The sequence below is a fragment of the Pseudorca crassidens genome, chromosome 14 (genome assembly GCF_039906515.1).
Source record: "Pseudorca crassidens isolate mPseCra1 chromosome 14, mPseCra1.hap1, whole genome shotgun sequence".
NCBI classification, from domain to species: Eukaryota; Metazoa; Chordata; class Mammalia; order Artiodactyla; family Delphinidae; genus Pseudorca; species Pseudorca crassidens.
This window is the reverse complement of record NC_090309.1, coordinates 84,179,770-84,251,858: the sequence shown is the minus strand read 5'-3', so window position 1 is coordinate 84,251,858 and position 72,089 is coordinate 84,179,770.

The following is a 72,089-nucleotide window of genomic DNA, read 5'->3' as shown; positions in this document are numbered from 1 at the left end:
TTCTCCACATCCTTACCAACACTTATTTTCCATTGTTTTGATTATAGCATACATCCTAGTGCTTTGATTTACATTTCCCCGCTGACTAATGACGTTGAGCACTTTTTCATGTGCTTATTGGCCATTTGTAGATCTTCTTTGGAGAAGCATCTATCAGACTCTTTGCCCATCTGTTAACTGACGTTTGTCTTTTTTTTGTTGAGCTGTACCCCTGACTTTGGATGTCTGCAAGATTTCATCCCCCTTATTCCCTCATCCAGAACCTCCCCACAGGCTGCCTCTCAGCCAGCATGAGCAAGTCTTCTTGTCTTTCACCCCCCAAAGAACACAGATATTAAGCCTTTTACCATTTCCATCTCCTTTCTAACCCTCTCCAAAGGTGCTAGTTTCTGCTTTGGGCTTTTATTTTGGGTAACATCACCCCATCCACATCCTTCCCTTTGGGCAGCACTGTTCTGGCTCATTTGATATTTGAGACTATTTTTTGATTTATCCATTAAACCTTAGACAGCGTAATTCTGAGACTTCCTCCGCATTCAGGAGGAAAGCGAACCATTTGCCTCACTCAGCCATGGATTCATTAAGAACCTCAACGGCCTCATCAGAGGCAAAGTCTGTTTGAGGCAAAGTCACAGAAGAAAACAGGACACTAGACCCGAAGAAGTAAGTCCCTTTCTTCCTAAGCCTAACACAGTGCATTTTTGCCCTTTGGCGACTTTCAGCATCTCAAAAAAACAAAACAAAACAAAAAACACAACATTCAGATTGTGGTCCAGACAACATTGTGTTTCTGGCACACAAGGAGAACATGTGATTTCTTCTAACAAAATATTACAAGGAAGGCTTTTCAGCACGACCACCCAAGATCCTGCAGGTGCTGAAAGACCACCAACCCTCTCCCTCTGCTGGGGCCGGCAGCATCTTCCAGTGAAATGAAATGCACCAAATTGCTTATTAACTCATTCGTTCTGTCTTTTTGCTGGTGTAAAAATAAGTAAAAACATGAGTGTATCTCCCAGCTATGCTAGATTTTGGAGAAGAAGAAATAAAATCTAGAAGCTTCCATTGCAGTTCAGATCAGGACTAAGCCCCAAAGTCCTGAGATGGTGGGAATGAGCCACATGACTGTTTGGTCCTGGATTTCCGTCAGGCTCAGCTTCTGCTTCCTCTGCCTGGAGGGCCCGACACGGAGCCCAGAGGAAGGGGAAACTTCCAGGTGCTGTGGCTTGACTATCAGAGATGAGCACATGGGAGTTGAGGCTCTACAGGTGGACATGCTGTGTGACTTTGGGCTGGTCACTCACCCTCTTGTGCCTGAGTGCCCTCAACTGTGAAAATAGGGCAATTTTTGTACCTGCCTCAAATATCAGCTATATGTGCTGATAAATGCTATATTCATACTCTTATTCTTGTTAGAAGAGGATACCCAGCAGCAGGAACGGTGTCTAAAAGTGAAAGAAGGGATAAAAAGAGGGCAGAGAAGGAAGATCACATCCGGGGAGTGGATGTTGGGGAGTAGAGGTGGGGCTTACCTTACTCTTCAGAATCAGAATGTTGAATCAAAATGTACCTGTCTTGAGAATCAGGACGGGAGAGACCTGGATGTCTCCACGAAGCAACAGACTACCTGCTGTAGCGGGAACAGTTCTAGCCCCTGGGAGCTCACTCCCTCACAGCGACCCTAAGGGCTTTGACAGTCCTATTCACATGGGACCTGGAGCAGGTGCTAGCGGTCTCCGGTCCTGTCCCCGGCCCTCAGGTCTTACCAGGGCACTGCACTCTGCTGACTCCCATGGCTAGCTTCCAGGAATGCAGTCTCCCTGGGCCCCAACCAATGACTGATAGGAGTGGCATAAATACCCCCACTCCCTCTCCGGATGGGAGAGCTCAGACGTGTGTTCTGCAAGGCTCCAGGGTCCAGGATGCCCGTCGTCGCCCACAGTGGTACTACACCGGGTAAATGCCTCCCTTCTTCAGTCCACGCTGGCTTTCCGTTTCCTGGGATCGCTTCCCTAATGAGTCACTCAAATTGAGCCTTGTCCCAGGGTCACTTCTGAAGATTCCAGACAAGGACAAAGCCCAAACCTGCCCGAGACTTCTTCCCACTGGGCCTGGCCACACCTCCAACATCCAGGAATAGAGAGCCTTCAAGTATTGGGGGAAAGGCCTCCCGGATCCCCTGCAGTCTGGGCCTTGGAAGCCCCTTCAGTTGCCCCCTTTGGGGATTGGCTTCCTTAGATGAACTCCAGCCCCCATCACTCTCTTGAGACATTGCCCGGGAGCCAACTCAGAGTCCTGAGATACATTGTGCTTGACACTGAATTTGGTTAAAAAAAAAAAAAAGTAAGGAGGGAAAAGCTGCAAATCTCATGGCTGTTTTATGGGAGAGAAGAAGAGAAGAAGGATATACCCATCATGCCTTACTGAGCATCAGGCGCTGTGCTTAGTGGTCCTGTATAGCGAGTTCGCTAGACCCTAGAGTCACTGACACCTTCTTTATGTGTCAGGTACTCAGACCCCTAACTCCTTGGAGCCCAGATGTCTGCAGCTGCAATCTGCCCTGTCCGGTTCAGCCCGGCTTGTTTCTACCCTCTGGGCTGCCTGCTGGGGCTGCCCGCTCTGTGCCAGGCGCTGGGGGATAAGCTTTGGTCCAGCCTTCAGGAAGCTCTCTCTGAGGGTGTCAGATTCACCAAAATAACCGAGGACCGGCCAGATGGTGATGAGGCGAAACTAGAGGCTCACAGACCATGGGATCCGAGAGAGGGAGACAAACCACGGTCGGGAGCCTGGCCAGGGCATCTGTAAAGGTGTTTTGGAGGAGGTGGGATTCGGGCTGGTCCTTGAAGAAGAAGAACCATGGTAACAGTTGTCGAGACTAATAACGACAGCAATACCTCACGTTTGTGCCCAGAACTGTTCCAAGCACGTAACGCTTTTTAAGTCATTTAACCCCCATCACCCTATCAGGTGGATACTATTAGCTATCATTTGACAGATGAGGAAACTGGGGCACAGAATGTGACACCATTTGACAAGGGTCACATGGCTTGGAAGTGAAAGAACAGGGTTCTGATTCTGGCACCCTCGTTCCAGAATGAGGCTGGTGGAAGGGCCTCCTAAATCAGATGGACGGTCAGAGCCGGGGCGAGGGGACTGCAGACCACGCAGAAGACCCTAGGATGCAGGAGGATGTGCTGGGAGCCGACACCAACCAGGCAGAGAAGGGCCTGGAACACTCAGGTGAGAGATTCGGACAATATCACGTGGTGGGATGGGGCACCCCAGAGACGTCCTGCACAGATTTGAGGTTTCTGAAGATCACCGCAGGGTGGGGGGACTGCAAGATAGACGTGACCTGAGAGAGGGAAAGAGGTCAGCTCACCAAGTCACAGGGTCCAGGAGTGTTGTCTGAGGTGTGGCGTGTCTAGACATGGAAAATCAACAGATGCTTAAGCGTTACACAGCCGCCCTCAGGGCACATTTCACCGGACACCCAGAGTTAACCACTGCATGACCACAGCCCAGCCGTCCGCCCACACTCAGATGCCCTCAAGCTCAGGGGCTGCCTGGGGCAGTTCTTCCCGAAAGACAGCTCTCATGCTTATTATTTTAGTTTTACTCTGATCGCTCTCAGAGTTTTCAGGAGGAAGGTCCTGTGGTCACAGCAGGTGTGACACTACCCACAGGTCTCCCAGGGTCGTGCCCCTGATTGGTCAGCAGGGATGTGGCAGTTGGGGGCAGGGAGAGAGCTAAGTTCAATTCAGGTAAAGCGTAGGAGAAAAGCCAGATTCTGACCATAGGCAGACAAGGTTCTGACCTCAGCCTGGGCCAAAATCTCCTTCTGTCCTTCAGTGGTCCGTTAATATCCACGAACATGGGGATAGAAAGCAGAGGTGTGAAGGGCTTCTTCTTAGGATAGCTGCATGATAAAAGGAAGAGAGGACCCTAGACAGGTGAGTTTGCCCTGATTTCCCATCCCACTGTCAGCACTGTGATGTAGTGGGGGCCCTCCTCCGGGCCACCCCAACCCAGGCTTGAGAATGTCACCTTTTTACATTTCTGCTCGGTCCGCAAGAGCCTGACGCACACACTGGCCTCCATTTGATCTGATGTCGTCAGTTTACAGGGAGGCCCCGAGGCCAGGAGAGCTGTGGCCTGCCACGGTCAGGGAGGACCCTCTCCACTCTGGTGGACCTTTGGCTGCTGAGATGACCCGCCCACTGTCACCCGACACGCTGCTTACCGGGAGGGGCCTTAGACGGTGGGGGGAAGAGAGCCATTGGGAGAAGGAGGCCGTGACCTCCGCATGGAAGCCGTGGCCCTGACGCCATGTGCACCCATAATACCATCATCCTCGGGAGCAGAAGGTGTGAGTGTAGGAGACGGTGTGGGCGGAAGCATTAGGATGCCTGTGTTACACGACCCACGCGTGTCGCTGCACCTTTTCCCACAGCATCTTATTTAATCCTCACGAGAGCACAGGTAGATACTGTTATACTCAATTCTACATAGAAACTGAGGCTCAGAGAGACTGAACACCTGCTCTAAGTGGCGCTGGTCATGAGTGAAAGGGCCAGGGTCGAACCAGGATGAGCGCAAAGCCGGAGCCCCGCCCACCGCTGTGCAGGGCGCAGGCTCCCTGCTGTTCTCCATTGGTCCACGTGTATTCATCCCTCAGTCACACGTGTGGCTAGTAGGTATCTGTTACTTTGGTGGAAAGAGAGAGAAAGAGATAGAGAGAGGAAGAGAGAGGGAGGGAGAGAAGAGAGAAGGAAGGATGGAGGAAAGAAAAGATAGAGACAGGTGTGTTGGGCGCTTGCTCTGTACCTGCCCTTTCTCAGCACGTGGCCTGTGTGAGCCTGGGGTCTGTCTGCCTAGAGCTCATGGCCTGGAGGGGGGCAGCCAGGTGAGGACATGCTTGGGTCTTCGTAGTGGGTCATGGAAGCAGAGTTCAGCAGCCCTCGAGCCCAGGGAAGGCACCGGAAGCTGGTCCTCGGAGCTGCGTCCCGCGGACGCGCCAGGGAAGGGCATCCCGACAGGAGAAAGTAGTTCCGGGACACACAGGAAATGGCTGCTTTCCTGTGGAGACCGCGTTTCAGAGACGTCACCTCTCAGGCGTAAGAGCAAGTAAATGCCGTTCCTTGAGTCTGGGGGGCGGGGTGCTTATAAATTGTTTTCAGGTCGAATCTCCCTTTGAGCTGATGCTCATTCCACTGCTCAGCCTGCTTTCTGAGTCATTCAAACCCACACAGCTCAGCTCCTGGGAGGGGCGGCTGGGCTCGGTGAACGAGGCGCCCCAGCGGCAGCTGGAACTTAGGGGCGTTCTGGGGAGGAAGATGGCTTGGGCGCACCAGGGGGAAGCGGGTACCTCCTCACAGGGCTTGTGCCATGGCTGCCCCCCACCCCAAGGCTCACGGGCAGGTGACGAACACCAGGCTGGGCCCCCCGACGAGGGACACCTAAGCCAGAGGGCCCACGGAATGCCAGGTTGCATGGCCCTGGCAGGGCCAGACCTCCCCAGAATGCCAGGCGCCGTGTTCTAGGCCTTTCTCCCTATGCACGGTGTTCTTGTCCTCTGCCCCTGTCACTCTGGTTGGGTCAGGTAAACAGCACCTAAATAATAATAATAATAGAAATGACGACAGGGCAGGCGTTTCCGTGCAGTATCTCACTGAACCCTCACGGCCACTCTTTCTTCCTTCTGTGGCTGAGACCTGCCCTCGGCTCGGGGCTGCTGGGTGAAGCTCGCACCCTCTCCCTGGAACGTCTGGCTCTAAAGCTCCTGCTGTTTCTGAAATGAATCGATTCTGAGCCGTAATCGATCGCTACAGCTTCAGGTGAGTCCTCGTCTCTGACTGGGGTGGGGACGGAGCGAGCTTAGAACAGAGGGAGGAAGCAGGAAGGTGGAATTTCTGGAAGCAGGAGTGGGGCAGGGGCAGCCTTCCCAAGGCGCCTCTGAAATCACCTCGCATGGGCTGTTTCCTGTTCACAGCTGCGTGGGACCAGCCCTTGGAATAGATTTCCAGCTGGTCCTGTTCTAGACTGAAGTCAATTTACACTGAGTTAAAATATCAAAAAGGATATGTCTGAAGAATTGCATCCTCCTTCCTGCCCCCCAGGATTTGAAGTTTGAAGTGAGAGGGGACTATCAGGAAAAGACTGAGTATTTAGCACCCCCGTTTCCTTGCAGAGACCCCAGTATTCTTCCTCTACTTTACATGGAGACCCTCATCCCCACGGGCCCTGGCGTGCTTCATCATAACTGCATGGCATCCCATCTTCTGGATGAAGAAACTGAGGCTCGGGGAGATTACAGGACTCAGCTAAGGTCACTTGGCTGATTAATGGCAGAATCAGGGTTCAAATCCAGCTTTCTTGGACTTGGGGTCCACTGGCTTGTCGTTACACTGCGGGTTTCCATTATGGCAGCTTTAGGGGCACCATGTTGAAGCACAATAAAAAGTGTTTTAAAAAGTAACTTGGGGGCTTCCCTGGTGACGCAGTGGTTGGGAGTCCGCCTGCCGATGCAGGGGACACGGGTTCGTGCCCCAGTCCGGGAAGATCCCACATGCCGCGGAGCAGCTGGGCCCGTGAGCCATGGCCGCTGAGCCTGCGTGTCCGGAGCCTGTGCTCCGCAACGGGAGAGGCCACGGCAGTGAGAGGCCCGCGTACCGCAAAAAAAAAAAAAAAAAAGTAACTTGGACAGGACTTCCCTGGCTGTCCAGTGGTTAAGACTCCACACTTCCACTGCAGGGGGCACGGGTTCCATCCCTGGTTGGGGAACTAAGATCCCCGCATGCCATGTGGCCAAAAAAAGAAAAAATAGTAACTCGGAAACATGAACCACTTGGTGTCTTTATAAGGGGAAAAGATGAACCTTCTTAAAGATTCATAATTGCTCTAAGAATAACAGGATGGTAAGAGCCTGGCAGTGTTCCTCTTGTTTTCCTCAAGAGGAACACTTTCCTTTCATTCTTTAATTTTATATTTAAACGCTGGGTAGGGGGCTTCCCTGGTGGCACAGTGGTTGGGGGTCCGCCTGCCGATGCAGGGGACACGGGTTCGTGCCCCGGTCCGGGAAGATCCCACATGCCGCGGAGTAGCTGGGCCCATGAGCCATGGCCGCTGAGTCTGCGCGTCCGGAGCCTGTGCCCCACAACGGGAGAGGCCACGGCAGTGAGAGGCCCGCATACCGCCAAAAAAAAAAAAACACTGGGTATAAATGATTAGTTGTCAATAAAGCCCCCGTGGTTACGTCCAGGGCAGGGCAGTCATGCTGGCTGTGGTCTGTCCTGGCTGGGAATTCCTCTCACCCAGGAATTCCAGTCCCCAGGAAAGGGGTCTGTCCTTCAGGCACAGCTAGAGGATGGACTTCATCGTGCTTCTGCAGAGCTGCTGGGGGTGCACTTCTAAGGCCTTTGCCCTCAGGACATCAGTGACCATCTTGCCCTTGGCCTCCTCAAACTTGCCAGCCACCAGGTTGTGAATTCCCAGACTCTGAGTGATTTTTGCCCCTTCAGTGCCAGCGGAAGCACCCCTTCTCCTCGCCCTTTCCTTATGCGGCGGGACCTGGCTTTGCTTCCTTTGCCTATTACTTTCAAGCAGCTCAGGGTGGATTTTTAAAACACCACCTGGCTTCTTAAATCAGTCTGTCAGTGTGAGCGCTACATCGACAAGCCCCCTTTTGGTTGCAGTTGATGGAAACCCAACTTGAAGTCGGTTAGATGAGAATCGAGTTGATGGTGAGACTCAGGCAGTCAGCGAAGTGGGGCTACAGCCAGACCTCACAGATGCCAAGAGCCTCCCAAATTTTCTCTCTCTCATCTCTGACGCTCCTGAAATGTCGGTTTTATTTCCTTCTAACTGCAGATTGACTTCTGCCTCAGAGCAATATGGCAACCAACATTCCCAAATTCCAGTTGGTCCTGCTTGGGTTTGTCAAAGGATTAGTATTTTTTGTTGTTGTTGTTTTGTTTTGCGGTACGCGGGCCTCTCACTGTTGTGGCCTCTCTTGTTGCGGAGCACAGGCTCCGGACGCGCAGGCTCAGCTACCATGGCTCACAGGCCCAGCCGCTCCGCAGCATGTGGGATCTTCCCGGACCGGGGCACGAACCCGTGTCCCCTGCATCGGCAGGCGGACTCTCAACCACTGCGCCACCAGGGAAGCCCGGATTAGTATTTTTTAAGAGTAAAATTGTGACTCTCCTAGAAATATGAAATCAATACAGGTCAAAGATTTTATTTAACTAATTAATTAATGAAAGATCAGTAAGATAAAAAAAAACTAATTTAAAAAAGAATCCAAGGCTTCCCTGGTGGCACAGTGGTTAAGAATCCACCTGCCAATGCCGGGGACATGGGTTCGAGCCCTGGTCCAGGAAGATCCCACATGCCGCAGAGCAACTAAGCCCGTGCGCTACAACTACTGAGCCTGCGCTCTAGAGCCCATGTGCCACAACTACTGAGCCCATGTGCCACAACTACTGAAGTCCATGCGCTTAGAGCCCGTGCTCCACAACAAGAGAAGCTGCCGCAGTGAGAAGCCCGCGCACCGCAACGAAGAGTAGCCCCCGCTCAACCCAACTAAAGAAAGCCTGCGCGCAGCAACGAAGACCCAACGCAGCCAAACGTAAATAAATAAATTAATTAATTAAAAAAAAAATCCAAAGAAGACATATCTCTCTATATGTGTGTGTATGCAATCAGGAAGGCAGAAATGAATTTGCTAATAGATGTAAAACTGTCTTCTTCCACAGGGGGTGGTGATCAATTGCAACTTGGCAGGACAAAATTACTTGCATTTCTACGAACAGAAATAACTGGCATGAACATCATCTCTCCACAATGAGCTTTAATCTTTAAAAAGCTGAATAATAATCAAAGACAATGAAAGGCACAGACCCGTGCAGAATCAGATAACCCCCAAAATGTTCCCTAGGCCACATCTAGCAGCCCACTGAAAGGATATCCAATCAGCTTTTGCCCATTTCAGAGTTTTGCAATTTTTCTTGGTGGGTCACATGCCCTGGGACCAATTAATTACCTGTGGCCTAGGGGCAGGTGCTGTGAGCGGCCCAGCTTGGGACAGGTGTACATCCCTGGGCCCGTCATTCTGTCTGGAAAGCAGGGGCATACACCTTCACCATATAGCTAGAGGGAGCCCAGCTGAGGATGTTGGGGTCTTTCTCAGAGAAGGTGAAATAGTGGTCATTGGGATGTCACCCCCTTCTTGTCCCCAGGTTGTCCACCATGCAATGAACGAATGAATGAAATGAATGAGAAGTGCAATGAAATGTTCTTTTTCCCCACACTTATTTTGAGTGCGAGAACAAAGCCTGTTTTAAGCAGTTTACATTTGCCTGTACGTTTCTCATGTTTTTCATCTGGACTAGTTTTCTGTTTGCCTAGCAATTTCTAAGGTCTTCGTACCACTGATTGTACGTCATTCATTCATTCATTTGTTCAACACATGTTTATAAGTACTAGCCAGGCCCCGCATTTGCTGCTGGGTATTCAGCTACAAGTCCCTGTTCCTTGATCTTTCCTTCTAGTGGAGAAGGCAGACAACAAACAGGCAAACAAATACATATATGATTATTATTTCTAATAGTTCTAAGAAGAAAAGAAGTGAGGTCACTGGACCAAAGATGACGGGGTGAGGTAGGGTGGAGTGATCAGGGTGACGCTTCAAGATGAGGGGGACCTAGCCCAGAAAAGACCATGAGACAGAATCTCAGGCAGAGGGCCGTGCATGTATGGGGGGCCCCAGGGAGAATGGGTTCACCCCATCGAAAGCCAGACACACAGAATATTGAATTCCGACATCTTCATGTTGTATCAAATTCCAGGTGTGTAAGCTGTGCACCTGTTTTTTCATTTTGAGATTATAAAGGTATTGGTCAAGGTAATGGAATGGGATGTATTCTATGTAAGAATTTGTTAGCTCGGTAATATTTAGACACATGGTAGGAGGGCCCCCCCAATCTAAAGGGTGGACCTGCACCACAGCACGTTTGGCAGGACTGCGTAGGCCCCTGGGCTGCCCCCATCCCGGCTCCTCTGTGACTTTGGATGGAGAGTGAGAAGCCGAGGAAGGCGAGGGCCAGATGACAGGGCCAGGCTCCCAGGCAGCCAGAGCGGCTCTGCCTCTTCTTTCCGGACCCCAGCGGCACAGGAGTCCGGCCCAGCAGCCCTTGCGCACCCAGCTCTGCTCCTGTCCACGCGAGCTCCTCTGGCCCACGGAGGCTTTGCCACAGCTGTAATCCTCAGGCCCAGACAAGCCAGCCTTATTCCTTATTCCTCTTGTTGCTAAAGGCTGTGCCGACGCTTTTCTTCGTGGGAAGTGGAAGGGGAGGCCGCATCTCAAGTGGTGGGTCTAGAAGGCCAAGACCACCTGTCAGTGGCTTCAAATCCACTGGGGGAGCTCGGCGATGGGAAGAAAGCACGCTCTCCCCACCTCCCTCTCCTTCAGACTCCAGGGCGGGCTTCCTGGGACGCCGGGTGGGACTGAGTACTCGAGGCTGCAGGGGCAACCTTGGTGACTGAGCCAAGCAGCTTGTACAGAGACTCTGAAAGTCACTTAAAAGACACAGCGAGAGTCCCTCACCTCCTGCAGGGGGACCTCAGTAATGAGCCACTATCAGTTCCTTCAAATTAGCGCGTAATTTGATACAACCGCTATTCCCTGGACAATTAGCTGTCCAGCTGTTCCTCCATAATACTTAGATCATCTAAACCTGATTCAATCGGGGGGGGGGGGTGTTCTTTGCCTGCATCCCCACCTATCTAATTAGCACCTTCTCCTGGAGGCAGACAAGGTCATTAACTGTGGCGCACCGGCCCAGGCCCCACGGTTCCTGCTTCAGACTTGAGCTGACAGCCCACTGTGCTCAGAGCGCTAGGCCAGGCAGGGGAGGGCAGCTCACGCCCTCCACAAGGAGAAACACGTGCACGAAAGGGTCAGTGCTTCATAAGGCGATGACGGTGCTGGATGCCGTGGTCGGGGGCGACGCTGGAGCTCAGGATTCGAAGTCGCCTCCAACTGGGGCCTCAACGGGACCTCAGGGGAGGTGGACGGGGTGTTTTTAGGTTGAAGGATCAGTGCTCTCCTGGTTGACCCTCATCTCCGTGTGCAGTCACGTGCTCTGAGGTACTGGCCACCCGTATCTGTGAATTGGCTCCTGCCTGGGGTGGGACCCTGGCTTCCCAGCTCACAGTGTGGTCCAGGAGGCCCAGGGCTGAGCAGACGCTGAGCACCGGTCTCGCCTCCATGCTCCCAGGGTGCGGTCGTGGGACAAAGCTCCCCTGAGATCCGCAGGAGTACTTGCTGACTCTCTGCTCCGCTTAGCTCTCAGGAGGGGGCTAACGGTACAAGGGCAACAGTAAGGTTAATGGCACAGAATTCAGACTTGTCCTCAGATGACTGAGTTCCCCTTTCTAGCACAACACTGCTGCATAGCTCTGTTTTTTGAAACCTACTTATATTCTTTTAAAATTGGTTTGGAATATTCTGCTGCACTAGATCACAAATTCCCAACATGAGCGATATGACCCTCGAGAGGGCCAAAATTGGTTCTCAGGGTGAACATGTTTTACTCTTTTTATGTGTAAAGCACAGAGTGAAGCCATACAGAGCATAAACAGATATGCGGTATATCTGTGGTATTAAAGATTCATGGGGGTTGGTGCAAATAGGAAAATCTAAAAAGTCTAAAAAGCCCTTGGGGGACGATAACGAAGATGATTCTAAGAAATGCTGGGCTCAAGGGAGAGGAGCCTGATGACCACACCTTCCCCCTCCCTTTTTCTTAAAGAAAAAAGATTGGAAGTGAGGTTGAGTGCTGCGGGGATTAGTAAAGATTCATAATATATCCGGTTTTTCAGTCATTCAACAAACATTAACCAGCACCTGTGGTATGCCGGGCACTGTTCCAGGAGCCCTGAACAAAGTACAGCAAAAATGCCTGTTCTCACTGCTAAAATCCTAAGGCGGCCTCTGCAGCTCAACTTTGATCTGCCCGCCACCCATCCCTCTGCCCTGCCACCTACTGTTCTCCCCTTGCCCTTGTCACTTGTTCCGGCCTCCTTGCTGCTCCTCAAAATCCCTTATAGGGGGTTTCACAAGCTCTATCTTTTGTTTGGAATTCTCCCTCTGCTCTTCCTGTCATTCATACCCAGTCAGCTTCATCGCTTCCTCGGGCACACTTTATCTTGCCCCCTGGCCATGAAACCATCATTAACTGAGCACTTCCCATGTCAGGCATCATGTTCACTATTGTATTCCTAAGGCCTGACACTTAGAATTTATAAATATTTCTTGGGTAAATTACTGAATGGCAATAGCTATGCAGCAGGACTAAAGAGTCCAGAACTGATCATTCCAAAAAGAATTTGACGAAGAAGCCAAAACACCATAGTGAAGAAAGCATGTTTCGCCTGTTAACATCAAATGAAGAGTATTTTATAAACGCCAGCAAAAACAATACACTTCACAAAAAAGCCATGACCTAAATAGAAAGGTGTATTGTGATCTATGCTGCCTAACAAATGACACAAAATTAATGGCTTAAAACAACAATGAACATTTATTGTCACTCACAAGTTTCTGCCAGTCAGGGCAGTTTCACTGGCAGTTCTGGTTGGCAGGCTCCCGGGAGGTTGCAGGCAAAATGCTGGCCTCTGAAGGTTTGCCTTGGGCTGGGGAATCCACTTCCCGGGTGGCTCACTCACCCGGCTGAGAGATCAATGTTGGCTCTCGGTAGAAGGACTCAGTTCCTCTTCATGTGCGTCTCTCCAAAGGGTAGCTTGAGCATCTTCATGACACTGTAACTTCCTCCAGGGCAAGTGCCCCAAGAGAGGCCTTGAAAGTCACACACTGTCACTTCTGCAGTATCACACCGGTCACAGAGCCCAGCCATGATTCACCGTGGGGGGAGACTACACAAGGGCATGACATCAAGAAGTGAAGGTCACTGGGGGCCCTTGGGAGGCTGCTCTCCTGCCTCCAGTGATCCAGGTTATTCCCACACTCAAAGTATATTCACCCCTCTTAAGGCTGCCCCAAAGTCTCATCTCACTATATTTTTAGTTTTTTTGTTATGACCACACTCTTTCTCTGAGTCCTAAAGTCTCTATTAACAGAATAAGTTACCCTAAAACTTCAATGCTTAATACAATCATGAACATTTCTTTTTCTCTTATAGTGTCTGCAGGTCAGGGAATCAGTGGCTTGGCGCGTTGGTTCTGGTTCAGCATCTCCCAGGAGATTGCATTTCAGTGTCAGCCTGGGCTGCAGTCATCTGAAGGCTTTTCTGGGGCTGGAGGAGTAGCTTCCAAGGTGCCCCTCTCTTATGACGGGCAAGTTGGTGCCGGCTGCTGGTGGGAGCCCTCAGTTCCCTTCCCTGTGGGCCTTGCCACAGGGCTGCTTGAGCGTCCTCACAACATGGTAGCTGGCTTCCCCTAGAACAAGTGAACCCGGAGAAGTCGAGGAGGAAACCGCCGTGCCTTCTACGGCTTAGCCTCGGAGACAACGCGCTGTCACTTCCGTGGCATTTTCTTGGTCACAGTGGTCAACTGTGGTTGAGTGAGGGCTGGGGGACTACATGGGGCATGAGAACCGGAAAGTGAGGCTCACTGTGAGCCATCTTGCAAGGCAAAAGCAATAATGAAACAAAACGTGATTTTGAGCAACTGAGAGAATTTGAGAAAAGAGAATTCATTTATTAGAGTATTTCCTTTCCAGTATCACAGAATTAGCAACATCGTTGTTACTTCCTTTCCTATTAACCAGTTCTACCTTGAATATCATTTACACAATCATCACGTTACAGGCATTGTTTGTTTGACTTCAATGTTCAACATGTAGGAAAATCGGGGAAGATTGAAAAAATTAGAAGTACAAGATTTATCCATGGATATTCTTATCCATGTTTGAAGAATGACAATATTAAGCCGTGGTAGATGAAAAAGCTGGAGTGTGGGTGCAGAAAGCAGAGATGGGTAGAAACGCAGGGACACTAATTGTCCATCTCACACGGTGGGAGAGGAAGAGACGCTTACTCTAATTCACGGAACAATGAATAAAGATTTACCTGTAGTATTTAAACTTATGTAGGTAACCATTAGGTTCTCAGGTAACCACAGAAGGAGTATAAATATCACTTTAAAATTGCAAGGAGGAGTTGAGGTAAGGAGGCGGAGGGTAGTGAAAGTGATCCAGACTTATTAGCCTTCGTGTATGTGAGTCAATTAATATTGCTTCAAACTAGTATAGCAAAAGAGCAGCCTAAACGTATTATTAAGATAAAGCAAAACAAAAACAGGCAATTTTTTGTTTTTACTTCTAAAATGTATACTATTATGTACTGCTTGAAACTGTATTTCCTTGTACATTTATTGCTTTTTAACTGTATTTCCTTGTACATTTATTGCTTTTTAACTGTATTTCCTTGTACATTTATTACTTTTTAAAATGATAGGTATTTTATCATCTCTCTCTGGCTTTAGAAAGCCAGAATTTGAAGAATCTGAGCTAGAGTTAAAAGACACGGAGAAAAAAGTCCAGTTTTCCCAGCGCATAGAGGGACGGAGAATGTAGGCTGCGTGGTATGATCTGATGGATAATATTCATAATAGCAGATACCTCACAGGATTATTGTGCAAATTAAATACAATATTTAATGTAAAGCATTAAACAGTGTCTGACACGCAGTAAGCACCAAATAAATGTTCATTGTTGATCTTACTATTGTTAGAATTATAGTATATTAAAACAAATGATAATTTGTTATTGTTAGATATTGTTAGATATTAGATATTGTTAGATATTGTTAGATATTAGGTATTGTTAGATATTGTTAGATATTAGATATTGTTAGATATTGTTATTGTTAGATATTGTTAGAGTGGGAAAGGATATTAAGCCATAATGAAGTAACAAATTTGTATGTGTTCATTTATTAGTTCAAGAAACATACTGATTCGAAACCAATAGGTATGCCTGCACCAATGAAATGCTATGAGGCCATTAAAAACGATTTTGAAAGAGATTGTTTACTCTTATGGAAGGATGTTAAGTGAAAACATTATGTTTCCCAACACTATGTTCCATGCAGGTTTTGTTAATAGGTTAAGCGTATGACAAATGTGTCCTAATAAATACTTATCAGATGAATAGATGACCTAATGGCTCATATGTGTATATTCACAGACACACACACAAAGCATCCACCAAAATACTAATACCACTTATCCGCAGGTAGAAAGATTTGCAGCAGCTTCTACTTTCTTCCTTTTTAAATTTGCATTTGCTAAACAATCCTTAAAACATGACATTACCTTTGTAGTACAAAGCAAACAGAGAAAGAAACAATAGGAAGTTATTTAAAGATATATCAGAAACTCTAAAAATTGTTCATGTTATGACTTGTCATTTTAGTGCAGAGAGTATTTGGGTAGAAAGTACATGATTGTCAGAGAAAGTTAGCTGTGTGCTACATGACCTTTAGAAAGCTGGTTTGGGGCCAGAAGCCCCATCTTGTTTCCATCATCCCCGAGTGACAAGTACAAGAATTGTTGACGTGGCGACTGCAAGCTTCGAAGGGTTGGCCCCAAACCTAAAATTGATGGTAAAACAAAACATACCCGGAGGAGGAGAATCCAACACTGCCTTTCCTCCCCACGGAAGGAGGCCAAGAGCCACCATCCAATATCAAGTGACAGAAAACAAAAAATCTCTCCTGCTCACCGACGGGCCTGACCTTTCTATCTTTCTGGACCTAATGCATCCATTTAGGCAAATCTGATCCTCACTCAAGGTTGAGAGAAATTCCTTAAAATAGTCAATGTGGGCTAAAGTATTCTTTTCCTGTGATTCACTGAAAAGCTTGAAGTTTAACTTTATGATTATGTTCACAAATGACAACTATTCCCAAACTGATCGCTTGTATGCCGAAAACAGCCAATGCTTTCATGACGAGTGATTACCGTTTATCTTTTGAAAATTGGAGGTTTCCATTTTTGTTCTTTTCATGGTATTAAGTGCAGGTCATTTCAAAAGAGAATCTGCTATTCCAAGGGCTTTAGAACATTCCTAAGAAGGAGGCATACTATTTTAATATTATGTTTTCCCTATAAAAGAAAGAAAGGGGTTATCAATTGTCCCAAAAGGTAGATAAGAAGGGGAAGGCAAGAAGCATTTCTAGGCAATTCTCTGTCTTTCAGATCCTTCTGCCTGCCCTCCCCCACCCAAGCCTATTCCAGCCAGATAGGAAATCTATTTTGAATGTGAATCAGAGCTGTGCCCCATTACCTGCCAATTTTCTATAATTTTCAAATAACATTTCTTCTTTTTAATTTTTTTGAGATATTACATGGCTGCCAAGGTTGCATTCACTTGTGTGAAGTTTTTTGAAAGGAAGAGACACAGTAGCAAGAACAGGAAATAATTTTTTTTTCTAATTCAATTGAATTCAAAGCAAAAATAATGAAAGTGGCTTTTTCCAAGAGAAAAGCTAGGAACTAGAAGGCCCTAGGGGACTTTTCTCAGCACTCGTGGAGATGAGAAAGTTAAATGGCAGGAAGGATGATGAAGTGAATAACAGTCTCCACTGAGACTAGCACGTTCCAGAGCTTTTCATGTGTCATCTCATAGTGCTCAAAGACACGATTATTAGGTCCATTTTACAAATGAGGGATGGAGAGAACATCTTTTTCTGTCAGAAAGAAAATCCCAAATAGAAAAGTAAGATTCATCTTGCTTTGCTCGGCCTCAGATCTCCGGATTTCCGTTCTCAAAAGGCTGCCCTCGGGCTTCCCTTGTGGCGCAGTGGTTGAGAGTCCGCCTGCCGATTCAGGGGACGCGGGTTCGTGCCCCGGTCCGGGAAGATCCCACATGCCGCGGAGCGGCTGGGCCCGTGAGCCATGGCCGCTGAGCCTGCGCGTCCGTGGCCTGTGCTCCACAACAGGAGAGGCCACAACAGTGAGAGGCCCGCATACCTCAAAAAAAAAAAAAGGCTGCCCTTCTGCATCCTCACTTGATGCAGAGCCGGTGCAGAACATTTGCTAAGGTCAATTTAATGCTCTCTTCACTGCTCTCCCCTCAGACCCTGGAATGTTCTTTTCTGGGGGGAAAAGCCAGGGAAAGCCGTGTGGTCCAGACATATTCTGATTCCCTGGAAGAAGTTCTGGCCACCCCTCAGCTTGATGGGACTTCACTCGTGGAGGGTCGGAGCGAAAAGGGACCAGAGTGACTCCATAGTTTATTGGGAAAAAACAGAAGTTGAAGGAAGGGAAGTGACTTGCTGGAGTTGCCCAGAGCATTGGCAGAGCCAAGATGGGAGCCCAGGCCCCTCCTCCCAGCTCCGTGTTCTCACTCCATCCTTCGCCATGCCCTCCCCTCTAGAGCGGCCGTCTGCTCGTCTTCCTCCATCCCTCTCCCTCATACTCTTCCCTGCAACCACATGACGAGCCCTGGAGACAGGCTGGGGCTCTACCCTCTTTAGAACGGGCTGGGGTTTTATCCCCTTTGGAATCCACGAGAGCATCTTGTGTATGGCAGGTATTCAATCCACCCTTACAATCGACCACTGTGTCGAGTGGTCAGTGCTCTGTCTTTGCTCATCCCGTGTCACCATTAACACCATTAACCTGGGACTTCCCTGGTGGTGCAGTGGTTAAGAATCCGCTTGCCAATGCAGGGGACCTGGGTTCGAGCCCTGGTCCGGGAAGATCCCATATGACACGGAGCAACTAAGCCCGTACACCACAACTACTGAGCCTGCACTCTAGAGCCTGCGAGGCACAACTACTGAGCCCACGTGCCACAGCTACTGAAGTCCATGCGCTTAGAGCCCGTGCTCCGCAACAAGAGAAGCCACAGCAATGAGAAGCCCGCGCACCACAACGGAGAGTACCCCCGCTCACCGCAACTAGAGAAAGCCTTGTGTGCAGCAACGAAGACCCCATGCAGCCAAAAATAAATAAATAAATAATTTTAAAAAAACAGAAAACACCATTAACCCACCCGTGTGCCATTGTTTCGTTCCCAGATGTACTCAAGCAAACTGGGAAGACACACTGATGAATTATCCCAGACCATACAGCAAACATCGGCAGAGACAACAGAACTCTTCAATTCTGCCCTGGTGTCCACTTACTATGAAAAGGGAAATGCTTCTCCACACATATTTACCAGCATGTGCTCTATGCCAGGCACTGGACTAGGCTGAGGGAGTTCCCCGGGGTGGGCAAGACAGACCTCTGCTACCTTGCCATCCTTCACCCAGGAGAAAAAGAGAGAGAGCTGCACAGAGTGTGTCCTGTGGACACCAGCCTGTACCGCGAAGGAGTTTTCCACTAGAAGGGAGGTGGCTGGAATGACCCAGGGGACAAGGAAGTTGAGAGTCTTGGCAAGAAGTTGGTTGAGCACTGTTCCATGGGGCCACACCAGTGAGGGAAGGAAGTCAAGATGAGGGTGGAGAGTACAGAAGGGAGAGAGGGGCGAGGTCTCCGAAAGGTCCCCGTGCAGGTGTGACAGCAGTGAGAGAGAGGGATCAGGGAGTTAGGCACTGTGGTCAGAGTGGACCCTAGGCTTCAGGATTTGGGGGGAGGTATGCCTCTGGTGGTGGTAAGTTCCAGCACCGACCAGACTCCATAACTAATGACGTTTCCCTGCTGGGGCACCTAGAATCCCAAGAGGGGACACAGGAGAGAGGAAGATAGCACAGCAGTCCTACAGCTGGTCCTGAGTCAATCAGAGGTTTCATTATTCATCACTGGGTCTTTTTCTGACTCCACTGATTTCTTTAAAGAGCCTCCTTTTTCTTTAAAGGTTCTTCTCTAAGTAACCTGCTTCGGTTTTTCCCTTCACTCAGCCTTTGGAATACCTGAAGGATGTTCACTCCTTTTTTGGGCAAACAATTACTGTGCAAACAGACTCATTTTCTCTTGCCAGTTACCTTGGAGTTATCACTTCCACTTAAATAGAATCTGAACTAAAAATAGGTGTACTGAAGTGGGTTTCCACCTGTCTCATCTTGCTTCCTGACACCTGCAGTCCTATCCTTTTCAAAGCAAAATAAAGCTGTGTGCAGACACGCAGACACCCGCCAGCGAAGGCAAGCGCATTTGGGGAACGGACATTGGCTAACAGACACTTTCATCTTTCAACCTCCTGTCTCCCCTGTATTTTTCAGAAATCTAGGGAACAGAAGAAGCAGAAATGCCAAACTACTTTTTTGGCTGAGCTCTGAGAAAAGAAGGATCTGAAAAGTGGTCGGCTTATAAGATAAAGATGTGGGCTGGATGTGCTGCCTTTTTAAATGTCAAGGTTTCTGTTGAATAGGCATTGAGTTGGAATGGAAAGGTCAAAGCTGACAGACTAGACTCATAATCAGAAAAGCAGTTCGAAGTTCCTTTTATTCCTACCACCTCCCCCCGCAAATGGAAGGCTGCTAACGTCACCCTAGCACAGCAATTAATGGCTCATAAGCATAAGCAAAAAAATAAAAAATAAACCAGATTAAGGAACTACTCAGTAAAATGTAATAGCTGCTTGATGTCGTCCTTAAAACTGAAACAGTCTGTGGCGACCAGAAATCCTACTTTTTATTATAGAAAATCTTCCTTTAGGCAAATAATCAGAGAGGGTATCAGGTCCTCTAGGGCCCCAGGCTCCTCTTCTTCTCATAATGAAATCGGTTGATTCTTGATAGAGGCTCAGTTTCAGCCCAGGCAGCAGGACCAACACAGCCTCTGTCTAGGGGGATCGAGAAGCATTAGGTTAGCATCAAATAAGTCACCATGATGGCGTCTGCTCCGTTACCAGGGGTTAGCATCAAATAAGTCACCATGGTGGTGTCTGCTCCGTTACCAGGGGCTGGGCATGAGGCTTATTACTGGGGATGCTTAGATATAATAATACATAAACGGCAGCACCTCTGCCTTCTGGAATCTCCTGGCAGCCTGGGAGAGAAATAGTCAGAAAACTACAGAGTGGGGAGGCCAGGGCTCAGATGCCACACAGGGTACTTGGGGAGCCCAGAGGATGAAGAAAAATTTCCCTTTAATTTTGGACCAAATCCCGGGAAGTGGGGCGCCTGCCAGTCTTCTCTGGCGAAGGTTTCGTATTCCAGCCTAGAAGCTGGTCTTATTTGTCCTGTGCACACCTGGATGTTCTCACATCTAGATGCTGACATGCTGCCACACCCCCGCCCACATTTTTATCCCCAGGTGCCCTGCTCTCTGCATCACTGTCTCACACTGACTACCCATTAGAATCATCTAGAAAACTAAAAACTCCGCTACAAAGACCGTACCTCAGACCAATTAAATCATAAGCCCTGGGGGCAGGACCCAGGCAGCAAGTTTTGAAAGCCTTCCAGGTGGCTCCAGTGTGAGGCCAAGACTGAGAACCCCTGCTTGCGCTCATCCTCCCGACCAACCCACCAATCTACCCCCAGCTCCTGGCCTTGGGTCCACCTGCAGGCTTCTGCCCCACCTGAGAAGTCACATCCATCACCAGGGCCAGGGCTTCCCACTCTGGCGCATCTCCAGACCAGTGGCTCCCAGTACCCATCGTGACAGCTGGAAGCATTCAGAAAAGGTTCAGATGTGTAAGGGTTGTGGAAGGATGCCTCTATTACTGGTGCCTACCAGGGGTTTCAGGAGTCTATCAAGTCTATTTGCTTTGAATTTCTGCATAGATTAGACACAGGGAAGAAACCCAGAAGGACAAACGGACAGCAGCCACCACGCATGTCTAGTGGACACCAAAGAAAGTCCGGGCATCCTTCTCCCAGTGCTGGGGAAGCTGGCTCCTCGAACTCAGAGCCTGAGTGATACTTCCTTGTATAGAGGGCCTATGAGGTGCTCCTACTCTCGGCATGTTCTAAGCATTATTTCAGGTCTCCCATACTAACCCCATTTTACGAGTGAAAACACTGAGGCCCAGTGAGCATAATTGCATGTTGGAGCTCATCCATCTGGTAAACGGAGAAGCCAAGGTTTGAATCCAGACAAGACACCAAAACTTGAGTTCTTCCCACTGCATCTGTTGGAAGCCGGCAGTTACCGCTGCAGCTCACAGAGAAGGAACGGACTGGCACCCAAGTTGGAGATGCGTCCGTGCATCTCCTGTTCCAACAGTCCCCGAGGACCTCTCACTGCCAGGTTCTGTAGATCCCGGCTGGGAGGAAGGGGCAACTTTCACGTGACAACCGCACCAGGGTGTCTGATGCCAGGAGGGGTAACACCATTAGTCAATCCTAAATGCATCCGGTGGTTTGGGTTTTCCAAGCAGCCTCCTGTGAGTCTGGGTGTGTGAGTCTGGTGGCCTGCACGTGGGCCCCAGGCCCCTGGGAGACCCGGCCAGGCAGGCAGCTTGATATATGCACAGGGAATAGGATCCTTCCACCAGGAATGTCTGCAGAGCCTTGGATCAGGCGACCTCAGTCTCCACTTTCGGGGTTTCTTTCCCTTGCTTTGCTTTTTCCGTGTGCTGATAAACCCTGCTGCTTTCTCATTAGAATGATGTGAGTGTTTTTCTAACCCAGGACCCATTTATGGATAAAATAATATGAACAACAAATTTAGAGTCTATTTTATTTCTCAGTAGATGCAGCGTGAGGGGACAGCTCAGTGATAAAATGCACGTGGTGATTTCACAGTTATTACTGGCCTCGTGAGATTTTGCAGTCAAATAATCCTTTCACCAATAAAGAATCAAATTGCAGAATATTGCTCTTATCTATGGAGACTAATGCCTTCTGGTTGAAATAATAATCTGAAACAACGCTGGGATTTGCAGTGGGCTCTACTTAAAGGAGTTTATGGCTTAGGGGTACCAACGTCTCAGAGATCCAAGCTGATTTTAAATCCCGGGGTCTTTCTACAATGTGGGCTTCTCACACTGGCTTCCTCTTAAAAATAGACCAATGTAACCTGGCACTGAGCTCTAGCTCCTGCTGCCTGCACCTCCAGCAAGAGCTCAGCTCGGGGTGGGGGGCGGGGGGGGATCAAGATGCTGTCTTCTCACCTCCCCAGGCGCCTCCCCCTGGCTTCCCACTTGGCTCTGCACTGACATTCAGCACCAGCTGGGGGCTTAGCTGTTTTCTTGCTGGAGACAAGGAGCCAGACTGAAAGATCTCTGGGGGACCTCTCCAGCTGTGGAAGACCAGGAATCCAAGAAGCGAGAAGGGTTCTCTCCGGAGAGACGAGTCTAGCTGGAGCATCTGCTCCCCTGAGGGTCTCGGGGGGAGGACTTGGCGCTCAGGCCGAGAGATGGTCCCCATCAGCTGTCTCTCTGGACTGTGCTCTTGGGCCCAGACACTCTGAGTGCTCAGCCCCCAAAGCAGAGACATCCGCTTCAAAGGGCGGTGCGAGCCGGTCCCAGGCACAGTCGTGTGCTCAGCCTGCTGGCAGGAGGGGAAGCAGCCCCCACGTGGTCACCGAGACAGGTTGATGGCAGGCGTCCGGTGACTGTGCCCGGAGCTGTGTCCATTCATAGGGGAAGAGCATCCCCGGGTTCTGCACATCTTGGCGGGCCAGCCTCAGAAAGAAAGCCGCAGTTCCGGTGTTGCCAGTGTCCAGGGGCCAGTGCTGGGGAGCTGGGGAGCTGGAGACCCCCAAAGGCCCACAGGGGCTTGTTCCCACCCCTGCCACGTCGCAGGGAGCTAAGATGCAGGACAGCAGTCTGGGGCCCACTGCGTCCCCACGTTATCCGGCCATGGGACAGGGCCTCCCACCTGCACAAGGTTGGGCAAAGTCTTACAGTCCCTTGTCACTGCCCCAAACCCTCTGTGGCCCCTTTTGCCCCACAGCGTAAAGGCGGAAGCCTCGAGGCCCTTATCTGGGGCTCCCCGACATCTGGCCCGGGCCGTAGTTCCTATCTTCTATTCAGACTCTGCACTGGAAGCATTCATTCAACGGTTCATTGTGAGAGACAACTATGGCCCAGGCACTGTTCCTTTGTATTTGCCCAGGTCCTCTGTCCGCCAAGCCTCCCAGACACCCACCCCGTCTGCACGAGTGGCGGTCTCAAACGGCCTTCAGGGCCTAACCGAGCCGCCTCCAGATAAACGACTGGTCCCCTCTGCTGGCAGGAGCCCTTCCTCCGAGTGCAGAGCCTCTGGCGTTTGACCTCCCCTCTCTGAGACAGGGCTCTCTCTAACTCACCTTCATCCAGTAACATCTGTAGCCTGTGAGCTTGTCTTGGCAGAATCGGTGTCTAATTATCCTGTGTATTTGCTGAATGAAGGCAATAAAGAGAGATTATTCACCGCGTGGGTGGGAAGGAGTGAAACCAAGTTATCTGCAGGCTCCTTTCCAGATTCGAATTCAAACTTCTTTCAGATTTTGAGAACCTTGGAGTTTAACCTCTAATCGTGCATTTCCCATAGCATTTTCTAGAGATTTCTACATCAAGAATTCTTAGACTGAGAAGACCTACAGACAAGCATCCCATTTATTGGTTAAGTCCAGCGCTGCCCAAACTTGCTACAGCCCAGGACTTCTTTCAAGTAATAACCACTAACACCTAAAACAAAGTGATGCAGCGCATGGGATAAGATGGCTCTGGTGCAGAAGGTTGGTGAAAATCCAGCCCAGGCTGTGGAAGACCTCAGTTTTTAAAACAAGAATTTTTATTCATTGCAACCCCAGAGGAATTAGCCCTTAAGAATCGGGGGAGGAGCCATTCCTGGACAAGACCACGGCAGCTGCCCGGCACCAAGGTGCTGGGGTATTGCCGACCGCAGGGCAAGCCCGCATCCCTGCTGACTCCCCTGCGCCCTCCCCCTTCCCTTCTCCATCTCTTTGGAATTGGGGGTCATTTTAAAGAGAGACCAGGACACTAGGATCCAGAGTAAGAAATACATTTACATTGCAACCCAGTACACAAAGGCATAGGCATATAAATAACTAAATTGAAAGTTTCACAGAACAATACTTAACCTTGCTACATGCAATACAATTTGATATTTTCTATCCTATTCTCTTTCATTTTAAAAAATACGGGCTGTGATCTACTTAATAGATTTCATGAGCCTCTAATGGGTCACAACACACAATGTGAAAAACACTGGACCGGACTCTGATCTTCTAGAGAATGAAAGTTCCTGGGAAGTTATGAAATCTGCCACGATAGAGACTGGATAAGGCCAGACACTGGAGAAAATTAAGATCATTGAATGTGAAAGCCCTGGCGAGCCGGATTGCCTTACCAGCTGGTTGTATTAGAAGGCTTTAAAGCAGGGTTTGCAAACTCCGAAGGCTAGCAGAGCCCGGTGGGCTGACTTCCGTATCAGAGCAGGCCTGTGTCTGTGACCGGGAGCGGCGGGCCATTGGAAGCAGAGGACGCATGTTCCTTCTAAGGCGGCAGCTCCTTCTCGGCTCCAGCCGCTCTGCTGGGAAGAAAGGTCGGCCCATCGCTGGCAGAGCCGCTGATTTGTCAAAAGAACCTGGAAATTGGAATATTTATGTGAAAGATCTGTTTTTTTTAACGTTAGCAAATAATATTTTAAAATATTTTAAAGCACTGTGAAAGCAGCTTCATAGATCAAAGTCTGTCTCCAGAACATACTTGACCTGTGGGCCACCTGTTTGAAAGGCTGCAGAGCTGACAATGAGTGACAGAAAGCAAACTCAGAGAGAAGGGAAAGGAGTAGCAGGTACTGCAGGTGGGACAAGGCAAAGGTCTGAACTAAGGTAGGGGCAGTGGCACCACAGACCCCAGAGCCACGTGGGAGGTCCAGTCAACAGGTCTTGAGCACCTATTAGATGTGGGAATCCAGGGACGAAGGCTAAGAGGCAGCAGCACGATGGGCACGGGGAAGGAAGGAGCTTATGTTCTGGTTGGCATCCCACAGAGGCAGCTGGAGATGACACAGCTGAAGGACAAGGGGTCCTGAGCTGGTGAGATGGCCCAGTTACTCCTCGGGGAGGGGGTGGAGGGCTCATGAAAGACAGACGTCTGCCCAAGGCTGTGCTGTTCATGATTTCTGCCAAAGAGGGGAGAAAATAGCTGGGGATTTTTGCATCCACAAACATTACTGAGCCCTTATCAGGAGTCAGACGGGCGTTTCAAAGAGGGATTGTCTTGCCTACAAAGAACTTACTGTTGACATATATACACTAATATGTATAAAATAGATAACTAATGAGAACCTGCGGTATAGTACAGGGAATTCCACTTTGCTATACAGTAGAAACTAACACAACATTGTAAAACAACTGTACCCCAATAAAAAAAAAGAATAAAAAATTTTTAATTAAAAAAAGTAAAAAAAAAAAAAAAAGAACCTACTGTTTACCATGCAGTTGTCTGCCGTCATAATAAATATTCCCCCCAGAATTCTAGAAAATTCCTGAGAAAGCAGAGAGGATGAATAAGTCAGGCAGAAAGCACGATGAAGTAGGGGAAAGGAACTCACATTTACTGAGTAGCTACAATGTCCCAGTACTGGTTGAGAAAGCTAATTTTAGAACAAGAGAAAACATGACAAGAGTGGGTAACAAGCAAGGGTATCTCTTCCTCGTGTAACTCAGGGTAGGCTATCCAGGGGCAGTGGGCCTGCTCCACAAAGCCAAGAGGGATCTAGTCTCTTCTCTGTATTTCTCCTCCACAACTTTGCCCTCCTGGTTACAAAATGGCTGCTGCACTTCCAGACATCACATTTGTTTCCCACTTAGGAAGATAGCAAAATCCCTTCATTCTTTCAAGGCTTTGTCTTTTTAATTTGGAGTGAAAGCCCTCTCCAGTAGTTTTCTACTTGTATCTTATTGGCCACAACAGGGTCATATGGCCACCTCTGATGGGAAGGTAACTAGAAAAATAGTTTTTAGCTTCCCAGGCTCTAGAGAAGAAGAATGCAAAAAGAAACACAAACAAACAAAACACAACAAGGAGTTGGGAAGAGCTTTTGTGTGGCCAATCCACAGTGTCTGCCATAGTCTCTTGCTGAGCTAGGAAGCTGAACTTCATCCCATGTATTCTGGAAGGTGACAGGTCTATCCCACTAATGCCTATGGCCACTGTGGAATGGACTACAGGAGGACATGACTGGAGGCCACAGAGATAGATGCTCCAGTCATCCCGGGAAGTGATTGTCAGGCAGCCAGAGGCTTGGGGTCTGGGGGGGATGAGTTAGAGGAGCGCCAGCAATAGGATTTGCTGAGCTCGGGGGGATGGAAACATCAAGGGACCCCTAGATGTCTGACCTTCGAACCTTCATGAATGGTATCAGTGCTGACCACGCTCAGCACTGAGGAAGACAAGCTGACAAAGGACACGAGGCCCTCAGCGAGGCTGGAAGTCGGCAGCCAAGGTGTCGGCAGGGCCCCGCACTCTCTCTCTGAGGCTGTAGGAGAGGATGCTGCCTTATCTCTCCCAGCTTCTGCTGCTGCCCCCAATCCTTGGTGGTCCTTGGTTTGCAGATGCATTGCTCCAGTCTCTGTGTCTGTGGTCACGTGGCACTGTGTGTGTGTGTGTGTGTGTGTGTGTGTGTGTGTGTGTTTTCTCCTCTTGTTTTGAAGACACCAGTCCTATTGAATTAAGGTCCCACTTGACTCCAGGGGCTACTTCTTAACTAATTACATCTGCAAAGACCCTATTTCCAAATAAGGTTCACATTCTGAGGTTCTGGGAAGGAGGTGAATTTTGAGGGGACATGACCCAAGCCAGTACACTTAAATTTGATTTTTATCTCATTCATTTTTAATTTATATTTTTGTACATAATATATTACTAAAGTAAGACTGAATATATAAATATTTCCATGTAGAACTATACTGCAGGTGCATACCCAAAAGATTTTCACTGACTTTTGGAGCTCATTGGTCCCTATCCCAGCCGTCCACGTGAAGACACTAGGGTGTCTCTAGGATGAGACCAAGATGGTTCAGTGGCAGGTGGTCTGGAGCAGGGGGTGAACCAGATGCTCCTGGGGGGCCCTTGGTGGAGAGGAGGACAAAGCTCCCATTCTTCCCACGGTTCAAGGAGCGGCATCCCTGCAGACCGCCTGCAAAAACAGGGACTCTGTTGGGCATCTAAGTGCTGCTTGGCATTTTGCTAAATGCTAGGAAGGCAGCGTCTGCCTGATGCCTCTGTCAATTTGTTCTCTTATTTGAAAGCAAACAAGCAAAATAAAACAAAACTCAGAAAGCCTTTTTGTTGTTGGACATCCTTCAGAACTGTCTCCAAGCTCACATCGTGTGTCAATACACACCTGCCTCTTTCCCGCAGCAGTGCTCAAGGAGTGTGTGCTGCAGAAAGTTAAATATAGCAACGTTGGGGCAGAGGGAGGGTGCTCACAACATCCACTCGGAACCAAGGGTGCCTGGCTCCCCGGCTGACCTCCCCTCCGGAAGATAGGTGCCCTCCGCCCAATCTCCTCTCCACGTTCAAGTTCTCAAACTGGTTCCCGTGGGCACAGCAGACCCTAGTGTGGCAGGGGCGGGAGTGGGTCAGGGCACAAAGATGCCTGGGCCGCAGTCAGAGGGACGGAGCTGGCCCTGAGGCAGGCCTGGCCCAAAGTAAGAGCTCGATCTTAAGGATCTCCATTTCCAGAACATCTTCCCCAGAGGTAAAGTGGAGATTTTCCAGCTCAGATCCTGCCATCTCTCCCTCAAGAAAGGGAGCCTTCCTATTTCTTCACAGAGGTTTCCCACTGAAGGTGCAGCCCAGGGCAGAGTCAGCTGATTTAAGCTTCTTACCCCTCTGTCCAGCCTGGATGCCCCCCTGCCTCTCCAAGAAACAGGTCTCCTGTCCTCAGATTCAACTCCGTCTTGCTCTGTCTTCACCTCTCAATTCCTGGTTCCTCCCTCCTTTCTTGATTCCTGAGATCCATGAGCCAAGTTCTTCTGAGAAATTCTGGAGGCTTCTTGTTGCTATACTTCACTCGTCAACCTGGCAGCTCACTCTATTTTATGAATATTAGAGACAGAAATATATGCTGAGGAAAAGAAAAAGAAAGTGGTGACGGCCATGTTTCCGTGTCGTAAGCAAGGCAGAGCATTTCACTCTTTTGTTGGAGAAAATATTCAGAAGGGCGTTTGGGTTTGTGAGGCAGGACATCACTTTTTAAATTAATTAATTAATTAATTAATTAATTTTTGGCTGCGTTAGGTCTTTGTTGCTGTGCGCAGGCTTTCTCTAGTTGCGGCGAGTGGGGGCTACTCTTCATTGCTGTGCATGGGCTTCTCATTGCAGTGGCTTCTCTTGTTGTGGAGCACGGGCTCTAGGCACGTGGGCTCAGTAGTTGTGGCTCGTGGGCTCAGTAGCTGTGGCACACGGGCTCAGTTGCTCTGCGGCATCTTCCTGGACCAGGGCTCGAACCCGTGTCCCCTGCACTGGCAGGTGGATTCTCAACCACTGCACCACAAGGGAAGATGGTGTGAGGCGTGAGGCAGAGGGAGGGCTAAATTGTTCTGTATTACAAAGCACTAGGGATTTGGGGATTGTCTACTGCTGGCTTCTTAGTGACCAGAGAAGAGACCTGGGCTCCGAATGAGAAATCTGGGGGAAAGAGAGGCCTAGAAACATAAGGGAAGGCGAGGTGCAAAGGGGGACCCAAGCCAGCAAGAAATTCCCCTTGTGAGGGGGTGACTGGTCCGTCTGTACAAACAGAGACCCCTGAGCCTCCATTTGAAGTTCTAAATACCTCCCTTCCCCTAAATCTTGAGCCACGTCGCCGTTAAACAGCCACTGTGAGATCTTAATCCAGCAGGGAGCGGAGGGGAAAGGGCGGCATACGTCTCCCGGGTGATGGTGGGCAGGGAGAGGGCAGTGGTCCCAGAAGGCAAGAGGGCAAGTGAAGACTGGAACAGTCACATGGGTGACGACCCCAAGAATCCTTGGACGTAAGGAGAGGGCACTGGGCTTGGAGGAGGGCTCAGGCCACTTTATCTGAATGTTAAATAAAGGGAAGCCCCCTAGGATGGAGGCCTTGAGGACTCTGGGCTCCCTAAGCATGGCTGTTTCCGCAGGACTGCAGCCCCCTCCCACGGACACACCCCTACTGAGCGTGCCCGCCACCCCCCCCCCCCGGCGGGGGATGTGTGTGGGAACCCTGAGGAGGAGGGACGGGTGAAGTCCAGGAACTGACTCCCCCGGCCTGACCCTTTCTCCCTGCCCTATGATGCCAGGGCGGGAGGCAGGAGGGAAAAGCCCACCCCAGGTCCCTTCCGCTTCAACGCACCCCTGCTCCCCTGCCCCAGGCGGCCGCAAGCCCCTGCTCCCCACTCACTCCCCCTTGTGTCGCTGCTCCGTCCCCCTCATCCCACGCCCGCTGCGACCTCCGTGTCCTTCTCCCCGCAGGGAAGGGAAGGCGCCCATTACAGCCGCGAGGCGGAGTCTGGTGCCTCAGGGGTCTTTGCTGGCTTGGGTAGGATCGGGCCGGTGTCTCCTGTGGTGTCTGCTGGAGGAGGACGATTATTGTCTGACGTCGTCTGTCCTGCCAGGCTGCCCCTTTCCTTGTCCTTTGGCTCCAAAGAGCAGCTCTTGTTGGGACTTTTTTCTTTTTTTTTTTTTTGCGGTACGCGGGCCTCTCACTGTTGTGGCCTCTCCCGTTGCGGAGCACAGGCTCCGGACGCGCAGGCTCAGCGGCCATGGCTCACGGGCCCAGCCGCTCCGCGGCATGTGGGATCCTCCCGGACCGGGGCACGAACCCGCGTCCCCTGCATCGGCAGGCGGACTCTCAACCACTGCGCCACCAGGGAAGCCCCCTTGTTGGGACTTTTGTTGTCTGATTGGCTGTAGCTTAAGCGGTCGCCTTATTTAGGAAGGACTCCTTGGCTGTTTGGGACGGGTTGTCCTTAAATTTCGATTTCTTAACCTTGAGGCTTAGTTTGGGTTTCTTCCATGGTCTACTAAGGTGATACAGCCTCTTGCCATGGTCCTGCTGGTGAACCCCAAAGAAGGCCATCATGCTGAGAGCATGACCTCGGGGTGCTGGGCAACTTCACATTCCCAGACCTCCCCCTTACCGTCCGGAACACCGGAGCCAGTCTGGTGACTCACAAAGTCAGAGCCCGCATCCTCAGCATCGACCCTTCCCCACTGACCCCAGTCCAATGGCCTCCTTGTTTAATTAATTTAACACCACAGTCTCTCCTCAACAGGGTATGTGGCATCAGTCACTAGCCCAGGAGTCTGTTTCTGGCTCAGCCTCAACCCTCCTCTTCTACAAAAGCCTCAGGAAAACTCTCACTGGGCTTGGAATCAGTCAGAGCCATGCTTTTCCTTGGCAACGGGTTTATTTTTACCTTACAGACGCTGCGAGTTAAGGGAACGATCATGTTATCATGTTTCCCTGTTCCCATTGGCTGCTAGAAAGCTCAGAGCCAGGATGTAGCTTATCCCTCGTCGGTGCTTCGGATGTAGAGGCCTGTATTTTGTGTGACAGTCTCACTCCTGGCTTCACTTACTTTCCTATACTTACTTTACCTTTTCCGTGTCTTTCTTACTAACTTGACATATCTATCTTAAAGTATTATTTGTATCTTTACAAGATTTCTCCTCTTTTCTAGAGGGAGGTAAATAATGGAAGGAAGGAAGGATGGATGGGTGGGTGGATGGACAGAGAGACTGTTAGAGTCAAGGTCGTACTGCTCACCGCTTGACAGGCCAATAGATCGAGAGACAAGTTGTTAGGGAAAAGAATAGAGACTTGATTCAGAGGGCTGGCAGACAGAGAAGATGGTGGACTCGTGTCCCAAAGAACCATCTTGCCTGAGTTAGAATTCAGGCTCCTTTTATACTAAAAAGGAGGCGGGGGGCAGGAGGTAGTTAAAGTCAAACGTTTCCTGGTTCCAGTCAGCCTCCAGAGGGGATGTGTTCATTTCTTTCTTCCTATAGTCATTCACAGGTGGGGAGGCAGGGTTCCCAAAGGTGGGCCATTATGTATAATTTGAGCTTATAGGCAACATCCCTTTAGTGACTAATTTACACAATAGCAATAGAATACAGAGGTGAAAGTAAAAGAAACAGATCCAATATGGAGTCAGATTTGTTCTTCGCTATTACAGGAGAGCTGTAGAGCGAGTCATCTGCTCTGCTGGGGTCTTGATCTACTGTTATTTCTGGCATCGTCCAACAGGATCTGATTTATCTCCCAGGAGGTGGTGACCCACCATCCTCCTGAGAGGGCCCTGCCATGAGGTTATGCATGTGGCATGGAATGCACAGACCTCTCTGAAGACAGCCTCAAAGTCCAGCTGGTCCTGTGTCCACAGGGATCTCTTTCCTCTCTAGTGCATTCTGCACACATTCTGCTACGCTTCTCTTTCTGTAAATCTTGGATTTCTCTGTCTCATTTCCAGAGAGAGGGGTCATTTCTTTCCCTGCACAGAAAAGGAAGAGGGAAAAAGCCTGAGAATGAAATGCGCTACGTGAGAAAGGGGAAAGAGAAAGGAGGGCCCAAATTCTGGGATTCTGGGGCTCTAGAGGAGATTCTAGCCACCTCAAGCCTCTGGAATACCATCAGAAAGCCAAAAGGAAGCAAAGAAGACTCTGGAGAGCTGGAATATCTGTCATGACGCCCATTAACTTCACCCCAGAGAGGAGACGCTCCTTCCTACACAATCTGACCAGCTTGGTTTCATGGTTTCCCAGTTCACGGTAGATTAGCCGCTTCCCGTGAACTGTCTTCTTTGCACTGATTAAGCACCTTTTTCTCTGGACTCCCATCCCACCTACATTCTGCATTCTCAATAATTAAGTACCAGCTTTCTGTTTTCCTGAACTAGTCTGTAGGATTTCTTATGTATTATTCATGTCCTTCTAAAGAGTCTGTTCAAAAAAAATGGCAAAATAGTCCTGTTCCCCCTCTTTGTAATTTTCCTATTTCCTCTGATCATGTTGATAGCTCTTCTCTCTTTTGTAGTTTTCTATAAAAGTGGCATAAAAAATTAAAATTGCAAATGTCTCTTTTCATTTCATTCTCCTCAGGAAAAGTTGTGGGACTTCAAAGGCGTGAAGCCAAAAGAAAGAAGCTGAATCTATAATTTATTTTTGGAATAATCAGTTCCCAGTTAATTTGCTCATTAATTTCATGACTAAATGTGAGCAGGGAGCGCCGGAACAGGCCTGATGACTCATCACATCACAGGCATCACCATCCTCCAGCATCATCCCTTCCCTACTGAGCTCATCTCAGAGACATCAGGGCAGCACGAAGACCAGTGCACAGGTCTGAAGCCAGGATGAACTTGGTGTGTTCAAGAACAAATGTGATGCGACTGCAGTCATGGAGGGGATTGGGGGGAGAGGAAGGAAGGGGCTAGATCTCAGACGATTAAGCAAGGGTTAGATTGGGTCTGCTAAACGTTTAAAAAATCACTTTTGCAGCCGTGTGGACAAAGGATCAGGAAGACCAGTGAAGAGGCTCTTGCAGAGACCCGGGGAGAGGTTAAGATGCTCCTTCATTCATCAATTACCTTATTTAAGGCAACAATGAATAACTAAGGGTAACCTCATGGCAGTCAATATGGAGAAAAGTCATGTTTTAGAAGGAGAATGGCCTCTCCACAGGGCTTGCTGATGAGTTGGGTGGATGAAAAGAGGGAAAGAGGAATGAAGAGTCATGTCCTGACTCCTACCCGGGGCTCTGGGTGGACGTTGACATCACAAAGGCAAAGACGACTGGGAGAGAAACGGGTGTGGGAGCTGCTGAGAATCAGAGCAGGGATGTCAGGCAAGCTGTTGGCAACATAATGCCTGAAGCTTCTAAGAGAGGGCCAGTTACACCTCCACTCCCTCCACGCAGGAAGGAGGGTCAGAGAGGTGTAGGGTCAAGTAACTTGCCACACCCCAATATATGGTAGAGCTTGTGTTTGAACCCATTCCTACTTCTAAGCAACTTAGAAAATGAACAGTTTTGCATAATTAAGGCTTTCAAATGACTGGTTTTCCCTTTTAAGAAGCGAAACAGTTGCTTTAACAATTTCGATGGGAATTTGCGTAGAACAAATCACAGAGGAGTTTGACTTTTCCCGTGGCCTCACGGGTGACCCGCACTCTCAGCGGTAATGAACACGGTACAGCCATGGGGGAAGGACACATTCCAGGGTCTCCTGAGTGTCGGGGGTCTACCCTGTGCTCAGGGGCCCCGACTGTCCTGCTTTCCCTGGATCACTTAGAAAAAGGACTTCAAACACACACACCTGCCTTCCCCCCAGGCTCTCCATTTTCTTCCCCCGTTGCCAATTGTTACTACTTTCTGGGATTTGTGGGCTGCTCATGTAGGTTGCAACATCAGAAATCAAGAGATATGAAAGATAAGGTAGCCTAGGAGTGAGGGCCAGAGAGGTCATCCTACGGAACAGTGTCCCAGGGCATCAAGGTTTGCACAGAGGTCTTCTGGGTTCGCGTCCATAATCAGGAAGCTGCAGAGCCATAGGAGGCTGATTTCTGGGGAAACAAGAGGTTGCAGAACTGAGCACTCAGCCTTCCTGGGTGACTAAACCGTTGCGCAGATACCACAAGTTACCCACTAGACACAGGGTCCCTCATTTTACTTACTTGAAGAATCCCAGTCGGGGGTCATGTCAGTGTGTCTAGCTAAGTAGACTTGATTTTTAGTCTTCTAGGCTTCCTTGCAGCTGGGGGTGGCCACATGACATGGGATTTACTGTGGCTTGAATCGTGTTTCCCCAAAATATATGCTGAAGCCCTAACCCCAGGCACCTGTGAATACGATCTTGTTTAGAAACAGGGACGCTGCAGATGTATTTACTTAAGATGACGTCATTGGGAGTAGTATGATTGGCATCCTTACAAGAAAAGAAGAGACACAGAGATCAAAACACACAGGGAGGGCTTCCCTGGTGGCGCAGTGGTTGAGAGTCCGCCTGCCGATGCAGGAGACACGGGTTCGTGCCCCGGTCCGGGAAGATCCCACATGCCGTGGAGCAGCTGGGCCCGTGAGCCATGGCCGCTGAGCCTGCGCGTCCGGAGCCCGTGCTCCAAATGGGAGAGGCCACAACAGTGAGAGGCCCGCGTACCGCAAACAACAACAACAACAACAAAAAACCACACACAGGGAGAACATCATGTGAAGACGGAGACAGAGGCTGGAGAGACGCATCTACAAGGCAAGGAAGGCCAGGATTTCCAGCAACACCAGAAGCTAAAAGAGACAAGGAAGCACCCTCCCCTAGAGCGTCCAGAGGGAGAACGGCCCTGCTGACGCCTTGATTTCAGACTTTCAGCCGGAACTGTGATAGAATAGATTTCTGTTGTATTAAGCTGCTAGGATTGTGGTATTGAATATTTTGTTGTGACAGCCCTAGGGAACAAGTGCAGTATTGAACAATGCAATAGAAGCAAAGATCTCTGTGCCCCTTCCCTTATGGAAAGGGAAAGCTCCCGCTGCCTCGCCCTTCCCACCTGGTACAGGACACGTGGCCTGAGGTACACGCGCGAATGAGGCAAGCGTGGGAACCAAAGCGATACGCAAAGGACAGCAGAGCAGACAGACATGCTGACTGCCAGGGAACCAAAGCAATACCAAAGGACAGCAGGGCAGACAGACGTGCTGGCTGCCAGTAAAGTGTCTACCCCACCGAGGCACATGGCAGTAGGATTTCCAAAGTCGCACATCCTGACGTTTCCATCAGACAGCACGGTAAGAATTTAGACAGCTGCCGGCATCTCTTCTCAAAGAAATAAGAGAGGGCCTCACTGCAAGTAAATAAGAATAAACCAGGATCATTGTTATTATTTAAAAGAAAGCCATGCAGGGCTTCCCGGGTGGCGCAGTGGTTGAGAGTCCGCCTGCCGATGCAGGGGACACGGGTTCGTGCCCCGGTCCGGGAGGATCCCACATGCCGCGGAGCGGCTGGGCCCGTGAGCCATGGCCGCTGAGCCTGCGCGTCCGGAGCCTGTGCTCCACAACGGGAGAGGCCACAACGGTGAGAGGCCCGCATACCTCAAAAAAAAAAAGAAGAAAGCCATGCAGTAAAAATCACAATTGAACAAGTGAAGTCACTTTAGAAAACACAAGAATAATTGAATTAGAAAAGAAAACCAAGAGTCTAGTTTGGGGGATGATATTGGAAAAACAAGGACTGAGGCTGCAAACGGAGAAGGTTCACAGGGTCTGAGAGGAAATTTACAATCAGAGACGATCACCAAGACTGTGTCTCATGAAAATTTTAAAAGACAAGGGGAAAGATAGAATTCAGCAACCACCCAAGCAGAAAATGCAGGTTACAGTGAAAGGGTATGAATCACAGCTGCCTTCGACTTCTCCAATAATCTAACTTCCCAACAGAAAAAGAAATAGATCTATAAGCCCCAGCTCGGCAGAAAATGATGTGCTCTGAGAATTAGTTACCCAAACAAGTGGTCATTCATATCCGAGGCTGCAGAATGACACTCTCAGATCTGCAGAATGTCCTTAATGGCTGTGTGGATCCACAGATCAGAACCCACAGAGCCCCCAGTACATATGAGAACCTATTACACGCCAGAACAAGCAACACCAAACACTGGGGGAATCAAAGGCTATTTATTAAATGAAGTTAGGCTAATTGCATAGGGATGTGGAATTTAAGTTAGACCGGCGTCTGATATCATGTTCCCAAAATATACTCCAGATGCTTCAAGGAGGTAAATAATTTTAAATATGTAAAATTCGAGGGAAACCTGCTAAAGATAGGTTTGAATATTTATCTCAACTTCAGAGAGAGTCTAGCTTCTTCAAAATGGAGTCAATAGAAGACATTTCAACGGAAAAGTGCATTTGATTCTCATTGAAAATTGAAATCCTTAGTACAGCAAAAGCCAACAAAACCCTAAAATCTAAAACCATGTCTGGCAGTAACGTGTTCAGCACGTATTAAGCATCAGGTCTTGCGCAAGGCAACTACACGCCACCCTGTTTCATCTGTGCGACAGCCCCGTGACAAGTGTGCCTACCTTTGCTTAACCAGCGATGGGGAGGCTGCGTGGGTCCCAACCTTGCGGACAAGAGCTGAGAACAAAGGTGTCGGAGGAGAGGGTGTGACCTAGAGACCAGGGAGCTGCTACCACTTCCAGGTGGAGATGCAGAGGGGGCAGGGGGTGCTACGCAGAGACGAGGAAGCCATCAGCACCCTGGGCTGCGGCTACCACTGAACTCACCCCGATGCTGCTGCCAGGGCTGCTGCTGCCCTAGAGCCGCCCCCAGGAGCATGAGGGTTGACAACTTTGCCCACCTTCTGATCTGGCCCCCGGGCCTCCTGTTGACCAGCTCCAGATGGAACCCAGGCAAGGGAGCCCGGGACGTGTGGTCGACAGGCTGCCAGCCCCATCCGTCTGTAGACAGAATGCTGTCCCCAGAGAGAGCTCCATCTTCATCCTCAGAACCTGTGACTACACTAGGTGATGTGGCAAAGAGGAACTGAGGTTGCAGATGAAATGAAGGTTCTAATCAACTGGCTTTAAAATAGGGAGATGATCCTGGATTCTCCGAGTGAGTCCAGAGCCCTTACAAATGGGAGAGGGAATCGGAAGAGGAGCAGAGAGAGGGGGCAACGTGAGAAGGGCCCGTTTAGCATCGTTGGCTCTGAAGGTGGAGGAAGGGCCGGGAGACAAGCAGGCGGCCTCTAAAAGCTGCAAAGAGCAAGGAACCAGCTTCCCGCCTGGGCCTCCAGGGAGGGAACGTGACTTCCTTTGAGCCCACGGAGACCCGTGCTGGACTCCTAATCTACAGAATGTGAATAGTAAGTTTGTGTTGTTCTAAGCCTCTATGTCTGTGCCAACTTGTCACAGCAGCTATGGAAATCAAACTCACTTTCCCATCTCAGAGGAACGTTCTAAAGCACCAAGTGTTTCGGCTTGAAAGGGCAAAGCAGTGGGCCCAGGACTCTGTGAACAGAGCCAGGCCTCCCAGTTCTAGCGACCCAGAGCCTCCAAGAAAGGTGCTATTATTGTCTCTATTAATTAAGAAACGGCGACACAGAGAGGTTAAGCAACCTACTTAAATTCACACAGCTATTTTGTGGCAGTTCTGGGATTCAAGCCCAGGCAGTGTGACCACAGGACTGTATTCTCACCCACTCCCTGATATTGTCTTAGGCATAATAAACTGGTCGCAAATACAGTAGCAAAATACTGGAAACCATCTCCTTGTCTAACAATAGGATTAAGTAAATGATGAGGCAGCAGCCCAATAGGATTTAGGGAGGTTTTCAAAGTGATACGTATGAGCAACATGGGGAAATATTTACAAACAACCTGAAACGCGAACAGCAGAAGCAGAATTACACTTACCCCATGAAGGCCATATGCCACAGCCTTGACGCGATAAACAAGAAACAGAGAACTTAATAGCTGGGAGGAATGAGGGGCCAATGTGACCTTTTGTAGCTCCTTAAAATAAGGAGTTCCAAAAATGGGATGCTGCAAAAACAGGGGGAATTTGTCAGACTGCTTCCAGCAGACACCACTTGGTGCTCACTTCTCAGTACCGTCGTGAGTCATCTGTAAAATGGGAAGAAGACACCCCTGGGCTCCCAAGCTGCTGTGCCTGTCAAATCAAAGGATGTCGGCAAAGCTGTGGCTTTGGAAAGCTCAGGAAACATGGCTCCCTTTCCTCTCCCTGACTTTTACGTTAATAAAAGTTGTTTGTTTTTTTTTTTTGCAGTATGCGGGCCTCTCACTGTTGTGGCGTCTCCCGTTGCGGAGCACAGGCTCCGGACGTGCAGGCTCAGCGGCCATGGCTCACGGGCCCAGCCGCTCCGCGGCATGTGGGATCTTCCCAGACCGGGGCACGAACCCGTGTCCCCTGCATCGGCAGGCGGGCTCTCAACCACTGCGCCACCAGGGAAGCCCTAATATAAGTTTTAAAGGATATAACTTTGAAAGACCCTAGAACTCTAGGGTTTATGTGGGTTCACAAAATATTTGAAGATGGCTTACCGAGGAGCAGGCGTGAAGAAGCCTCAGCCCTCGTGACAGCTGGCCGCTGCCTGCAGCTCGACGGAGGCAGCGTGAAGTTCACGTGTTTGGCACACACCCCTGGATGTGTCAAACGTGTGTGACCCTGAGACCACCCCCCAATCAGGATGACCAGCATCCGTCACCCCAATAGTTTCAGGGCCCCTTTGTCATTCCTCCTCTTCATCCCTGTCCCCCGGGAACCACGATCTGCTATCTGTCAAACTGGAGGTTTCCAATCAGTACTTCTGATTTGTGGCCAGTGGTGGCTGCTGTCAGAGTTTATACCCTTTTGCTTGTAATGAAATAGAAATGAAATGATGTCATTAAGCTCTGATGGGACGTGCAATTTCAGCCACCGTTTGATTGCATATTTATAGCTCAGCCCCAATTAAATAACTGTCAGGAAAATGTCTTTGTAAATCTCTCCTCGGGTGTGATGTGTACTCAACCAGCAAACAGGTGAGCAGCTCTGAAAGCTCTTAACTGTCTCTTGACAGATATTAGACTTCCAGATGGAACCCGCTGGGTTTATTCAACGCCACCAACACTGGCTTAGATGACAGGCGTCCCTGCTGCCTGGTGCAGGAGCCCTGGTTTCTGCTTTCTGCCTCTCTCCTTCCTCCTTCCCTCCTGCTGCAACTCCTGCAGTGAAAATCTGCCCCTTCCCTGCCCCTCTCCCCCAGCTTCCTTTCCTCCATTCAAAGGTGGCTGCAGTTCTCCCTTGCCGCTTCTGTGAGGGTCATCGTCTGAGCCTTCCAACCCCAGGGCTTGTTCCTGCCCAGCACACGCGAGGCCACTTCTCTGGATGGGGCTGCCTTGGCTGGAATGGCTCACAGAGACGCCTGCTCCATTCTCTCCCTGATTTACCGGAGGCCAGGCGGGCTGGGAGGTGGTGCTGTAATGCAGGTGGGAAGATACGGGAGCTGTTGAATCTGGGACATCAGCTATCTAATTGTGCCTACAATGACAAGTCAATTTCACTACCTTAAAACAGTTGTAAAAAAAATGTCAGAAATAATAATGGGCATCTGCCTTGGCCTCGGTTCTCCTACTGGTAAGGTACAAAACAATCACAGCCTGTTGTGGGCACTTGGGCCAAGCAGAATCTGGACCTGTAAGCGAGGCTCAGACACAACAAGGTGGGTAGAAAGCACAAGGTTTAAAGCGTGTGTGGGACCCTCATTACGTGAGGGTCCTATGGTGCTGGCTTTGGAGAGTTGCGGAAACTCTCAGCCTGGGTTTTCTCACAGGATGTCCCAGCCACTTCCATGATTCCTAAGAATCAAATTAAATAGCACAAGTAAAGCATCTCAGTGTTGAGGAATAGACCAGGTGCTCAATAGATGCCCTCCCCCGCCCCCGCAAATAGCACCCAAACTCTATCTACTTTTCAGAGCTGGAGACTTCTTAAAAATTCATGAAAGCTGATAGATGCGCTCTAGAATAATTCTCGGAGGGCAGACAGATCCCAGACGTTAGTGAAAGTTACCGACGTGATGGCCAGTGGCCTGTGACGCCCACTCCAGACCCTAGGAAAGCCGTGACTACTTGGCTTTCACCGTGGCTGTAGGGCACTAGTTATGAATTTGGAAGGAGGCTTCCAGGCCAGAAATGGGAGAACACAGCGCCCCAGCTTAAACTCAGTGTGGTACCAGGCAGGGTGGGTAAACACTATTTACCAGTTCCAGGGCTGCAGAGCAAGAGAAAATTTGCCCAAGTTTCTCTTGTTTTCCCAGACCTGAAAATAAACTAGTCTCCATGGAACAAACATCTAATAAATTAATCATTTGGAATTCTACTTCACGTCAGAAGATTTAGTGAATGTCTTATTAACTTGGCTACTCAAGATAATTCCTAAAATAATCAAATAGAGGCCTAAATTGTTGTTTTGCATTATTTTTACAAGTGTTGGGGGTACCAGATGGCTTGTGAGGGCAATAGATTCTGCAACTACCCTTTTATTACCGCAAAAAAGTGAATTACGAGCATCCATGGTTATTCTGCCTCAGGAACTCAAGCTTTCCAATGAGAATTAAACTATGCGAAACTGGCACGTGGACGGAAAAATGCATGGAAGAGAAGAGCAAATCCAGAAACAGACCTATGTATTATCTATTTAGCATATGATAAAGATGATTATTTCAAATCAGAAGGAAAAAGATAAGTCAGCGGATGGTATTGTCACAATGGGCTATCCAATTAGAAAACAATTAAGATGGCGCCCTACCTCACATCTCGCACACAGATGCTGGGTGCATTAGATATCTAAACGTATGTCTTTAGATCTGGAAGGAAATGTAATAATCTTTAAAAAAACAAAAAAAACCCCAAAACTCCAAAGCACCAGTAAGGTTCAAAATGAGGTTCTGATTTCGAACCCTGTGTCTCCCTGATGTTATGAAAAGGGGTTTTTCCCTACAGGCCTCCACATTTTGTGATGACAAGTTAAATCATTCCGGCTCTTTCACCCAGGGCCCTCCTCACCACCACCGCCCACTCTTAAACCAAATACCAAGATGGAAGAGAGGAAATAGAAATTACTAAAACCTTTGGCAAGGAAACAACCTCCAGCCCACCTTTTCCGATCTAGTCTTTGTCAATTCCTTCTTTGGAACATTTCAATATATTCTGGATGAAAGGAAGTAGGAGGAAGAAAAACATGGTTGTACCGAAATGAGAAAACATCTCAGATGTGCCCGTTAGATTGAGGCTAATGATAAACGCTGGTTACAGAGAAATAATAGAAACCACGTAATTTACAAAGGCTGCTAGGAGGAATAAGTATTGCACAGGAAGACAGTGGGAAATAAACAGGGGCAGCAGATGAACTGAAAGGGAAACTTGCCAAGACAGAGGTAGAGGAGGAAGGATGTAAGGGGGTTAGTTTTGCCACCTGAGAGAGAGAAAAAATAATCAGCACCCCAAAACATCCCCAACAGATAACAAAGACTCGGAATAGAACAAGGAAGAAGAACTTCAAAAGAAAATTCAAAGGAAATCAGATTGTATGAATGAACAAGCATTTAATGGGCTCCAAGTACTGCACGATTGCCAGCTGAGCCTTTTTGTCTTCCCACAACTCTGCCAAGCTGCCCTGAATCCTTAGAGAGGGCGAGGACAAGCCTCCAAACAATGAGTAGGTTTGCCCAAGGTCACGTGGTCGGAGAACGACGGAGCTGGGACACAGACCCAGCCTTTCTGACTTCAGATACGAGACAGTTTCTTTGGCTTCACAGATACTCTGTTCAAAATTAAAAGCAGGGAAAAGGTGAAGTCAGGAAGTGAAGGTAGAACCTCAGAGGACCGAGAAGGACTCCAAGAATCTCCAGACGTCGACCAAGGTACAACTGAAGACTAATTCTGGGAATTTAGTACTTTGAAGCAAATATTATATATTTGCTGTCACGCTTCCAATTTTTAAAAGCAGCATTTTAGGTCGGAAGACTTGTGATTAAAGCCCATATGAGCAAGTATCCATGCGTGCACTCCCCTCCATCCAGGAACACATCCACCTCCCCTTCCCAGACGAGGCAGTGTCGCTGAGGCACCGCACCCCAAAGTGACAGAGATTTCAAATGAGGGCATTACAAAAGGAAAGAGCCTCAGCGTTTATTTTGAACAACTTTCAAGTGGCATTCTTTGGACTAAATGTTTCTTCTTTTTAACCATGCTACCCCCGATCCGTCTTCAGAAGGCAGGCAGGCAGGAAGGTCCTGCGGAGAGAGTTTGCTCATGGGTGCTGGAGGGTTAGCAGTCGTCTGATTGGGTCCAGGCTCTCTTTCTCCAATCATGGTACCCTGTGAGACCCAACCACAAAGTTCTGGGGTTAAGAGCAATTTCCCAAATCAGAAGAGTAGCTGAGCCTGAGGGTCAAAGCAATCATGCTATCGGGATTAGACCGAGGCTTCCAAGCTGGGCAATGCTAAGTAGTCCTGCAGGACTCTGGATGGGGCAGCTGGGAATACTGGGGAAAGAACTGGATCTGCAGTTAGACCAACTGGGGTGCAAACTGCAGCCTCATACTCGCCTGCACAGTACTCTTGGGTGGTTACCTACCTGTCTGAGACTCAATATCTTTCCTGGTAAAATTAAACAAGGCTGGCCTCCCAGTTGGGAGAGAACCTGGGAAAAGCAATAGGTACCTAAAAGATGCTCAGTAAATGACATTCCCAGGTGCTGGGCTCCGGAGTCTGACAGCTCTGTGTTTAATCTCTGTTTGGCTCCTTCCGTGCTGTGCAGTTCTGGCCAAGGTCCTCACCTCTCTGGACCTCAGTGCTTACCCCTGTGACAATAGGGCCAATAATCTCCAAGTCACGAGGCCCCTGGGAGGTCAGCCAGGGGATGCAGCATCTCTGCATTCTGATGAGCAGCGTGCAGCCATGTGCAGAGAAAGGAATCAACATGGACCGGTTCTACTTTTCTTCATAATCTCCCATCAACGGTGTTGGGTCAAATCCTCCTTTTCCTGCTCCCTTAGTTACAGCCTGACCAAATCTCAGAACTTTTCAGCCACTCTCAGTGATGGAAAAGTCCGCTAAAGGGACCAAATCCTGTCCGTTTTTAAAATTTATTTTATTTATTTATTTTTGGCTGCGTTGGGTCTCTGTTGCTGCGCACAGGCTTCTCTAGTTACGGCGAGCGGGGGCCGCTCTTCGTTGCGGTGCGCGGGCTTCTCATTGTGGTGGTTTCTCTTGTTGCGGAGCGTGGGCTCTAGGCGCGTGAGCTCAGTAGTTGAGGCTCGCAGGCTCTAGAGCGCAGACTCAGTAGCTGTGGCGCACGGGCTTAGTTGCTCTGTGGCCTGTGGGATCTTCCCGGACCCGGGCTCGAACCCGTGTTCCCTGCGTTGGCAGGCTGATTCTTAACCATTGCGCCACTGGGGAAGCCCCCTGTCCATTTTATACCTTGGTCTCTGGCCTGGTTCTCACCCCACCCCAAGGTGGTCCTAGGGTCTCTGGCAGAGAAGAGTGGGCAGAGGGTCCCACAGGCTTCCTCCACCACTGACCCAACTCACCTCTCTGGGATGGAAGGTGGGGGGACAGAGGGACAGAGGGCTGTGGCCTCTCCGCAGTTTCTCTGCCTACCCTGAATGCCCAGCGTTACCCTCTGTGCCCATGGTGTCCAAAGGGCACTCTCGCCAGCACATGCCTGGGTTCCCATGAAGACCTTCCCACCCTACACGGTGCTGGGGGCTCCAGCTCAGTCTCCAGCCTCCTTTTCCACCCCCAGGACCGTCTTGCTGGGGGACCCATGCCCCAGCAGGCAGCTCTCTTGGGCAGGACACTGGCAGATGGATCAGGGCCAGCCACCTTCCTCCAAGTGTGCTCAGCTCCCAGGAGGCTCAAGCGTCCTTACCCGGTGGTGGGGACACAGGCCGCGTCACCCCGTCCCCGTCTCACCCTGCTGCTCTCCCTACTTCCTTGTCTCCTCCTCCCAGCATCGCACCAGATCAGCAGCCGCTGTCCAAGCAGACCCCCAGCCAGGGGTGGAATGCGGCCCCCCTGCTTGCAGGTGCCCCTCGTATTTACAAGTGATTCTCGGAGAGCCCCTGCCCTTGGCTGGGGGAAGGAGAATAGCTCTCACCTCGCGGAGAAGGCAGCTAACTGGCTGCCGTGGGAAACCTCGGGGGAGCATTAAAGCCTGCACTTAGCATCTGCCTGGAGCAGCCCTGCCCCAGCTCAGCCAGTGGCGCTGCTCTTCTGGCTGCCTGCCACCCACCTCGGGAAAGAGCCAGAGGGAGGGGAGAAGCTGGTCAGAAAAGGCTGCCTGTCTACATCAAGGAGGCTGCGAAGCACTCTCCATCTACCTGGCCCTCCCTTCTCTCTGCAGCCACACCGGCTCTCTTTCAGTCTCCTTCCTTTCCCAGCTGCCTGGGCTGGGCAAGGAATCCCACCTTCACAGACCCACCTCCGTTTTCTTTTTCCTCACTGATAATTGAGCCCTGTTCCCCTGCATTCATTGCTTCATTCGTTCACTCATGCCACAGACATCTACTGAGTACATACTCGGAATTAAGTCCTGTGTTGGTCCCTGGGAACAGAGGGGCCAGTATGCAACGCACCAACCCTCAAGTTTAGGAGAGGCAACAACTAGGTACAGAGTAAACCAGCCAATTGTCCGCTCCCACCACCATTAGAAGGAGAAAGGGAAGCCAATAGAATTTCATCAGAACAGATGCTCCAGAGATGGGACCATGTCATCCACGAGGCAAGGAGAAAAAGCATGGACAACTAATGTTATTTCTCTGGAAAGGCAGCCAGGCCAGGGAGGGCAGGAACGAGCCAGACCTCCTTGGCACGATAACATTATTATTATTATGTTATTCCCCAAAGACGCAACCCCAGAGGCAAAAGGAGGCACGGCCTTTCCTCAATATGAGGTTAGACCGTGATGCCTCTAAGAAACATAGATGCTCGCCCTGGGTAAGGTGTGCTGACGTTAGCACTGACATTTCCTCCTACACGTGGACCTAGAGTCCATCACCCCACCTGTCACACCTGGGCCTCCAGGTGAACAGAAGAGCTGGAGGCGAGAGAGACAGGTCAGAAGTGGAATGAGCTGTATCCAGAGGCAGTTCAAGGGAGCGGCTATGGGGACAGCACAGCGTTTGGGCTCTGACCCTGTGATACCCTCTGCGCTTTGCCTCGCCCCCTTGGAAAGAAGAACACGCCCTCACCTTGCCATCCAGAGGGGCCGGTCTGGTACAGGCTGATGAGGGCGGAGGGCAGGTGACCTCAGGAAGGAGCACCTCCCGTGCGCGGTCATCCTTTGCCAACCTTAACAGAGAACAGACTGGTGGGGCATTGGCCACCACCCCCAGCCCTCTACAGATTGTGTGGGTGACTTTCTGCTACAGGCAGCAGCTGAGGACACTCCCCCAAGCCCCTGGTTAAAGCCCAGATTCTAGAGATAAAAAGACCAGCATCATGATTGCCCCACCAAGCTGCTGGGCTCACCCTATGCTACAGGAATGGGAGTAGGTGGGGAGACACCAGGATCATATGAGAAAATCAGTGAAATCAACCCTTGCTAGTGCTGAGACAGGAATCTACCCAGGGACCTCGAGGGCCCTCACATCTCCCTGATGGGGTTCCTGGGAATCGTCCCCAGAAGGTGTGGCTCACAGCTAAACCTAGAGAGCTCAGAAGGAAAAGAATATTCTCAACAAAAGGGGCTCCTCAGATCATTCGTTCATTCGTTTGCTCAACAAACGCCTCTGTGTGCCCACAAGGCTACCGCGAAGGGTTTGCCCCATCACTGACACCCCCGAGCCTCACAGCCTGGAGCAGAGAGGGTGGGTCAGAGTTATTCAGTACGAAAGGGAGTAAGATGGAGGTTCTGTGCAGTGCCCCGGTGCCCCCGGGAGCTGAGGGACTTCACACTTCCACCTGCCTGGAGAGGTCTGAGCGCTTCTGTTGCCCGGAGGAGACTTGAAGGCTTCCACCCAGAGGGTGAGAAGAAGCTTGCAGGCAGTTTGGAAGAGCAAGGAGAGCCTTGAGCGCCAAACTGGAGCTCCAAGCGTAGCCTGAAGACTTCTCTTTTAAGCAAGGGATTCGTACTCTCAGACCTGCATGCTAGAGATCGCTCAGGCCGTCACCTGAAGGTGGACCAAAGAGAAACAAGACTAGCTGAGAGGCTGTTACGACAGGCTGATGGACAGGAGGTGAAGGCATAGAATCTTCCAAAGGAGCCCGAAGAAACTTGGGATGGGGCAAAAGCAGGAGCCCCCACCCACAAAAGGCCTCCAGGGTGAGGAATGGCGATAAACCGGGGCTCAGTGAGGGGACAAAGTTTTGTCCTCTGTTAACTCATCCAGTCCTCGGGGTAACGTGGCCTCAGGGTAACAAGCAGATGTGAATGTCCCCACGAGAACAGAGCTGGAATGCCCCTTAAATCACACAGCTGGGACTTCCCTGATGGTCCAGCAGCTAAGACACCACACTCCCAATGCAGGGGCCCCGGGTTCGATCCCTGGTCAGGGAACTAGATCCCGCATATGTGCCTCAACTAAAGATCCCACCACGTGCCGCAACTAAGACCCCACGCAGCCAAATATATAAATAAATAAATATTAAAAAAAACCACAAAAAAACAACTCACACAGCAAGTCAGCCTCAGAGCCGGGCTCGACCCCCAGGCTCCGGACTCTCCAGCCAGTGTTCTTTCCACAGCTGCCGTTCCCCTCCCCAGACCATTCTGTGCCAGAAAGTATCAGAAGGTGGATGTGATGTGCGTCCCCATAGAGGACATGAGGTCTCAGAGAATCAATGAAGACATTTCTCCACTCATGGAAATGGTATCCGTACATTTAAATTGGTATCCTTATAATCAGCTTAAGGGCTTTTTATTTTAATACAGCAGCTGAGAGGCAAAATCAGGTCCCACTTCAAGTGCTACTAAAATCTGCTGTGTGGGCAGCTCTCCGGAGTGGAAATGAGGCACCCATAACAGCTACCCACACAGCAGCCTAATTTTCACTCAGCAGTCGTTATTGAAAAAGAAGAAGAAGAAGAAGAAGAAGAAAAGGTGACTCAAAACCACCAGCAACTTTGAATTTAACTTCTGAAGATCTCCAGTGATGGGGCGGGGACTCATCCAAGAGGTCAGAGCACAGAGCCCAGTGAGGGTGGGGCTGGACTCCAGCTTTGGACCCAGTCAAGATCTCGCGCGCCTGGTGTGTCCTGCCGTCCGCACTACCCCTCGGTCGCTATTCTCTGGACAAAGGTGTGCGTGGCCGTACACGAGCCCACGTTTACACCTGACCCCGGAACCGCAGTTGTGAACGCATCTCTCCCAAGGCAGCCGTGAGGGTCCGGGAGGAGGTGAAGTCGGTCCTCCCCAATCCAGGGAAACTTGATTCGTCCCTCGGCCTCATGACAGCTCTGCCTCTGCGGGCCCCGTCACCTCCTGCCCGTGCCACTGGGAGGGGGCAAGCTGGCCCTTCTCCCTCCTCCCTCCCCTCAGGCCTCTGGTCACACTGGGACCTCCCAGGGATGACTTCCTGGCTTCTGTGGCAGGGGTGGGGTGAGGTGGGGGGCACAGGAGCAAAGCAAATAACCAGGATGGATGAGAGTGAACCTTTCCCCAAAGCTTTCAGACACGGGACTAATGATCCTGCACCCCCTCTGATGGAGGAGAAGAAGCTTCCAGAGCAGGCTCTAAAGCGTGGGAGAAAGCTCCCACACCAGATGAGCTGTGAGTGACCCCAAGCTGGGACCCCGCCCTCAGCGCTCAGACGGGGTGAGACAGGTGCACAGAACCAGAGACAGATTCCTGACCCAGCTGTCTATCCCACATGCATCCTCAGTGAGAGACGTCCTGTAGCCCCCAGCAGGACCACACCCACCGCCCACCTGAAGGGTCCTTTGCATTATCACCTGCTGTGCCGCCTGTCTCCCTGCGGGCTCCATTCACACATCTTCACATTTCAAGAGGCCAAGTTTTGAAAGAGAACAGCTGCTTTTTATTTTTTAACATTCACAGAGTGTTTGGATCTATGAGAGAAAGAAAAAGGGAGAGAGACAGAGCAAGAGAAAAAAAATATTCACACATGGTTAAAAAAAATTTAAAAACCAAGCATGATATTTAAAAGATGAAATGTCCCCTATCTTTCCCCGTCACCTAGTCTTGGTTCCCCTGACAATATACAAATATCACTGTTTTGCAATTTGACTCCTGATCCTATAGATGAAATATTTAGCTCACAACTATCTTTTACCTCTCTTATCTTCCAGAATTTTCTTAGTTATAACAATAGTTTTTGTTGGATTAATTTAATGCATTTGACTCTAAAAATAAACAGAAACCTCTATCTCTTGTTTCAACAACTATAGACAGCGTTTGTCAGTTTTCTACTATGTAAGGTGAAGGAAATGTTTCTCCGACGCTACTCTCCCTGCTCCATCTTCCAGGCTCCCTGTTTTGTCAGCACCGTCGTTACTTTTAATTTATCAGGCCTTATAATATTACTATGTTTATTAATTATCTATTTCTAGATAATTATGTATCTATAATTAACCCTGTATCAACAACTTAATTACCTATAGGTTCATTTTAAAAAACTAAAGTCAATGGAGTTGATATTATAATTATACAAATATTATCTTCGGTAAAGAAGGGTGATTCAATACATAGAGAAGGAAACATAATTCCATGTTATTAGAAGCTTCCTCCCCCTGAGGTGGTGCTACCTCTGGCAGGCCTGCATCCTTGGGTCCCCCTTGCTGTCCTGCACACCAGGTTCATGGTCACCCCATGTCTGTCTGTGAGGCCATCCCTGTCTTCTGAAAGGAAGCAAGGAAGCTTATAACATGGGCCAAATCTGATACGTCAAATGATTAATACTCCACAGCAACCAACTGCAATGGGCGTGTTCCCTGTGGATTTCTGAAATTGTAACCGAGCAGGACCCTATGAGACTTTCCCAAAATAGACTCCCACCCATGTCCTCCGCCTGCCTTTTGTCTGTAGAAAAACTTTACTCAAAGAATAAATTTAATCGGAGAAGTGACAAAATGCAGAAAGAAAGGAAAACAGTCAAGCGAGACAAAATAATAATACTTTAGCCATTAAACAACGTCAAGGACCTTTAGTTCCTCCCCAAGGACTATAGATAATATACTGAGCCATCTCCTTTGAGCTGTTTTGCAGATACTGAAACCCGCATTAGGTGGGAGGAGTGAACTGCATGCTGCCCACAAGTATGTAGACCCCAGACCGTTTGGAACCAGAAGGTGGATGATGCTGACTCCCCATTACCTCATCACCAACCAATCAGAAGTGTCCACGAGCTGATCACCCTCCACTCCTTGACTGTTCACTACCCTCTCCAGAATGAGACACACTTTTTTTTTTTTTTTTTTTTTTTTTTGCAGTACGCGGACCTCTCACTGCTGTGGCCTCTCCCGTTGCAGAGCACAGGCTCCGGACGCGCAGGCTCAGCGGCCATGGCTCACGGGCCCAGCCGCTCCGCGGCATGTGGGATCTTCCCGGACCGGGGCACGAACCTGCGTCCCCTGCATCAGCAGGCGGACTCCCAACCACTGCGCCACCAGGGAAGCGCCTGATTTAACATTTTTATCAGACATGGCTTTGCATTACTTCAAATCCTCTTGGCCCTATGTTTTACTCCAACTACTGGGAGAGCAGTAGCACATCAGCTTTAACCATCTTTGCATAGCTACAACCTGACAGTACCTAACCCGGGCATGGACACTTCCTCTTGCTCCCTGCTTGATGATTTGACACCTCAACACGAGACTGCTTTGTTCTCAAAGTCATTCTTTAATCTCTTCCTTTCTTTCCTGTTTTCCAGTCCCACTGCAAAGCTGTGTTCCTGACATTTATTTCCCTCATACACCTGAATTAGATCCAGTTTCCTGGAGCCCGTGCTTTGATTTTAGTAGATCCCTTTTAAGTTTGCTGGAGTTCATCCTTATGTAGCTGTGTGTCTGTATGTATTTCTCTTAATGTACAGCAGATAAATGTTTTTAACGCCTTCCGTGTAGGAAAATGTCTTCATTTTCCCATAAGCTTCATGATCATTTGGCTGGGTATAGAATTCTGGTTTCAGAATTATTTGAAATGGAAGTTTTGACTGAGACCCAAAGAAACAGATACCACATTCCAAACGGAGGGGCAAGACCACAGTATTTTTTTCCTGTGGCTGCTGTAACACATCTCCACAAACTAGCAGCTTTGAAAAACACAGATTTATTTATTTATTTATTTATTTATTTTTGTGGTACGTGGGCCTCTCACTGTTGTAGCCTCTCCCCTTGTGGAGCACAGGCTCCAGACGCGCAGGCTTAGCGGCCATGGCTCACTGGCCCAGCCGCTCCGCGGCATGTGGGATCTTCCCGGACCGGGGAACGAACCCTTGTCCCCTACATCGGCAGGCAGACTCTCTACTACTGTGCCACCAGGGAAGCCCAGATTTATTATCTTAAAGTTCTGGGGAGTCAGAATTACCCCAACTCCATTCATTAGATAGTTCATCCTTCCTTCACTGACCTTCAGTACCGGCTCTGTCAACATCATGTTCCCACACACGGGCAAGACTTTTTGGAACCTCTTTGTTCTGCTCCCTGAGCTCTGCTTGTCCATCTCTGAGTCAACACAAAGCTGCCTTAGTAGCCCTTGCTGTGTGACATGCTTGGGAATCCAGAGAGCAAGCTCCGCCCCACACCCCACTACCCCCGCCCCAAACTGGTTTTCCTCCAAGGAATTCTTGAGTGTTCTTGGTCTATTATTCTTCTGTGTAGATTTTAGAATAATCTCATTGAGTTTAACTTTAAAATCCTATTGGCGTTTTAAATTATTTTAATCTAAAAAATGAAAATTATATTTAATCTATGGATCAGTTTTGGGAGAATTCATATCTTTATGATATTGAGTCTTTCTATCCATGAACATGATATACCTCTAGGTTTTCCAAAATGTCACTCAGTAAATGTTACCATTTTCTCCACAAAAATCATGCATATCTTTTTTTAGATTTATTTCTAGGTTGCTGGGTTTACTTTTGTTTGCTTTTATAGCTATCCTAAATGGTATTCTGTTTTAAGTGACGTTTTATAGCAGTCTGATGTATGGTCTAAGGAAATACAGTTTTTTAATTTAAAAAATAATTCACAAGTTTAAGGTCAATTAATCTACGACAAAGGAGGCAAGAATATCCAGTGGAGAAAAGACAGTCTCTTCAATAAGTGGTGTTGGGAAAACTGGACAGCTACATGTGAAAGAATGAACTTAGAACATTCTCTAACACCATACAGAAAAATTAACTCAAAATAGAGTAAAGACCTAAATGTAAACTAGATACTCTAAAACTCCTAGAGGAAAACATAGGCAGAACACTCTTCAACATAAATCGAAACAATATTTTTTTGAATCTGTCTCCTAAAGTAAAGGAAATAAAAGCAAAAATAATCAATAAACAAATGGGACCTAATCAAACTTAAAAGCTTTTGCACAGCAAAGGAAACCATAGACAAAATGAAAAGACAACCTACTGAATAGGAGAAAATGTTTGGAAATGACATGACTGACAAGAGATTAATATCCAAAACATATAAACAGCTCATACAACTCAACATCAAAAAAACCAAACAACCCAATTTCAAACTGGGCAGAAGAACCGAATAGACATTTTTCCAAAGAGGAAATGCAGATGGCCAACAGGCACAGAAAAGATGCTCAGCATCGCTGATGGCCAGGGAAATGCAAACCAAAACCACAATGACACATCACCTCACACCTGTCAAAATGATTATCATCAAAATGAACACAAATAACAAATGTTAGCGAGGTTGTGGAGAAAAGGGAACCCTTGTGCACTATTGGTGGAAGTGTAAATTGGTGTATCCGCTGTGGAAAACAGTATGGAGGTTTCTCAAAAAACCAAAAATAGAACTACCATATGACCCAGCAATTTCACTCCTGGGTATATATCTGGAAAAAAAAAAAAAAACCCAAAAAACTAATTCAAAAAAATACATGCACCCCAATGTTCATAGCAGCCTTATTTACAATTGCCAAGATATGGAAGCAACCTAAGTGTCCTTCAACAGATGAATGGATAAAGATGTGAGATAGATAGATAAATAGATAGATGGATACATAGAGGATAGATAGATAGATATACAGATTTGCACGCATACACACACACACACACACACACACACACAGAATGGAATACTACTCAGCCATAAAAAAATGAGATTTTACCATTTGAAGCAACATGGATGGACTTAGAAGGCATTATGCTAGGTGAAATAAGCCAGACAGAGAAAGACAAATACTATATGATATCACTTATATGTGGAATCTTAAAAATACAACAAACTAGCGAATATAACAAAAAAGAAGCAGACTCACAGATATAGAGAACAATCTAGTGATGACCAGAGGGGGGTGGGAGGCAATATGGCATGGGGAAGGGAGAGGCGCGAGCTAGTGGGTGTGAGATAGGCTACAAGGATGTATTGTACCATATGGGGAATGTGGCCAATATTTTGTAATAACTGTAAACTGAAAGTGACTTTTTATAATTATATGAAAATTAAAAAGAATTTAATAAGGATATTTTCCAAATAAAGGCTATAAATAAAAACCTGGGGCTTCCCTGGTGGCACAGTGGTTGGGAATCTGCCTGCCAGTGCAGGGGACATGGGTTCGGGCCCTGGCCTAGGAGGATCCCACATGTCGCGGAGCAACTGGGACTGTGCGCCACAACTGCTGAGCCTGCGCTCTGGAGCTCGCGGGCCATGACTGCTGGGCCCGCGTGCCGCAGCTACTGAGGCCCGCACCCGTGCTCAGCGATAGGAGAGGCCGTTGCAGTGAGAGGCCTGCACACCGCAGTGAGGAGTAGCCCCCGCTCACCGCGGCTGGAGAGAGCCCGCACACAGAAGCAAAGGCCCAAAGCAGCCAAAAATAAAAATAAATAAAATAAATAAATTTATTAAAAAAAATTATAAGTGGATGTTAAATTTTATCAAATGCTTTTAATGCACCTGTTGAGATCACTGTATTCTTTTACTCTGTTAATGTGCTGAATTACGTTAATAGAATTTCTCTGGGGGCAGAAGAAATGAAGGTTTTTAAAAATTAAAGTATATCTTGTAATCAAAACCCTTTGCTTAAACTCAGTGTGAAGATCAGTTGTTGTCAGAGACTAGGGGACCGGGGAATAGGGAGCGACAGTCAGTGGGGACAGGGTTCCTTTCAGTAGTAATGAAAACGTCTAGAAGCGGTGCTGGTTGCTCATTTTCATAAACATGCTAAAAACTTTTGAATTGTACACTTCAGTGTATATAGTTTACAATATGCCGATTATACCTCATTTAAAAAAAATCTGAAATCTCTCTCGTTAGATTTCAATCCTTGTGCTGCTGAGGTTGGCGTATCCCAGAATAGAGTCTATTGGTGAGTCCTCACATAAGCCACACTTTCTTCTGGAGTTTTCTCCCAGAGGAAAAGGGAAAGAATGGTCTTGGTCTGGATTCCCCAGAAGTTCAGCCATCTCCTTTCTGTTCTTCTTCATGGCCTCTGGTTCTTATTTTACGGAAACAGTATTTTTATTAAATCACACTGAGATGCCAAATATTTCTTTGAAGTTATCTTTGGTTCACTTCTGTTTCCTCTAGTATTTGTTCCTGTTGGTGCCCTTCTCTTATACTGTTTGTTTTCTTTAAATGCCTAGTGATATTTACTTGTCTACTTATATTTATAAATGAAGGACTTGGTTGAATTATGGAAATCACTATTTTGAATTGCTTCCTCTTCTGTGTGGCTGTCTTCCCTGGGTGCCTGGGCACTAGATAGATGAGATCTGGGTCAAAGCACATGTATGGCAGACTTTATTTTGAGATTCAAGGGTGAGAAGCAGACAAACGTGGCAGTGCCCACTCTCATACCCAGGCTAGGACGCTTTTATTCTGGTGTGCAGAGCTCAGGCTACAAGATCCAGCCCTGCCCTGGTCGATAGTTCAGCTTTTTAGTAAGTGTTTCTCTTCTTTTAATCCCAGCTGGCACACTGTCTGTATGTCTGTACGTGCCCCGCGTTTAACCCTCTATCCCCACCCAGGCTTGGAGGGCAAGAACGGCTGCCATTTCCACTGCAGCCCTTTCCTGGGCTATTCCGAGAGCAACTTTCTCCATTCTGCTTTACCCAGTGCTGTCTGTTATCCATTTTCTTGAAACCATAAAAATCTCTTGCCTTCTGGTAGCTTTTCTGCACACACTCTCCCCTTTGTTGTTAACTTTACATTTCTTTAATATTATTCCAGTGGTGATTTCGGAGGCAGGAGAGATGAATATATATGCTAGGTTTACCGTTTTGAATCAGAACCCAACCATACTGTTAACGTCTAGTAAGTCATCCAAGGAGCGCATTGGAAATAGCATCATGGGTCTCCCTTCTTTCATGCTGCATCCCTCTTTCCTCTCTTCTGTCCTCCCTCTGGGTAGTACCTGCCCCACGAGGCTCTCAGCCAGCGAAGGCAGGAACGACGTTCTCTTTTCCCAGTGCCAAGCACAGGGCATGGCCTCCAGCAGCTATTGTGCAAAAGGCAGGGGTGGCTTTCTGTAAAGGAATATTTGTTGAATGACTGAACAAATGGGTTAATATTAACCTTATAGTCAGATGTTAAGAATGCATCTGTAAATGTATTGGACAAAAGACTTGCTTTTTCTTCCTCATTTGAAAATCAAGGAGGGAATATTTTTAACTATGAGAAATTAGGGTTTTTTCTTATCTCAGTCCCACAGCACAGTCTGCACAAGCTCCAGCCAGCCCGGCTGAGAAATGATTGACAGATCCTTCTGGAAGCTGTGCTATAGCCCAGGCATGAGCAATGCCAGGGAGACTCCACCCCATTCTAGTACCGAAAGCTCTTTTTCAGGCCAAGAAAAAAATCTTTCAAATATCAAACATTTTCTGACCAGACTTATGAAATAAAGGCAGTGACTCTAGGGAAGTAATAAGAAACTTTGACAATTGCACTAGAAAATTCCTAGGGCTTAAGCCGGCCAAATTTATGCATACACATCTCTCATTATTGGATAGAGTTAGTGCTCGCTTTGGCAGCACATATACTAAAATTGGAGTTGCCGGGAGATCTGGAACCTGTTTCCTGCAGGGCTTTCCCTGCAGGACATGGATCCACCGTCTCATGCAGCCTCACTTGCCTCTGTCCACACCTGACAGAAAACACTAGCGAGAGCAGATGGCACACCTCTCTCACCTGAGCTGACACTCCAGGTCTGATCTACCACCCACCTGCCAGGTCCCACTTGGACCTGACACCCAACAACCTAGATCTTTGGAGAAGATCCCAGTTTCCAGTTCTGTGTGACCCACAGTCCTATAAGGAGGCCCACTGAAGGGTCATTGTTTGGGATTTGAGTTTGGTCATCTCTCCTTCCAGCCTGTCTACCTTTCTGTACTCTCAGCCTGACCTGACATGTTATGGGAAGTTCCACCTTCCTGCTGCCCACATCTCAGGATGGCTTAAATTTGGGTGTTTGTGACCTACCTACACGGGCTGAAAGAACTCAGCTTAACCGGCAGTAGATCTCTACAACGTGGGCTCTGACATCCAAGCCCTCATCCTGTCCCTGACCCACAAAGGCAGCTTTGAAAAGTGGGGCTTTTAGATACCTATCCCCCGAAATGAGACAAGCCTTGCACCCAGCACCTATTCCTTTAGGTAATAACAGTTTTGGTCCATGCTCATCGTTGCTGACCTCTGTTTTTGGGGGCCTCAGGCTACATCTGCTGGTGATAAGGGCAGTCGATAAATATTAACTAAACTTCATTCAAAATACAGGTGTCTCCCACCCAGAGCCAAGAGCCTCATTTCTAAATATGATTCTCCAAGAAAAAGGAAACAGGGTTCCTTGGAGAAATCACTGATTCTAGAGATGAAGCAGGGGAAAACGCAAGATAAGCCTGAAGTATCCTATAGTATCAGAAAGTAATGCAGTGTTCAAAAATGAAAAACAAAACAAAAAAAAGAATGGGGCATGTCCAAGGAACACAGAGGCCACTTTAAAACGCCCAAAGCTGGAACCATTTGAGCAACAAAATTTATAACGTAGCCCTGGATTACAATCCAAAGTGTAAAATAAATAGGCCTGGGGCTTCCCTGGTGGCGCAGTGGTTGAGAATCCGCCTGCCGATGCAGGGGGCACGGGTTCATGCCCCGGTCCGGGAAGATCCCACGTGCCGCGGAGCGGCTGGGCCCGTGAGCCATGGCCGCTGAGCCTGCGCGTCCGGAGCCTATGCTCCACAACGGGAGAGGCCACAGCGGTGAGAGGCCCGCGTACCGCAAAAACAAAAACAAAAACAAAAAAATAAAATAAAATAAATAGGCATGGGTCCATCCTGGTATTAAAAAAAACACTTGAGTTAGTAAATAAATGGGAGAAGAGAAAAATCTCCCATATGGAAGAATTCCAAGTAATATAAGTACAAACTACCCATCTAAGAGGTGGAACTTACCCTCCTCCCCTTGAGAGCCTCTGGACTTAGTGACCCCCCTTAAAGAACAGATCAAGGGAAGGAAAATGGTACCTTTACAGTGGAGAAACCTGGCAGACACCATCTCAACCACGTGATGAAGGCTAAGAGCACCAGTGACGTCACGAGCATCTCGCATCTCATGCAGCCCCAGATGTGCTGTGAGGAGAAAGGCACTTCACCTCTGTCATATTCTTTCCAAAATAACAAAACCCCAGTCTAATCACGAGGAAAACGTTACACAAATCTAGATTGGGGGAATGTGTTACAGAATACCTCGCCAGTTACTCAAGGTGATCAAGGTCCTAGAAAAGAAGGAAAGCGTGGAAAACGGTATGGCGGTTCCTCAAAAAGTTAAACGTAGAATTATCATAAGATCCAGCAATCCCATTCCTAGGTATAAACCCAAAAGAATTGAGGGCAGGGACTCAAATGGGTGCTTGTGCACCCATGTTCACAGTAGCATTATTCACAATAGCCCAGGTGTCCACCAACAGATGAATAGATAAACAAAATGTGCCATATGCATACAATGGAATACTGTTCGGCTCTAAAAATTCCTTTTGATGGGTGATACAATGTAAATGAACCTTAAAAACATTACGATAAGCGAAATAAGCCAGACACAGAAAGAGAACTGTTCTATGATTCCACTTATATGAGGTGCCTAGAGACAGATTCACAGAGACAGAAAGTGGAATAGAGGTTATAGGGTGGGGGGAAGAGAACTGGGGTTATTGTTTAATGGGTACAGGGTTTCTATTCAGGATGATTAAAAAAAAAAGTTCAGGAAATAGACAAGAGTGATGTTTGCACAACATCGTGAATGTATTAATGGCAGTGAATGGTGTGCTTAAAATAGTTGAAACGATAAATTTTATGCTATATATATTTTACTAAAGTTCAAAAAAGAAAAAAGAAAGGAAAGTGAGGAGGGGGGCAGTGAGAAGGAAAGACTGAGAAATTGTCACAGAGCAGAAAAGACAGGGACAGAGTGACAACAAACTGCAACATGTGTCTGGGATTGGATCCTGGAACAGAAAGAGAACTTCAATAGAAAAATTGGTGCAATCCAATAAAGGCAGGGGTTCATTAACAGGAATGTACCAATGTCAGTTTCTTAGCTGCGACACAGGAGCCATGGTCGTGTAAGATATTCATAGGGGAACCAGGGAGGGGTACACAGAAACTCTCTGTGCTGTATCTTGACAACTCTTCTGTAAATCCCCAAATTATTCCAAAACAAATTTATGTTAAAAAAAAAATTAAAAACAGGTGTCTGTAAATCCTCAGCCCTGCACAAATGAACACACCTCCCAAGGAAAATCTCCAGGATGGAAACCCCAGTATTGTTCCTGCTTCCAGTGACAAGGGACTGGGGAAACCTGACACTCTTTCTTAGCCTCCATTAAATCCCTGGAGCAGGGCGAGCAGCTGGGCCTGACCTGGTTACCTGCTCAAGCAGGAAACACAGCAGCCCAGAAACTGTGAGACCAGCTGTGACGTTAACAGCGCCACTGCAGGTGGACCAGCAGCCATCTCGTCCCTCTCCTGATGGATAAACTTGGAACAATTTCCGGATTGTTTGCAGATAATATGTAAAAACAGTGAGAGTACAGAAGGGGGTCAAGAGATGATGGGATTACCTCCCTGCTCATCAAAGCTTAAAATGAAAGGCCTGCAGGAAATGGGCATTTTAGGAGAGCCTGCAAGGAGGTGACAGAGACAGACCGCTACCGTGGAGACTCAGCAGCGGGACACGGATGTCTGCAAGCACGTGTACACGGGTAGTTAAAAGTTACCTCACCCAGAGTACGTGCTGTATATCCTCACGCTCAGTGTCCCCAGACCTTGTGAGCTGGGGGCATCACCCACTTTCTGAAGAGGAGACCCAGCTTGAATGGGCAGGTGGGGTGTGTGCTGAGCCAGTGGCTTCACAGTCGGGCCCTGGGGGAAGACCTGCTGGCCCCCCAAGCCCACAATGCTAATTGAGATGCTAGGTTGTGAGAACCCCCTCCATGCCACCTGTGGAGAAGGGGGCTGGAGGAGAGGGGAGTCCAGCTGTTTGGAAGGAGAATGGGCTTTATTATCCACAGCCAATTGATGGGGAGATGGGGGGGATCCTTACCAAAAACAGGAAGAGGCGCCAGGGCCAGAGGACTGAGCCCAACCCAAGAGCCCGGGTCAGCACTGAGGGCAGACCCCAGAGAGGCCAGATGCGGGACGGAGGTCAAGATGGCCGAGACAGACACTTGTCTGCTGGGCCCTCCAACACCACTGAGCTCACAGGAAAGGCCTGATCCGCAAGGCAGAGGAGATGTGAGAGCCATTGTTATGGACCAAGATGTGTCCCCCCCCCAAATTCGTGTGTCGCAGCTCTAACTCCCAAAGTGATTGTATTTGGAGATTGGGCTTTTAGGAGGTAATTAAGGTGAAATGAGGTCATAAGGGTGGAGTCCTAATCCAAAAGGATTGATGGCTTTATAAGAGGAAGGGAGAGAGATTTCCCTCTCTCTCCCTCTCCCACTCCCTCTCTCTCTTTCTGCCACTGTGCACGCACCAAAGAAAAGCCAGGTGAAGATTCAGGGAGAAGGTCGCCATCTGCAAGCCAGGTAGAACGTGCTCACCGAAACCAGAATCCACCAGCATCTCGATCTTCAACTTCAGCCTCCAGAACTGTGAGAAATAAAGGTCTGTTGTGTAAGCCACCCACCCAGTCTGTGGTATTTTGTTATGGCAGCCTGATCCGACTAAGACAGTGATATAGAGGAGGTGCTGCACAGACTCACACCCGCGAGCCCCTGCTGCCGACCGGGCAACCAGGGAAAGCTCCCTGGAGGAGGAGAGCCTTAGCTGAGAGGTGGGGGTCAGGAAGGACTGGAGGGAAGAGCTCCCCAGGAATATGGTGATTGAAAAGGCAAAGGCACCTTCTCAAAATACGTTCTGGGAAGACCTTGTGCTCTTTTCTGTGGTTAAAATTCCACGTCATGTCAAGAAGATTTATATTTCCATCTTAAAAAAAGAACCATCCCAAGCATTTTTAAAACCTGTTAAAAATAGAAAACGAGAAGAAACAAGTGGCCAGAGAAGTAAAAATGTGAAACCAGTGTGTGTCCTGCTTTAGAACAGAGGGAGGGTTGGAGGCAAGTTCTGGGGACTCTCCTTCATCTTGCCCCAAACCCACACACCCAAGATACAGTGCTCATATCTGTCTACAAGGAACACCCACCTTGAGCTCGGGGACTGGCCAGAAAGCCCTCCTCTTGTATTTAGAACACACGTATTGCTGGTGGAACCAGCTGTGAAAGGAGGAGGGTCTGAAGACAAGACCTGTGTTTTCTACATTTTGTCTCGAAGTAATTCTCCAGCCTGCCTTTGCAGAGAGGGTTAGAGTCTGTTTTTGTCCCGAGTTAGGAGACATCCGAAGTGCAAACCAGTATGCATAATCAAAGAGGCCAGGATCTGAGCAAAATCCCAGATAGAGAGGCGGGACCCCAAGCAAAGGAAGCCTGAGGCTGGTTCCTCAAGGGTGTCCAGGAGGCAGGAAGACCCAGAGAGGGGCAGCTGCCTGGCCGTCAAGAATGACACAGTCATAGATGACCCCAAAAAGTAGCGTGGCCCTGCGGTTGATGGGGGGAGCCTGCAGGGGGAGGGGGCAATTACCGGGCAGGCGTGGCCTGAGCGAGCATGGACGAGCAGACCTATGGGCTCTGACACTTGGGAGGGACGCAGGACACGGCAGCGGCTGCAGGAGCAGTGGACAGCGGGCGTCCATGTGGACACATGGTGCTTTGACCTGACGTAAGCCCCTCGGTACCTAGATGCTACCCAAGGAGAAAGAGGAGACCCCTGTTGACCAAAATTAAGTTTCTACCACCTTAGGAGAATGGCAACTCTAAATAAAAATCATGGATAACAGAATAAGAAGGAAGTCTTTCTTGTATACCATTTTCTGCTACGCTTCACTTCATGTAACAGATTTTTATTCTAAGGTCCTACTGTTTTCACTGTACACTTTGAAAGGAGGAAGGTGACATAGATCCTCACTCATGGGTCCAGAATTGAGAGTTGGAGCTAAGGAGAGGAATTGTTTCTAGAATAAAAGAGGGGTGCACGTTGGGTGGGAGGTCCACTGATGCTTTCTGGTCTCCTCCTACATGCCACCCAAGTGCCAAGGGCTCTGCAGGAAGTCTGGACTCAACCTCGCTGCCCCCTGGAGCCCCCGTGGGACTTCTGTGTCCCCATCGCCCATTAGACCTTTGAGGATGGAGGCTGTCCTTGCTCATCTCTTTGTGTTTTGGGGGAAAGGCAGGAATGTAACAAAACAGCAGAAAACAGCATCCCAATTGCTTAAAAGGAGAAAAGAAAAATGAAGCCAGTGTTTCTTGAATACCACGTGCCGTAGTTACACTGCCATGGGTATTTAAGCGTATTAATTCTTTATAAATTATTTATTTGGGGCTGCATCGGGTCTTCGCTGTTGCACGTGGGTTTTCTCTAGTTGCAACGAGCGGGGGCTACTCTTTGCTGCAGTGTACGGGCTTCTCATTGCAGTGGCTTCTCTTGTTGCGGAGCACGGGCTCTAGGCACGTGGGCTTCAGTAGTTGTGGCTTGTGGGCTCAGTAGTTGTGGCTCACGGGCTGAGTTGCTCCACAGCATGTGGGATCTTCCTGGACCAGGGCTGGAACCCGTGTCCCCTGCATTGGCAGGTGGATTCCCAACCACTACACCACCAGGGAAGTCCCCAAATATCATAATTCTTTAAATACACACCACACCCTAAGGTAGATACATTATTTGCATATCGTAGATGAGGAAACACACCCAGGGAGGTTAAGTAATTTTCCCAAAGTCACTCAGCTAGTAAAATGGCAGAGAAGTGATTTGAACCCAGCTCTGTCTTACTCTAAAACTTATATTCCTTCAATTAAATCGTCTGCCTGTGACAGCTGTAAATGAATGCTTGCAGGACTGAAGAATCACCGATTTCCCTTTTGGAAAATCACACACCCTTTTACAGCCTTTACCCACAAAATGCATACGTACTGAGCATCTTCCTGTGTGAGGAGCCAGGGCTGCAGGTGCTGCAGGAGCCACTGACCTCCACACCCTCCATCCAGTCAGGCTGGGGGAGGAGCCCTGACTCAATCAAAGAATCTTAGAGTTTAACAGGAAAACCATCCAATAGGATCGAGTTAAATTAGCATAAATGCGAATTAGCAATTACCAAGCTGTCAAGTCACAGCAGAAGCCCAGGAATTTTGACAACTATCAAGACATCATTTAAAAATATTTAATTCCACTTACATCATTCCAGCTGGGGGATCAGACTGCTTCTGCTTGGTTAGAGGTGTTCTTTGGGGGAAAGCATCAAAAGTGCCAAGGGGCTTCCCTGGTGGCGCAGTGGTTGAGAGTCTGCCTGCCGATACAGGGGACACGGGTTCGTGCCCCGGTCCAGGAAGATCCCACATGCCGCAGAGCGGCTGCGTCCGTGAGCCATGGCCGCTGAGACTGCGCGTCCGGAGCCTGTGCTCCTCAACAGGAGAGGCCACAGCAGTGAGAGGCCCGCGTAGCGAAAAAAAAAAAAAAAAAAAAAAAAGTGCCAATAGGTATTTTTTCCCACATAATGGGCAGACCCATGGAGAGGTGTGTAGACGTGGGGCAATAGATTCTTGTGCAAGTGGATTTTGTAATGTTTGCTGCGTTACCTGGAGAAGCAGTATTGGTCTTTAATGTGTGTGTTTGAGGTTTTTCAGCGTGCGTTTGAGATTTAGATGGAAGAGCAAAGCATCTTTATCTGGCTATCCAAAAACAAGATGAACTTTAATTAAATAAGATTTAAAAATCCATCACACCTAAACTTTTCAGATAATTAGCAACTTTTACTGTTTGTAGTGTTTAATGCCATAACATCTTAGGATCTTCCCTTTTCACACTGAAATGTCTGAAAAAGGACTCCATGGACAGGCAGTAACATGCAGTAACAGGCCCTGGTGCTCTGAGGGCGTGTGTGTGTGTGTGTGTGTGTGTGTGTGTGTGCCCATGTCTTTATTCCCCAATGCCCAGCTCTCATTGGGTGTCAAGGAGACTCTGCTTATGGTATCGGAGAACCACAGGCTCAACATCTGGAAGACCTGAGTTCAAACCATCACCCTGCCACCCACTAGCTAGATGTCAGGCAAAAATTACCTCCAATTTCCTCTTTTATAAACTGGAGAAGCTAAGACCTATTTTGTAGGGTCGTTACAAGCACCCAGCCACATAACATACTTCAAACTGCTTTGCAAACTGTAAAATGCCTAAGAGATGTAGAATTGCTAGCATTATTGAACTAAAACTTTGTGAGGTGCACATACTGATGAAGGCTCATCTTCTGCTCTTTGTCACTGTGGGAGATAGAACAAGCCTCGGAGACATTGAGGTTTCGTTCCCGACCAGCACAACAAAGCAAATATTGCAATAAAAGGAGTCACACGAATTTTTTGGTTTCCCAGTGCATAGAAAATTTATGTTTACACTATACTGTAGTCTATTAAGTGTACGATAGCATTATGTCTGAAATAACAATGTACATCCACTAATTAAAAACTACTTTATTGCTAAGAAAATTCTACCCAAGACCTGAGCCTTCAGCAAGTCATAATCTTTTTGCTGATGGAGGGTTTGAAATATTTCAAAAATTACCAAAATGTGACAGAGAGGCAGGAAGTGAGCAAGTGCTTTCGGAAAAATGGCTCCCATAGACTTGCTCGATGCAGGGTCGCCACAAACCTTCAATTTGCAAAAAGCTCAGTATCTTCAAAGTGCAATAAAGTGAGGTCTGCCTGTATAGTGTGGTGAAGAGCACAGGCTTGGAAAAAAGCAGACTGACCTGCATTCTCGATCCGCCTCTGCCCTAAGAGGACCCTGAGACCTTGTGCGAACGGCTTCGTCTTTTCGAGTGTTGATTTCCTTATCTGTGAATGGGAATAAGAGAAAATCACAGGGTTGTAAGAATGAAATTAAGGGAGACAATGAAGCAAAATACATTAAAGTGCATGGAATATGTCATTCACTGTAGCTTTTATTCTTAAAATTTTAAATGGAGTCTGCAAACCAAAAGCTGACTTTCCTGGGTGGAATGGGTAGAGGAGGTATCCATCTGGGGAGAAGAAGTCGAGTAGGGATACAGATTAACCACAGGGCTCAGTCCTAGAGGGTTTACCAAGGCAGCGTGAATATAGTAGAACATGAGTTTGCCAAATGAATGGATGAAGATGAATTATATACCTAAAAGCCCACCTGGACAGGATGCAAAGCTTTTAGGAGAAGAATTTTTATTTTAATTTTTCACATTTATTTTTATTGAAGTATAGTTGATTTACAATGTTAATTTCTACTATACAGCAAAGTGATTCAGTTATATGTATTTCTATTCTTTTTCATATCCTTTTCCATTATGGTTTATTACAGGATATAGGATATAGTTCCCTGTGCTATAAGAATCGTTAAAATTGAAATCTGTAGAAACACTTTCACAATCAAAAGCACATTTAAAGCAAGGCTCTGACCCCTGCTGGATGAGTCGCAAACACATTTGTCCCCATGTTAACCCCACCTCCTGCTCTGAACCGTGTATAGACGTCGAAGGTGCTGGTGGTTTTGTTTTCCCAAAAGTCAGGGTCCGATCACCTGAAGTTTGCTCTCAACAGCTGCTCTCCCGGGCGCTGGTTTCCTACGACCTGAGCTGAGCTATCCTCCTAGGTTTATCCATCCCATCCCTCCTGCCAGCTCTCTCATTGTGACTCACGCTGGTCTCAAGTGAAAGCATCTGGAGGCAGCGGAAAGAGGTCTGAGGCTTAGATTCTTAGCTGTACCCCTTTGCAGGTGTGGGACTTCAGACAAGTCACCTCTTGTCCTTCTACCTCCATTGCCTCATCTGTAAAATAGGTACTCATCCTTGGCAATATGAAAGGAAGAAAGAGCCGCACAGAGAAAGGCAGCCACATGGTCCTGGCTGAGCGAGGTAAGAAGAAATGGTGTCTCCAGTGTAACTTTGGCCAGGAAGTTTGTTGATCATCACCATTTAATTGAAATATGTCCTCATGTTCCCCCTAAAATCTAAAAAAGTTATCAATAACTGCTTTACCCAGGAAGCTCCAACAGTTTCCATTCAATCAAATAACATGAATGTCTTCTTTCACTCATCCTCTTCAAACAGGGAAGATTCCTGTGAACAATCACAGGAAGAAACTTTGTGACAGAGACGTTTTTGTGATTATTCTATCGAATACCTGTCTGTCTCCCCTTCAGGTTCCAGAACAATCTACCTGCGGAGAACAAAGCCAACCGGAATGCTTCTTCCCACACAGGGACTACACAGGTTCGGTCTCAAACCTGGACCACCCACAGTGGCCGGTGCTTTATTTAAGGTCAAAACACCGAGGAAAGATTGAAGAAATTTGCATTTAAAACATACAGATCCCTGATATTTTAGACCAGGATCTCTGCCCCGGACCATGAAAGAACATACAAGTCCTCAGACACACATCTGTACACGGCGTGGGTTCCCTCTACCCTCAAAAGTCCCTGTGGAAAGAGGTTCTGAGGAAGGCAAGCCCGTTCATGTCCTGTGCATTGACTAGGTTACGACAAAATCTCTTCAAAAATGTATTCATTCATAAAAAGTGTCGAGTACCTACGATGCGCGTATGTGCCAACAGCCCAGTGCAGAACACAGCGACAGGGTGCCGCCAGCAGAGAGGTGACGGTCCAGCCTGCCAGACCCAGACAGAAATCAAATAATCACACAAATGTTCTTATTGCAAACTATGACGGAGTCAGTGAAGGAAGGGACCAGGATTCGCATGAGGATGAAGGTGAGGATGGCAAGGGAGGAGTCACGGGCACGAGCCCTGGGCCTTGCACATAGTACGTGCTCAATAAACACAACGGACTGAATGTTTGTGTCCCCCTCAAAAAAATTCATGTGTGGAAATCCTAACCCTGGTGTGATGCTATTAGGAGGCGGGGCCTTTGGGAGTTTCCACCTTCATGAATGGGATTAGTGTCCTTATAAAAGGGAACCCAGAGAGCTCTCTCACCCTCTCTTTCCATCATGTGAGGCCAGGGTAAAAAGACAATCATCTATGAACCAGGAAGCAGGTCCTCACCAGACACCTAATTTGCCAGTACTTTGATCTTGGACCTCCCAGCCTCCAGAATTGCGTGAAAAAAGTGTTTGTTGTTTAAGCTCCAGTCTATGGTACTTTGTTATAGCAGCTCAAACTGACCAAGACAATAAATATTGAATGGATGGATGTTAGATCTGAGTCCTGAAAGACAAGTGGGAGTTAACTGGGCTGGGGTATGTGGGGCAGGGAGATGAGTGGTCCAGGAAGAGGCAAAGGCTTATGCAAATGTCCTGAGGCAGAAGGGAGAATGACTATTTTGAGCTAAGGAAGAAAGCTCAGCATGGCTGGTAGGCAGAAAGCAAAGTGCAGATGATAGAGGAGATGAGGTGAGGAAGGCCTCAGGGCATCAAGCTCTTTTCTCATTTCCAGAACCAAGAAGTGACAGTGAACCCGTTCAGCTCCCCTCATTTTGATCAGTTCCACTAGCACATATTTAATTCTTACAGTACAGGTGCTAGATATGGACAGAGATCAATCAATTTGGGCCTGCCCACAAGGGTTTTGCTGCCTTTATTCAAAATGCTCAGGAAGTAGGAAATTCCTGTGTAAAGGTACCAGGCAGAATATTTGCACAGATAAACGAGAAAGACTAATACTAATGATAGTTTTGAGCACCGCTCTATATATCCGCCATTATTTATACAGCACGTCTCAGCCCTCTTGAGTTTCTCAAGTCAGCATTACCTCAAACCCCCAGAAGGACACAGATTTAAAATCCAAGGGAAGGGACTTCCCTGGTGGCACAGTTGTTAAGAATCCACCTGCCAATGCAGGGCACACCGGTTCGATCCCTGGTCTGGGAAGATCCCACTTGCCGTGGTGTGCCACAACGACTAAGCCTGCGCTCTAGAGTCTGTGAGCCATAACTACTGAAGCCCGTGTGCCACAACTACTGAGCCTGTGCTCTAGAGCCCGCACACCACAACTACTGAAGCCCGCGTGGCACAATTACTGAGCTTGTGCTCTAGAGCCCGCTAGCCTACTGAGCCTGCGTGCTGCAACTACTGAAGCCTGCGTGCCTAGAGCCTATGCTCCACAGCAAGACAAGTCACTGCAATGAGAAGCCCATGCACCGCAACGAAGAGTAGTCCCCACTCGCCGCAACTAGAGAAAGCCCACGCACAGAAACAAAGACCCAATGCAGACAAAAATTTAAAATTATTTTAAAAATAAAATAAAATCCAAGGGATGAATATCATTAGGACTTAATCCTGGTCCAAATATTCTAGGTCATGTGCCTCCATTAGCACAGCAACAAATAGAGGGGAAAAACCTGTCCCCTGCTCTAGAGGGGGCAGGTGATGCCGTCACACTCTCAGAAGACACAAGTGGGTAAAGGGTTCTAGAGTCACTGACTGTAAGAGCCAGAAGGGACCGCAGAGATGGTGTTATACAAACCTCTCTTTCTAGAAAGAGAAGACTGAGACCCAGAGAAGGCAAAACACCCTTCACAAGATCACTCATAGAGCTAGTGAAAAGCAGAATCTAGAATTTAGTCTTTGGACTTAAAGTCCAGTGCTCTTTTTATATGACCACTCTAGCTCCTGGTATGAAGAATATATGTATGTACATAAACATTATATTGGGTGAGATTATAAGCTATCTGAGCTGACCTCTTTTGCTTTCTTCGGTTGTCATTAGTTACAGAATTCCCCTCATCCTCTCTAAGGCAAAGACCTCCACCAGTCTCCAAAGACCCCACCAGAACTTTCACGTTAATCTTTTGAACTTACTACCTGCATAAAGATACAAGAAGAGAGATGTGGGGAAATTAGAAAAGCTCATTTCCTTCTCTGTTGGTGAGGATGCTGTCAGTTGCAGGCAGAAAAAATGTATTATCTTACCTAATAAAGCTTTCCAAGGCAAGGTGAGTCCAGGATTGTTTAATTCAGTGACTCGGTAACATCTTCAAAGACCCCAGTTCTTTGCACCTTCTCCTTTGTTGACCTATCTCTGGGCTAGTTCTCCTCATGGTTGCAAGGTGGCTGCAGCTGTCTATCCATCACATCCAAATCTAACAAGGGCTAGAAGAAGAGTTGTTTCTCAATCGCATACCTAAACCAGTCACAGAAAAGGAGCATGACCTTCCCTGAATCCCATGGGGTGAAGTGGATATCTAGACACAATCAGCCAAGATGAAGGAGAGATGGATTTTGAATCAGGAGCCAGCTGCCCACTTTCCCCTATTGGGTTCCAAGCACCTCTTTTTGCCTTCTGTACTATTTCATTTTTAGTCACTATAAGCAAGGAGTGTGAATGCCAACAGCACAGCCACTACAAGGAATTCTGGTACACCAAGACAATAGGTGTGCCCTGCGGAGTTTATTATATTGGATTTAAATTCCATTTCATTTTGTTTGGTAGAAAATTCATATTCACAACTCACATTTTCCTCCCCTCCGGTGGCCTCCTCTGTTCAGATTCATTCCACCCATAAGCACTCCTAAGAGCCTGTTGAGTAACATAAATGAAAATGAGAACAAGAAAGATTTCTGTGCGATTTGTTCTTAATATCCTGGCGCAGGACTTGGATTTACTTATTTGGAAAAACATTGTGGCTTATGAAGCCTGTGAAAACTCCCAGTGCTATAAAATCTTCTAATAAACTCAGTTCTTGAAAACAAAATTCTTGCAGGAACTGTTTCTTTGTTACTCTGTAGCTTAAAAAAAAAACAAAACACTAACATAAAAATTAATGTGCTATCTAAACTTTAAGCATCAGATGGTTTTAGTATCCATGCTCGGGCATAAGATGTTGCTTCACAGAATTTGCAAATACGGTGACAACTGCCCACGTTGTAAGAGCACTTTGTGTGTGTGTGAAAATATACATTACCCAGGGATGCTCTGACCTCTTCTCCTATTTCTCAGTGTTGATTTTAATTCAGTGGTTCCCCGTCCCCTTCATGGTGATGTCCGCGAAGCGATCGCTCCCCCTGCCCTCAACGGCCCACCCCAGCACACATCTTGTTCACAAGAATCAGATGTGGCTTCTCTGAACATTGTATATTTTCTCACACCTCTGCTCCTTTGAAGGAGGTTTTCCCTCTGTCTAAAATACCCTCCCCATCAACACTCCCTCTTGGCCTGGATGGCCTTGACTCATCTTTGGTCCCTAATTCCCGCCCCGCCCCCGCCATCGACTGTGTGTAGAGGCACTTGGCGACCCCGCCACGTCCTGGATGACCCCTCATTGCACCTGAGGTCAGGTGAGCTTGGCCTGCGGATGCTGCCCTTGGCCCCATGTTTCAGAGGTGCCGCTCTGACCTTCACTGTGGCTCAGGCCAACGCTGTGCCCACCTGGAGCCCGTGCCTCCCCTCTCCCAGACCAGGTGCCAGGTGCCCAGGGTCTGCTGCAGGCCCACCCTCCCGAAGGGGGCCCTGGGGGTGCACACTGCCAGGCCCAGGGGAAGCTTAGTGGTGGCCCCTGGGAGGCTGTGACAGCTGGGGTCTCTCATTCACAGGCTCTGGTCTCTCCTGATGCGGGGAGAGGAGAGAAGGGCAGACATCAGAGGGAGGTGAGGCCTGGGGCCAGCAGTCATAGCACAGCCACTTTTTCTCATGAAACCCGTGAGAATTGCCCAAGAAATATAAAAGCAAACCTTGCCTTCCAGGCACAGGTGTCGAGGAAGGAGACTAGGATATGTTGTATTGAGCAACTGGTACTAGGCCAGGGACTGTGGGCCTCCACTCAGGCTCCAGCTTAGGCGCAGGTCTGGGGACGGTCCAGTCGTGTGCATGGTGTCTGGTGTCCCGCAGTGGAGTTAGTGTGGGTCCCCCTCCAGGCTTCAGGGCACTGGCCGGGGTAACCATTACCTCGTGGGGACCGTTAGAGTAGGGACACCAAGCGTCCCCAGGAAGGTTTTCTGGAGAACGTTTTCAGGTGTTGACAAGGTGTTACAGAGCGTGAGTTCCAACCTGTCTGGTGTTGAACATCAATTGTTCCTGTTTGAATTTTACTTCCTGGGAATACCGATGTTTCCGTTTTCGAGATTATATTCCTTTCTGAGGAAATTTATTCTGCCATGATAAATTCCAAGGAGGCTTTTCTGACAATGCTGTGGCTAGGGGCTGAATATTGGCGTGGGGAATGTGCACAGTTGGAGACCTGTCTGGTGGTCACAGTTCTGTAACTTTAAACACTCTGGGCCCATGGATCTCAAACGCCAGTGCACGGAGAGACTGCACAGAAGCACGAGAATGAGTGCGGGGCAGGCTGAGGGACCTGTGCTGGTCAGGATTTTGTGTGTTTTTGTTTTGGTTTGAGTTTCCAAGATGATTCCACGGGTCTTTGTGTGGACACCTTTGCCCTAAACTAGAAATGGACACAGGACCTTTATCACCTGCCAAGCACTGTACCATTTAATTGTACATGTAATTTTGTCTTCAAACTTCCCAGCAGTCCTATGAGACAGGATGTGTATTCTCCTCTTCAACGGATGAACAAACTAAGAAGAGAGGGTCGGGTGATTCACTCAAGTTCACAGAACAAGCTAATGGTGAATCCAGGCCTTGATAAAAAGACTTCTGGGGGCTTCCCTGGTGGCGCAGTGGTTGAGAGTCCGCCTGCCGATGCAGGGGACACGGGTCCGTGCCCCGGTCCAGGAAGATACCACATGCCGCAGAGCGGCTGAGCCCGTGAGCCATGGCCGCTGAGCCTGCGCGTCCGGAGCCTGTGCTCCGCAACGGGAGAGGCCGCAACAGTGAGAGACCCACGTACCGCCAAAAAAAAAAAAAAAAAAAGACTTCTGGCTCCAAGCCCAGTGGCCTTCTACAAGAGCACAGCCTATGGCGGGCCTGAGGGATTATTTCAGCTCTCACAGTGCTACCAGGAAGGCTTATGGCTTGGCTTTCTCTTCAAAGAAAGGATAATTTGTCAGGATAATTCCAAGCGGCTGTGCATTTTCAACATTTAAGAGAAAGTCTGGCAATAGCGCTCAGAAATTCAGGTGGCCCCATCAGTGATGGAATCGGGGCTGGCAAAGAGAAACCATGGCATTTCTAAAGACGTGGGTTTCTGAAGCAATAATAGACCATTACTGGAGGAAAAAAAAGCCCTCATTCCATTAACAACACTGTTTAAAGCAAGAGCATAAAAAAGCTTTCAAAGCTTCAAGAGCAAACACCTGACTTTTCTCTCTTTAAAAAGAAAAGTTCCCAAACAAAAGCTCTGCCCTTAGAATGGTCCCCAAATGATGTGGGGGGTTTTTCTGCCATTAAGTCCGCAGTCATAAACACATCGGCTTGTTTTCCACAGTTCCTTCAGGAAAACAAGTGAGCAAACACCGTCTGTTCAAAGACAACTGGAGAGTTGAAATCTGCTATAAGGGATTGCTGTCATCCAATCTCAAGTCACCTCTTCTTTTCAGCAGAAGGAACTCAGGACTCACCCCACTTCTATCTCATCTCCTGGGTTCCTCTCCTGGGCAGAAGCCTGAAGCCTCTCCTCCCACCCTGAGAGCCCCCTGTTCTGCAGTCTAAGCACAGAGCACCTCCATTCCTATTCTTCACAATTTTTCTTGGACCTCTTTTCTTCCTAGACGCCTGGATTTCCTGGTCACACTAATATTTCTGTGGACCACAGGGAAAGGCTACCATGACTAGGTTTTAGCTCTAAAGCAAAGGTCCCCAACATTTTTGGCATCAGGGACTGGTTTCGTGGGAGACAATTTTTCCACGGACCGGCGGGGGCATGGTTTCGGGATGATTCAAGCACATTACATTTATTGTGCACTTTATTTCTATTATTATTACATGGTAATATATAATGAGATAATTATACAGCTCACCATAATGCAGAACCAGTGGGAGCCCTGAGCTTGTTTTCCTGCAACTAGATGGTCCCATCTGGGGATGGTGGGAGACAGTGACACCCGAAGTGTGTTGCTTTATGTCCAGTCTACTCCGTGATCTCGTTTTGGTTGCTGTCACTGCAAAAAACCCTGCTTCACAAAGATAGGATGTTGGAAACGGAAGCAGGCTTTTCAATGCTTCTGTGACGATCTCAGGATATTGCGCCGTGACTTTAATCCAGGACGTAAGGCGATTTGAAGTTGTCTCAAACATACTTATTCACGAATGGGTGGTGGATCCATTCCTTCCCAGTTCGGGGGTCTTTTGTGGCTGGGAAGTGATGCTCAAACTCCTTTGAAAGCTGAGATGGGTGATCGTGCACCAGCTGGGAGAAAGAAGGCCCTGGCTCCGTCGCTTTCAAAATCTCTGCTAATGTTTGAAAGATGTCAGAAATCCCAATGTTCACTCGTGGCTCCATAATTCCAGTTTGGCTTTGAACGCAGCCACTTTCTCTGCCGACTTGAATACAGTTGTCATTCTCCCCTGAAGTGACAGATTGAGTTCCTTCAGCAGGTTGAATATGTCACACCAGTGAGCAAGTTTTGTGACCATTCTGTGGCACTGAAATGTGCTGCCAGTGGTGACTGTTCTTTTCTTTTTTTTTTTTTTTATAAATTTATTTTTTTTTATTTTTGGCTATGTTGGGTCTTTGTTGCGGTACGTGGGCTTCTCGTTGCGGTGGCTTCTCTTGTTAGGGAGCACAGGCTCTAGGCACGTGGGCTTCAGTAGTTGTGGCTCGCGGGCTCTAGAGCACAGGCTCAGTAGTTGTGACCCACAGGCTTAGTTGCTCCGCGGCATGTGGGATCTTCCCAGACCAGGGCTTGAACCCGTGTCCCCTGCATTGGCAGGCAGGTTCTTAACCACTGAGCCACCAAGGAAGTCCCCTGGTGACTGTTCTTCTAAAAGAAATCTCTGGAGAGACTCTCGTAACTCAGAAACTCTGGCCAGTGATCTACCTCTAGAAGCCGTCTCACTTCTGTGTAAAAGAGAAGACGTGTGGGCTCTGCGTCCATCTCACAGAGCTGCACAAACAGATGTGAGTTAAGGGCATGTACTTTAATGTGGTTGATAATTTTAATCACATCCTGCAAAAAGTTGTTAAGTCCAGGTGACAGTTTTTGGCTAG